Genomic DNA, 72,089 nt, shown 5'->3' on the forward strand with positions numbered 1-72,089 from the left:
TAACTGGTGCCCCGCCAGCGTATACCGTTAGCGCAGGCGGGGTTACCATTCCATTATCATCCATTAAAAAAAAAACGAAATTAGAGGTCTCCCTCTGATAAAATATGGTGATATGTCTAAATATTTCATAAAATTCCCAATATCCTCATTGCCCTGCCACATGTAGGCTACAAATGTATTTTATTGATGATTGGTCGAGCTTTGATCCCTATAAACCTTTAATGCTGATTACATTAAACTCATGACATACAAACATATCGTTCGCCAAATATTTGTATCAGCAGTTTAGTACATAAAACTTATACTCGCATCACTTATTAACAATACTCGATTGTATTTTCCATTGATTTTCAAGTGACTTCTGAAGGAAGATTTTTTTCCTTTACACAAATCTATATTAATATTATAAAAAGGAAAGATTTGATTGTTTGTGTGTAATTGATAATATATTAACTAATCGATATGAATTAATAATATCAACATTTTATTATTATAATATATATTTTATAATTATATTTATTAATTAATTGACATTATTTTACCAATTATTTAAATAATACATTCTGTATACAATTGTAAATAATACACTGTGTATACATGATTGACTTTTGTATTTCTTGTGGATTTTTTTCAGCAGAAAACAACATTCCGAACCCATCACTGAAATCATAAAAAATAACGATTTTAAAAAACTTGTAAAGACTATTTGAAGTATATCAATGTACATATAAACACATATAAATATTTTGATTTAATATATGTATGTACATTGTATTTATATTTACACAGAATAAAGCCGCAACAGTTAAATTTAGATATCAAATGGACACCTTTCCCTCGTAAAATGAATTCGATTTATGTTTCATTACACATAAAATTGATGGTAATCTCATAAAACAATATGTAAATAAAACGGTACTGTGCGTTTTTTTGAGAATTTTATACGTTAGATAGATAGATAGATAATTTATTTGCATTACTTACATCACACAAACAACAATAGACATAAATGTACAGAGAAAAAGGATAAAAAGATACACGTACAAAAACTTTAAAAAAAAAACAAAATACATAATATTAGTAACAATTTTTTCCTTTCATGCGTGTGCCACAGTACTACAAAATGGTCACAACTCAGCTTATTGCTTTGCTCTAAAAAGAGCAAAACACTGATATTCTGTTGAGGCCAAGAGTGCTAATAAAAATAATAAAAAAAAGAAATATAGATAAAATAAATTGTGTGTGTTCATTATATTCGTTAGATGGCGTTAAATGTATTTTTCTTGGAATAAAAATGAAATGATAAACCCCATCTGTACTATTAATCTAAACACGCGGCAGCGTGTACAGCCAAGTCAAAAAAAAAAAAGAATTGGCGACGTAGCAGCCGATATGCTCTAGTGGGGTAACAGGTGAGAATAAAGTCAAATTAGTCGGCTAATTGTGACGAATTGAGCAAAAATATATTGGAATAGTTTCCAGGGGAGGGAGGGTCGTCTAGAGGTTGATCTATCAGAGTGCATTGCTAGCAATGAGTCTACCTATTTTCTCCAGCTTAGCATATCTATCCAATTACCGAAGAAAGGATGGTAATGTTTTTTAACGTATATTTTTGTATTCTAATACATTTTATGAATTTTAATAAATGGAATACCTATTGTAACATTAATCTTAATTGGGTGTGCTCCATTACACGCTTAATGATTGAATAAATTAAATATGGCGGTAACGATTATAACTTGTGACATTCAACGGTCGGGATTCTTGTGACTTTGTCATATCTACGTGACATTGTCATATTCACTTGGATTACTTAATGTTTTAAATAGGAGTTTTGTAATTTCGCTCGGCTATTTTGGTTTCATTTACTACAAAATGTCATGAAATATATTCCAACTCAGTATGACTTGGCTCACTATATACTCGATGTTCTACAGTATGCTGCTATACTCAGGAATGATAACGTATAGGGAGTATCATGGGCGAAACAGTATGCTCTGTCCATGGTACTGCTCATGTCTATAGGCGAGGGTTACCACTTTCTAAGTTGCATAAACAAAAAAACTACATGATGACGGCATAAATAGAATATGATGACAATTAACTGTCGTAACTTGTGACATTGGACGGTCAGGTTTCTTGTGACTTTGGGTCGCTCATGTGACATTATCATATCTCGTTAGGACTCGTAAGAGTAGGATGTCATTTGTCCATTTAGTACTATTTGATACTATCCATTTGATACTTTTTTTTTATATATTCTATTCCAGTGTTATGTGATGTGGTTCCAGCATAGAATGGACCACCCTTTCTATTCCTGTGGGTGTTATAAAATTGCCACCATTGTACTCGTTGTAAAGAACTCTGTATCCTATAATTTAAGACTTTACTGTACAAATTAATAGTCAAGCGATCGGTAACAGCGTTCGTCTTAAAACATCATCAAAAGCCTAACTGCGGTAGCTAATGCACCTGCCAAGTATGGCAACTACTGACAAAACACCCCTTAAGTTTACTGTTGATATTATGATGACGATGGACTAGTGAACTAGGCCATCATCAGTTACCAGAGGGAGACTTAGTACAAAAGTCGTTGTAGTTGTGTTTGCATGGCTGTGTTTCGGTTTGAAGAGTGGGATATGGCGTGAATTTACAGGGTAACATCTGAGAGGAATGGCAACATCATGGGCGAAACAATACTCTGTTATGTCCATAATACTGCTCATGTCTATAGGCGACGGCTATCACTTTCCATCAGATGGGCCGTCAGCTTGTTTGCCATTCTGAGTTGTATAAAAAAAACGATGGCCTAGTTCACTATACATTCGGCACTTTCTACACATTGCAAATTACATATTCTCACTGCAACATATACGTTAGGTAGTTGTCTGAACTGTTGATTCAGACGACAATTTGGCTTTCATTCAGTAGATTAAGTCGTATCCAATGCTATCTTAATTTTACAGCTTGCGGTTAACTGGAATTCCGGGAGAATCGAAGCTCTGCATTTAATATGGGATTAATATTATTGAGCTTTTGAGTTAGTTATTAGTTATACTCATATCTAATTATTTTTATGCAATTTAAAACGGCAAACAAGCTACTTATAGAAATGACAAGTGATAACTGTCGTTTATAAACATAAATGGCCGTTTGGTCCCGGCATAGCATAGATAGATAGATAGATACTCTTTATTGTTTCCTCCATAAGACTAGAACAGTAAATTTATTATAAATATAAACAATTACAAGAAATAATGACAATGAGAAAACAATGGGCGGCCTTAAGCATAAGCCATCCCTTGCCATGGGTATCGTAAGAGACGACTAAGGAAATTTACTAGTAGAGGAATGGGCAGCAGCGTTTCTCATAAAACATCACCAAAGTCTAACTGCAATTGCCAATCTACCTACCAAGCGTGGTAACTACTGCCAAAATACCCCAGGAGGAGGTCTATGTTCAACTATGTACTGTTAACGGCTAATATCATCATCACCATTATAAACATGAATAGCCACGGGGACGTCACAGAATATACAGTGACGCCATCATGCGTTACTATTTCCGAAAACTATGGTGTTATGTTACCCATCACTATTCTGATCATATGCTTGAAAACATCCCTCGCTGTATTTAAGAAATAACTTGGGAAACTTTACAGAAGTCGTATGCTTAGGCACCTCTGTCTTATTCGTATTTCTGCCATGAAGATACTGTGCTTGTTTTATTTTGTAAGATGGAATGTGACAGCAAAATTACAGGGCATGCAGCCATAACACCATAATCCTCAGCAATAACAGTATATGAAGAGTATCATGGACACCATAGAGTATTCTGAATACCATAGAATATTTGTCATGTCTATAGGCCTAGCTTACGGCTTGCCCTCAGGCGGGTCGTCAGCTTGTTTGCAACTCTAAGTTGCATAAAAAAAACCATTTAGTTCCCAAATCCTATCGTAAACTAAATCGAAGCAATCTAAATTGCAGGCGATAATTTCTACTAAATGTATGGTCGTTACTTCAATGGTTATATCCACAGACATAGATGGAAATAGATGACGCAAAAGGGAGACTTTGTACAAAATTCGATTGCTTGGGTACCTCTGTCCCATTCGTGTTTCTACCGTGAAGCAGTTGTGTTTGCATAGCTATGTTTCGGTTTGAAGGGTGGCGTGAATATGGCGTGAATTTACAGGGTACAGAGGAATAACACCTGAGTCCTTAGGAGTGCCAACGCATGGGGGGTACCATGGGCGAAACAGTATACTCTGTTATGTCCATGGTACTGCTCATGTCTATAGGCGACGGTTACCACTTTCCATCAGGTGGGCCGTCAGCTTGTTTGTCATTCTAAGTTGTATAAAAAAATCTATGTTCCAAATTTCAGCTTTCTGGACTGAGTAGTTTTGTCTATGTGCTGATAGTTAGTTACGGCTAGAAATTTTATAACACACCTAAATTAATATAACTTTAACATTCCATAACTTTTTAATAATTTAATATAAGAGTATATTCAAAACAATAATTTCATTTTTTGTTCATCAAAGTCTCCCACTGGATGCAGTGGATGCAGGTGACTCAGGAGGGTTCCTTATGGCAGTCTATAGGGGATACCTATATTGATGATATTCAAAATGTGTATGTAATAATAGATAAAAAAATATATACATTACTTTATAACGTAAAAGAAATATAATAAAATTCACAGTCTATCTTTTTATATGCGTCTTTACGCTTTACGAAAAGAAAGCACTCTCTCTCATGGCTTTTTTACTGGAAACTGAAACACAAAAGATGCTGTAGCGATTATTTTTACTTTCAAAACAAATTTTAAATTCTATCATATATTATACTCTATATAAATTCAAAGTAAAAAATCAACACGCAAATCCACCTTTGCGATTGCGACATCTATTCAAATGCATATCTACGGTTATAAATAGTATAAGAGTTAACTAGAAGGCGTAAATAAATCTTTGTTCCTTAACCTAACGAAGGTAACTCCCCCGTTTGGGGCCATAAAAACCCTTGAAGGAGTTGTGACAAATACCGCCCCGCGGTTGCACTGACGTGAAAAATGATCCTTTTAGATAAGGGGACGGGCCAATTGTTATGTATAGTGTGACCAGTTTACACTGAACTCCCGATCTCCCTCAGTCAAGTGAGATGCGATGAGTAGACGAGGTACGCGAAGGAAAGCCAGAGCTCAGTGTCACTGGACGCGCAATACCCTAAGGATGTCCTTTAGAGATCGACGTCCGTTGCTTAAAGTAGGACTGTTTGAAATAATTTCCGAGCGTTGATATTGAAGCTGGATATTTCACTGCGGATCTCGGGATCTCCTTTAAGAATTTTGCAGCTCGACTACTAATATTTATATTGTTTTATAATTGTTTAATCTAATATATAAAATTCTCGTGTCGCGGTGTTTGTTACCAAACTCCTCCGAAACGGCTTTACCGATGTTTATGAAATTTTATGTGCATATTGGGTAGGTCTGAGAATCGGCCAACATCTATTTTTCGTTCCCCTCAATGATAAGGGTGACCCACCTCTAATTTTTTTTTTAATTTTGTTAACAAAATTTTTTATTTTTATTTTATTATGATTTAGCATAAAAAAATACATATAACTTCAAATTTTCACCCTTTTACGATCAACCCCTATTTTTTAATCGTTTTTTTTATATGCCGCAATATGGTTGCAAGATGGCAATCGAATGTAATAATTGTAGTACGATAAATTTTCATGTATAATTCTAGAAATAATGAATATGATAAAATAACGTTTGCCGAGTCAGCTAGTTTTTTTATAAAAACGCTCGAAACCGATCGTCTATAATTAGTACCCCTTTTTACGAAAATTGCACGGACAGCGGAATATGAAATTTCACACACTTATACTTTACTAGCGGCTCGCCCCGGCTTCGCACGGGTGCAAAGCTGGTACTAAATAGCACCGCCGGCCCCCCACTACATTACGACATTACATTAGAAACTTTTAAAATTACCAATGTTTCTCTACTATATTATGCATGTATTATACATATAAACCTTCCTCTTGAATCACTCTATCTATTAAAAAATTACATCAAAATCCGTTGCGTAGTTTTAAAAGTCTAAGCATACATAGGGACAGATAGACGAGAATCGACTTTGTTTTATACTATGTAGTGATAGTGATATAGAAAATGAGTGCAGAATACTAATATTTTTTTTTTAATTATGCATAATAAATCAATAAATAGACATTACACACACTACCATGCATTGCACACACACGCATATATACTCTCTTGTTTACTGTTCAAGTCTGTGGTCAAATTGAGAATAGATTAATATTGTTTATTAATATTATTTGTCTATAGTCTTACTGAATGTCAAACATAACCATAATAAATTCATTTATTACAATATATGTTATGGTCGAATTTCGACCACTGTGCGACCACTAGTTTTAATAAATGCACAATGGAAACAGTTCAAGCATTTAAAAAGTAAGAATTATACTTACTCATATTGTAAGTGAAAGCAACTTTATTGGATCTTAACAGCTAAACCAATAACTGTAAAGTTTGTTATACATTTTTTTTAATATAGGCAATGGAATGGTAACCCTGCCTGCGCTAACGGTATACGCTGGCGGGGCTCTAGTAAGGGATGGTAGGAGATAATGAAAAACCAAGTCAGCCAATTGATTTGGGGGACGTCCAAGGGGGACCACGTTGAGGTCGACCTGACACAGTATATTGCTAGCAATGGGACTGGTAGTCTGTATTACTAACAATCCCTTCCCCTTCCCGGATATACATGTATTATACTACATATATAAGATGGAGAAAGGTATTAGCTACCTTTTAACCCGGTCAGTTATTTTGTTACAAGGACGAAGTCACGGATAAAAGCTAGTATTATTTCATGATCATATCATATTCACCGTTAACTATTAATATATATATATATATATATATATATATATATATATATAACTATAACCGGCAGCGCACCTACAATGCCGTTGGTGTATAGGGGGGAAAGGGATTGTTAGTAATGGAGACTGAGAATCCTATTGCTAGCAATATACCCAACCAGGTCGACCTCCTCGCGGTTCCACCTGGAAACTATCATGGTTAATTCCTGATGAATTCATCATGATGGGTTAACTGGCCTGTTTTCATTCTCATCTATCACCCTTCACTGGTGCTCCGCCAGTGTATCCCGTTAGCGTGGGTGGGATTGCCATGCCATATTCACCCATCAAAAAAAAAATGCCGTTGGTATTGTGGGTGATCATGGGCGGCGGTAGTCACTTACCATCAGGTAAGCCGCATGCTCGTTTGCCCCCTGTGTTGTAAAAAAAAAAGTTAAATAGTTTAATTTTTATAGTTTAGTAAGTTCCTTTTTAATCCACGCTTATGTTGTATCCATAATTTATTTTGTTACAGTTCAAGTCGGATATTTATGTTTTTTATTTTATCTTTAATTATTTATTTATTTTCATGGCCTGGCCTACTTTTATTCTCACCTGTTATCTCTCGTTGGTGGCCCGCCAGCGTATACTGATTTATGTAAATTTCACGACAAACGATTGATTTTTTTTTTGTGTAGGAATTTCGCATTCCCGTGCACTAGTGTGTGTGTCTATATTTTTGTTGATAAATTTTTTTTCATCATCATCATTTCTAAAAGCCTACTTATAACTGTAATTAGGCTTTTAGAGATGTTTTAAGAGGGATGCTACTGACCATTCGTCAAACTACCTTAGTCACCTGTTACGACACCCACGGGAAAGGAAGGAGTATAATTAGATTATTTATGATTATTTATTTAATAGTTAATTATTTATGATGAATTAAGGTACCAAGTACAAACTCATTTTCAGGGGGAAAGGGATTGTTAGTAATGGAGACTGAGAATCCTATTGCTAGCAATATACCCAACCAGGTCGACCTCCTCGCGGTTCCCCCTGGAAACTATCATGGTTAATTCCTGATGAATTCATCATGATGGGCTAACTGGCCTGTTTTTATTCTCATCTATCACCCTTCACTGGTGCTCCGCCAGCGAATCCCGTTAGCACAGGCGGGGTTACCATGCCATTTTCACCCATCAAAAAAAAACTCATTTTCATATTTATAATATTAATATTAGTTTTAACCCGCAACTTCGTTTATGTAACCGGAAAAATAATATAATTACCAATAGATTGAGTATAAAAACGCCGAGAGGTAATAAACATACTCACATTTAAGTAAAAAAATAACACGGATTTTTTTTATACAATTCCTGGAATTCTTTAATGAATTACAATAAACATAAAGCTGGCGCCATATCGAAGGGGTCATAAATTCGCGTGAAGCAAAATAAACTCGCATTACAATTAAGGGGAAATTTATGACATCATAAGTGTCCCTTTCAATTTTCGAGTTTGAATTACAAGTCTTCTCTACTCTCAAATAATTGTACACACATTTTGTTTTTTTTTTTTAATGGATGATAATGGAATGGTTATCCCACCTGCGCTATCGGTATACACTGGCGGGACACCAATGAGAGAATGATTGATGAGGATGAAAGCAGGTCGGCTGACCCATCTCCGACTGCCATTTTGTTCACGTACCTTTTGCGACACGTGTTTCACCTCTAAACGAAGCATCTTCAAGCAAATTATTAAATCGCTGCTCGGAGCTTAGTACTAACTAGGGGGAAAGGGATTGTTAGTAATGGGGTCTAACTGACTCACTACTAGCAATACAGGTCGACCTCCACACGGTTTATCCTGGAAATCATCGTGGTTAATTCTTGTCGTCAAGATGAGTTAGCTGACCTGCTTTCATCCTCCAAATACCCTCCATCCTCCATCCAAACATACATACACTCAAACATACTCACAAATTTGCGCATTTACATATAATACAAACTTTTATACATGAGTTTGTCTGTGTGACCGGGATATGTTCGTAGACCGGAATAAAAAATATCCAATATTTTTATCTACTCCATATAGTAGCTATGTACTCGTTTATTTATTTGTTTGGGCACTGTGAGGTAACAAATAAACTAACAAACACATTTTTACGTATATAATATTAGCAAGGATGGTAGATTATATACTCTTATTTAATCTAACAAGTAAATTTTACGAATCATGACACGTAAGCTATCGCAAGTTTAATAAGTTTCCATTTCATATAAGAGATCAAACGGTATACGCAACTTTGATGTTATCGTATATCAATATTGATCATTAATATATATTAAATACGTAGACAACGTAAATAAACGGTGTCAAAGTCAACTAAAAAATAAATAAATTCCCAACTCAAAGTCACGAACTTTAATTATAATAATAGTACAGAGGAATAACATCTGAGTCCTCAGGAATGGCAAAGCATGGGGGGTATCATGGCCGAAACAGTATACTCTGTTATGTCCATGATACTGCTCATGTCTATAGGCGACGGTTATAACTTTCCATCAGGTGGGTCGTCAGCTTGTTTGCCATTCTAAGTTGTATAAAAAAAACCTACTATTTTTTTTTGTCTCCACCAATTCACAATTCCTATCAGACGTTTGAAGGTTAACTGGAAGCAATTTATTTTATGGCATAAGTCTTCCATTGTATTTATTCTTTTCCTAAGAACTTTATATCCTATAATTTAAGACTTTAAAGTATTACAAATAAAGTATGTTACTTTTTTTTTTATACAACTTAGAATGGCAAACAAGCTGACGGCTCACCTTATGGAAAGTGGTAACCGTTGCCTATAGACATGAGCAGTACCATGGACATAACAGAGTATACTGTTTCGCCCATGATACCACCTATGTGTTGCCATTCCTGAGGACTCAGGTTTTATTCCTCTGTACCCATTAAATTCACGCCATATTTACACTATTGTATCATTCATAAAAATAATAAATAGTCTAAATTTTAATAAGAAGTGATATAAAAAAGGCGGCCTTATCGTTACGAAATCTCTTCCAGACAACCTTTGGGTAGACGGCATTGAGAATAAACATAAAAGGTATGTCTTTTTGTTTTTTTTTTTTTGCTAAGATGCTCTCCTCTAGCGATCTGTCCAGTTCTAAAACAAGAACACCCAAGCAGCTGCAGTTTCTGATCAGTACCCCTTCCGAAACTGCGGTGCCCTCTTTTTCCTTTCTCCATAAATCCTTCGTTCCTCTTTTACCAACTTCCTTTACTCGCTCTCAAAGTTTTCCTCCTTTTTCTTCAGTACTTTCTTCCATACCTTCTTTGGTGGTGGGTGCCACCACCAAATACATTACCAAGGAGAATTGATGTAAAACAGATGACCGGTAGTAAAATTAAAAATTCAAATCCTTGGGAAATATGGATAAAAACATATTACGCCGATCTCAAAATTTTATAAATGGGACTTTGACCGTGTGGTCGAGATATATTCATAAACTAGAAAAAAGTAAAACTTCTCCATATCATAGAGTACGCGTATACAAAATATCATAGTTAAGGTTCGCTAGCACAATGATTTTTGAATAATCAGTCATAAATATAGAAAATATAAAATTGTTTATGAAACTTAACATTACGCTACACTTCGAAGTAAGTGACAATAAGAAGAAGTAAGTAAAAGTTATTAACGCTCTTAATAAAATATAAATAATTTATAAATTTAAAATGGACTTTAATTTTACTTGACTTGTTTAAAGCACCTAAATCCTTTCAGAAAGTTTTTTTTTTTATACAACTTAGAATGGTCAACAAACTGATGGCCCACCTGAAGGAAAGTGGTAACCGTCGCCTATAGACATGAGTAGTACCTTTGACATAACAGAGTATACTGTTTCACCCCTTATACTCAAATTAGCAAACGACTTTTGTATAAAGTCTCCCTCTGGTATATAACATTAATAGTAAACCTGTCAAACGTTGTTCTTCCTACTGGGTAATTTTTTTTTTTTAATAAAATAAGTACTATCCTGTCTCTAAATATGCAAAAATTTTTCATATTAATATAAATATTATCTTATCTCAAAATTCAAAGTAAACAATTACAAACTATTATAAAACTTTATATCATCGTTTGAACGGCTTCGGAGACTGTCATGAACGAACATCGTATCATGAGAGTTTTATTAAGAAGAATATACTAAACTTTCTGTTAGAGCATTCTACGACTTCATTCAACATAGAACCATTATCTCCTATTCTTGAGGGAATAAATAAGGCAGAATTTTCTTGTATTTTCAATTAGATAAATTTTATTTTTTACCTACTGATTTTTTAATTAGAATTGTTTCTTTTTTTTTAATTCCGCTACCATTAGTATGTGTGCGACTGCCAACACTCGAAGATTGAATATAATTCTTATGAACAAAAGTTCTACAACCTTTCATGTTGCCATCAATCTCTAACTTCTATTTCGTCCAAGCATATTTTGCAACACGTGTTTCACCTCTAAATTAGCATAACCTAGAGTTAACCATTCAACACGTAAGTTGCAAATGACTCATTTTCAGTGCTGCTGTATTTATACCCTTTTAGTAGGAGAGGAGGGTGAAGGGCATTGTCTTGCAATAAGTCACTGTTAAGTACCTGTATAGTTTATTTGTTTATTTGCATCAACTTTATTTAGTATGATATCATAGACAAAAAGTGATTTTTTATAGTAATTTCTTTCTAAGAATAATTATTTTATTTTGTCTATTCATAATAATAACCTTCGATAATCAATTATCTAGTATATATTCAACCATAGAGACATACAACACATAATAACGCTAATCCAGTTGCCAGTGTGATAATTTATTGAAATAACACCTGAATTCAATTATAATTTCATTCCTATACAGCAACACCTAGGTGATTATTATCACATACATTTATAATGGAAGATATAATGAAGGATTATGGTATGACATGTTTTATATATTCCATTTTTCCATATAGTAGTGAATTGCTTTAAGTGATGTATCAGGTTTGCCTCTCAGTCGATATAATCAGGTAATGGTGGATATGGGTACATTTAAAAAAATAATTACTGTTGAATATTCAAAGTTAGAATTTAAATTAATAAATTATTACCTTGATCAATGAAATTTAGTATACACGTACTATGTGGGATGGAGAGATATACCAGAGGGAGACTTTGTACAAAAGTCGTTTGCTTGGACACCTCTGTCCTATTTGTGTTTTTACCGTGAAGCAGTTGTATTAGCATGGCTGTGTTTCGGTTTGAAGGGTGGGATATGGTAGTGAATTTACAGGGTACAGAAGAATAACACCTGAATCCTCAGGAATGGCAACGCATGGGGGGTATCATGGGCGAAACAGTTTACTCTGTTATATCCATGGTACCGCTCATTTTTATAGGTAACGGTTACCACTTTCTATCAGGTGGGCCGTTAGCTTGTTTGCCATTCTAAGTTGCAACAATATATATATAATTCAAGTCCATATACCTAATGTAATAGTGCTTAAATAACAAACATGGAAACTTTATAAACTTTTACATTTATTATACTACCTGTATACCGTGACCAGGATTACGTGAATTAGTATATAAAGTATTCTATATTTTAAGTTAGTATATAACCTATCTGTGTACCAAATTTCATTCAAATTCGTTCAGTAGTTTAACAAGTTTAAAAGTAACAAACATCCATCTGTCCATACAAACATTTGCATTTATAATTAATACTATGTTCTACAAAAACCGACTTCAATAATAGCAAAACCAATTATTTTGATTTAAAAACTAAACTACAGAACCGATTTTGATAAAATTCAAATGGTACCAATCTATAAATATATCCTTTTAAATGAAAAAAATAATTTTAACAACTGATGAAGTTATGAAGTAACAAGCATACTTTCTTCTTTTTGAAGTTGGTTGAAAATAATAGCAAGATCAGAATTTTTTTTTTAAATTTTTATATATTTAAACCTTTTTAACGATTTTAACGGCACAGTGAAATTGTTCGCAACAACAAAATATTCAGTGTCGAGTATAATGCATTCAGTTCAGTGCTGAAGAGTGCTCGATTGTGTTTATAGTGATGCACTTGTATGCGATATTTGGATGCGGTAACTATTGTTAAACTGTATTTGTAAAATACATATATTAAATAACTTCTGCCTGCAACTTCGTACATGTGTATTTTTGGAAGTAAACAACCAATTCTAAATAAAACACACCTAGTACAATATTTGATGATTAAGTTCATCGTTATCATCATGTCAGTCTTCAACTATCCACTGCTGAAACATAGGCCTCCTCCGTAAAGGGAGTTGGCAGTATTCGACATGCTTGGCAGGCAAGTTGGCAACCGCAGTCTTGTTTTGGTGACGTTTTAAATATTTTTAATAATTTAAATTACGAATGTAATTAATTCATGATACTACTCATGTCTATAGGTGACAGTTACCACTTTCCATCAAGTAAAACGTCAGTTTGTTTGCCATTTTAAGTTGCATAAAAAAAAATATCAATATCCGACAGATGTATGTAATATGTAGTTATAATACGTTATATTTGTAAATAATAATATAGAAGACTAGTTTTTAACCACAATTTCGCTCGCGTAAAGTATTCAATTTCTCGCAGATTTTATTTTGAACCGTGAATCTAAATCGAAAATTTCACTTATCTAGCTTCTTAACTGACAAAATACCATACAAATTTTCAACCTACGTTGAACCTCCTTAAAAGTTGAGTTTTCAAAATTCCATTCTTGTTGTTCACCTTAGTTTCATAAAGAACTTATTTTCAAAATTAAAAACAGTTGTTAGAAACACTTTTGTACTAAATAAATAAAATAAAAAAAAAGTCCTCTACATGTAAATATGGTTTTTAAAACTCATCATCATCATCTCAGTCATTATCTGTCCACTGTTGAACATAAGTTTCCCCCATAGACTGCCATAAGGAACGATCCTAAGCCACCTGCATCCACTAACACGCTGCAATGCATTTGAGGTCTTCACTCCAATTAGTGGATTGTCCTCCACACTGCATTTGTTCTTACGGGGTCGCCACTCAAGAGACTCTCTTCCTTATCGGTTGTCGCTTCTTAGAACTATGTGACCGACCAATGACCACTTCAGCTTCACAGACACTGTTTTATTTAAATGGTTATTTGGTATTAATGATATTTGATACATATGTATCAAACATCATTAATACCAAATAATATATATAATATTTTGAATAATAAAAACGTACTTTTCATAAATTAGACCAACCACGTTTTTTTTTATTTAAGTTTTTAATACAACCTAATACAGCAATTACAATCTATCCAAAAATAACAAAGAAATTGGTGGGAATACAAAAAAAAGTATACACTCGAAGCTAGAATCTCGTCCATTTTTAAAATCGGTTAAAAAGTTAACTCGCCTGATAGAAAATGGTGATCATCACAGAATAATAGACAGATTATAAAAGTTGAGGGATAAAAAAGCTAATATAAACATAACTGGTAAACTTTCCCTTTAGAATCCCCTCAAATGCCACATTCATAAAAATAAACAGATTCGTTACTCCATTCATGCCAACCGCAGTACTACAATGAAGGCATAAATCGCACCCGGCTTATTAAGTTGGCAACATTGTTTGTCTACATTAAAATGATGTTTTATTTACATGCGCCAATGAGAAATGAACGTTGCATTTGACTGTTTAAAGTCTAGAGACTTAAGTACTATCATCGCGAACTTCTTTAATAGAAGATACTTAGACATTTTTCTTTAGGAATTTCTTTTTTTTCGACTTGTTATATTTAACTGGCTATATACATACATATCGAGGTATTGTCGCGTGTATTCTTATCAATATTCGATTTTCAAAATTTCAAACAAATGAAATTTGAGGACTGACTTTGAGTAAAGATTGTGGAGCTACAAGAAGAGGTGAACAAGTTACACTGAGACATTGTAGGATTACCTACAGTTCAAAGACAGGAGGAGGATACGATGATATTTGAAACGATTATCTCTATGGGTCAGATAGTTGTCCTTCCGGTGGTAAAATCGGTAACTTGTTTTACCACCGGAAGGACAACTATCTGACCCATAGAGATAATCGTTCCGCAAGTCCTGCGGACGATGAACCCGACACCACTATATGTATAATACTCAATACACAGTATTGATAAGGGACTTCAATGCTAAATTGAGCAAAAGGAAATAGGCGATGAGATAAAAATGGAAAACTTTGGTATCGAGCAACGAAATCCTAGGGGATAGCAATTGGCTGACTTCATTAATAAGAAGGAGCTCTTTATGATAAACTCCTTCATCCAAAAGCGACCACATAGAAAATGGGCCTGCGCTAGCCTCGACGAATATACAAAAATTTAGATAGACTTAATCATGACGACTAATTGCCATTTGTTCAATGATGTCTCAGTGATGAACAGTTTGAAATCCAGAAGTGATCACCGAATGTTAGGAGGCACATTGAACCTGAATATTAGGCTTGAAAGGTTTCGCCTGATGAAGTCTATGCCCTGATATTTACGAGTATTTATTTATTCTTTATTGTACACAAAAAATTACAACATATAATATATATATATATATATATATATATATATATATATATATATATATATATATATATATATATATATATATATATATATATATATATATATAAATAAAGGTGTACAACAGGCGAGCTTAACTCTGTAAGAATTCTCTTCCAGCAAACCTTGAGTGGAAAGGAGCATTAATAATTATTATATTCGTACTCCCTTATCGAAAACTTCGAAAACTTTCAATTCGAATCGCTTTCGGTTCCTAGTGTACTGCGAAACAGCGGACGATATCAACAATAAGCTATGGGGAACTGTCCAAGTAGTTATTGGATTCCCGTGGCTCAGGACTATTTCTTATGGCAGTATATGGGGAAGGCCTATGTTCAGCAGTGGACATATAATGGCAGAGATGATGATGTTGATTCGTATCAATATTATAAACTAGCTGTTCACATTAGTACACTAATGAAGATAATTAAAAAATATGTCCCACAAAAAAAAACCCGACGTTAATTGTGACAAAACCTTTTATTTAAAAACTAAACTTCTGACCCAATTTCTAAGAGGCCAGTCTATAAGTATATCCTTTTAGATAACAAAAACAAAAAACTTTCCAAAGCGGTTTACAATTGACAGAGTTATAAGGTAATAAACATAAAAAACATGCAACCGAATTGAGGAGGTTCTTTACAAAAAGTACAGCTATTCTGACTTGATGCGCTTGCTCGGCAAATAATTGTATTAAGATAAAAAAGTTTATTTGTTTAATACCTCTTGGTGCCTAAACGACATAACGATTTCATATTAAATGTAATATTAAATGTGTATTTAGAACGAAGAAGATATCATCATAGTCGTAGAATACTGACGGATCTGACAAATATTACATATATAGATCCGTCAGTATTCTACGACTATGACGATATAGGCTTTTTATCCTACTAAATCAATAAATCTGTTATGCATGATTGTCCATCATTGCGACCATAAGCTGTGGTTATCATTTACCACCAGAAAAACGAAATGCTTATTTGTCTTTATTTTAGTATGTTCAATCCTACTAATATAAATTGGAAAATTTCTAAAGATTAATGGATGTTTTTACGCAATGTTATTGTCTTTTACGCAAAATCTATTGAACAGATTTTAATGTTAAAATACGAATAGGTTATATCCTAACTTAATAAATAATCCTAATTATTAATTTAGGATAATAATAATTTAGTGGTAAATATAATCTCATCATTTTTATATGCATTAAACGTTTCCGAACGCAATATCCTTCTACCCTCCTTACCTATCCATATTTCCTATCAAATCTGAGATCACATTGGGAGGTAGATGGACAAAATCAAGTCTGTAATCCAACTGCGCGTTGAGCTGGTCAAGTTCCGCTAAGATTACGAGTAAATCTCCGCCAGTTGCGAATTATTCTATCAGCCGTGATCTCCGCACAACATACAGTGATACTTAAGCAAATTTGAAGAGAGAACGAGAACGCGTACAAAAGACCTACACGCGGGGACTAAGTGAACCAGGTTTGTCCCTTCGCCCTTCTTTTTATCCAACATTTAGTATAATATTATTATACCCATTAATTTTTCTCTTTCCTTGAGTAGGTAAAGTCGATAAAACTACCTGTGAAATCAGTTCATGAGGGCCTACCATGAAATGTTTTCCGAAATTTCGGAGCCGAACGAAACACAAATTTGATGTTAAAATTACATAATGCTTACCGTTTAAAAACATTAAAAATATTAAAATATTATTCCTTTGGACTTTTATGGTAGAATTAAATAAATAAATAAATTTATAACGAACGAAATGATAAGCTCCATTTACTGGGCCGTATTAGGTATGAAAGAAAACACGAAATTGAGTCCGAAACTTCGGAATTTCATTTCATGGTAGGCCCCAGGGTACGGTAGGGCTGATATACCTGAAAAAGGTGAAATTCCTCAAAATTTAAGAAAGAAGAAAAAAACCGTATGTACTGATTTATTCGGGCGAGGTTGTTGGAAACAGCTAAAAAAGGAATATCTTTATTAAAATATTTACTTCTAAGAATATAACTGTATTGTAGTTGTATGGGTGGAATATACCTATAAATAAATAGATACCAGTGAAATTAAAGGGTACACATATTTTAGTTCTTAGAAATGACAACGCATTGGAGATACCATCGCATCAATTATTAACTGTCCATAGCTGAATATAGTCCTCACCTATAATTGGGGGGAGGGGGATTTGTCAGTAGTTGTTACGCTTGGCGGAGTATTGGCAATTGCAGTTAGGCTTTTGGTGATGTTTTATGAGGGACGATTCTACCCATTTCTCGGCCAATAAGTTCCCTCAGCCCTTTACGACACCCACGGGAAAGGAGGGGTGGTCCATTCTATGCTGGAACACCACAACTAACATGAACACCATAAATTAATCTGTAACGTCCATTTAGCATTCGTATATTTTTTCATAAGATACGACTGTTTGTTTGTTTATTATTTCAAGTCAAAAATGCTGAAATCATGAATTTAGTCAGCGAAATACAAATAATAATACAATAAAACTAATATAAGATAGATAGATAGATACTCTTTATTATTATTATTATTTTAATGTAATTGTTTGTGTGTGTATATATATATATATATATATATATATATATATATATATATATATATATATATATATATATATATATATATATATTTATATGTTGTAATTTTTTGTGTACAATAAAGAATAAATAAATAAATATCAGGGCATAGACTTCATCAGGCGAAACCTTTCAAGCCTAATATTCAGGTTCAATGTGCCTCCTAACATTCGGTAATCACTTCCGGTTTTCAAACTGTTCATCACTGAGACATCATTGATATATCAAATATATATATATATATATATATATATATATATATATATATATATATATATATATATATATATATAATGCATACATATATACAAATGCACAAATATGTTATATTTTTCGTCAATAATAAGAAAAAAACACCAAATCCTATGTAGGCAGCAATCTCACCGATACGTGAAAAGGGCCTCAGAGGATTGAAATAAAAGAAACATCTCTCATAATATAATAGGAAGATATTTTTTCCCATGAAAAAAGACATCCCTGTCGACGCCCACGTGAAACTTGTCTCATTACTCCGAAAAAGTCCCTAATACTAGAAGATACCGGTTTAATCTTTTAACGGGTAAATTACGCGCCCTAATCCCTATTCGGGAAAAGCAATCAGCATTAAATACCTAGCAGGTATCGAGATCCGAACGTAATTCGTGCGAAGACTTGTTACATGGAGTTACGAAACGTAGAACATTTTCAAATTGCAGGTGGCATCGTAAAACGTAGTATCCACTATATAACAATATAGTCATTGTAACTTTACATAATATGAAGTACGCATAAAATATATCTATACTAATAATATGAATTTGTTATAATATAATATAATATATATTTGTTTGTTATCTCTTGGCATTTTAATGATTCAACGAATGGTCATGACATTTAGTATAATGGATTGTGTTCTGAGGATTATTTTAAATGCTCAGGCTGTAGAATTAGTTTCCTGCTGAGGTTATCCCTAGAGACCACAATATTGGGTTCATTAAAAAGGGTATATTAAGATTTTTTCAGGGTCAGCAACGCTCAGGTGACACCCCTAATGTTGCAGGTAACATAGGCTACAGTGGACATTTGCCATCAGACGGGCTGTATGCTTATTTGACACTTTTGTGGTATAAAACAAATATCTAAATAATGAGGACAACACAACTGACAGCGATGAACTCATTCTACAAATCCAAATAAAATCACTTCTTTTGGCTGTAACCTTGGTTAGGGCAATTTAATATTCTCGCCTTTATATTCCTTTCATGAAACTAATAGATCCAGTGAATAGAGCAATGGAGAGTTTTATAACGATGGCTAAATATCCGTCATATTTATATTCTATCGAAAAACTGCAACATGTATCGATTATGATATCTTTTATCATTCAGCATATTGGTTATCACCAATTCATATTATTAGCCGTGTATTTATTATCAGTGATTCATCATCACGCCATATCATGATGCCACGTTGATGTTTAATATAAGCGTGCCGTCATTGTTAATTAAATTGTATTTGTATAATTTTTTCAATCGATATTTAAAAAGAAGGTTTTCAATTCGATTGTATTTTTTTATGTTCGTTACCTCACAATTTCGTCAGTCCTAAACCGATTTGGAAAAATATTTTTTTATGTTAAACGATACACTTTATAGATTAGTCTATAGAAATATTTAAAAATAAAAATAAAAATTTAATTATTTAAATATGAATTTGAAAAACCAGAGCTTATAGCTAGAATTCGATTTTAGTATCCCTGCACTGCAGTCAAACGTTATTCTACTGATATTATTACCGCTCAAAGTTGAAATACGAGGTTTGTCCGGAAAGTACGTATAAAAGTTTTTTAAAAATTTTATTTTACAATTATTCAGGTAAATCAATTTTATCCCCTTCAAAGTACTCCCCCTGTGACATAATGCACTTGTGCCAACGCCGTTTCCACTGTGAGAAGGCTCCTTGAAAGTCCTCTGGTTGTAGGTTTCTCAGCTGCCCCGTCGTAGCTTTTTTTATCTCATTTATGTCCCCCAAATGCCGCCCCCGAAGTACCAATTTGGTTTTTGGGAACAAGAAGAAGTCACACGGGGCCAAATCCGGCGAATAGGGGGGTGTTCGGTCACCGTAATGGAATTTTTACTCAAAAACTCACGGACAACAAGAGAGGTGTGGGCAGGGGCATTGTCGTGGTGAAGAATCCAACGCCCCTCTCGCGCCAATTCTGGACGAACTCGTGCCACACGAGCTTTGAGGCGTCTGAGCACATCGACGTAGAATTTTCCATCAACTGTCTGGCCTGGAGGGACGAATTCTTGATGCTTTCTCGGCCCTCTCTGAATCTTTTTAGCCACTTGTGGACGGTTGGTTCCTTCACAGCATCATCCCCATAAACTGTTCTGAGATCGGCAAAAATTTCACGGCCATTCTTGCCGAGTTTCGAGAGAAACTTGATTACGACGCGCTGCTCTTCAACGGAAGCGGGCTCCATGCCGACGGGGTTTCGTTAAGAGGTAACTTCACAGATGACGTGACAAGCCAGTTCGCACCGCACGGCGGTCAGACCAGAACTGAAGCATTGTTAGGGACATAAGGAAGGGGTCCTGCGCTTACCTGGCCTCCCCACTCCTCTTTCTCGCATTCCAGAACACTTTTATACGAACTTTCCGGACAGACCTCGTATAGTAATGTGTCATTACAATAGAATTAAAGAAAATGTAAACAAACATATAATTAAACCGATTATAAACAGTTATGCTAAAGTCCAATATAAATAAAAAATAGATTTTTGATGCTTCGATTTGTTACTAATTTCATTTAAAAAGTGTTTCTGTAATAATTTTAACAATTTCTTTTTAATCTTTTCATTCATTTCTATTCACATATTATAAGTATAAATAGATAGATACTATACTCTCTGTGTTTTGTAACAGTAACAAAATGTGGATGCCTAACTAGTATGCATATACCACATCTAATTGATTAGACTTCATTGGATATCGAGATTGTCATTTGTCGTGGCAACGTTGGGTAACTGTTGATTTCCCGCGAGTTTTACGCTTCAAATAAAACATACAAAATATTATGGCATATTCCTTTTGTTTGTATTTTTTTTTCTTATGGTACTATGTATTAGCACAAATATCTATAAGGCCAGATTCTATTGAATTTACTTATTATTATTTTTATCAAAAGAAGAAGGAATCATAATCATAAGGTTTATAATTGTAAATTCAACAAGCTCTCTGTAAGTGATTGCAGGACACCGACATAATCATTGGCTCTGCGAGCTGTAGTTCGCAGTGCAAGACGAAACGCTATGACAAAGCACCGTACGCCTTCTAGAAAAGACTTTCGGATGAAATCGAAACAAAACAAATTGGAAATGACGAAACACAGTGAATTCGTTGAATTCTCATTGTGCATGTATATCGACATCGTATTAAAAATGAATATAAGTTTTAAAAATAAAAAAAAAATCACATGAAAACTGTTTTTAAACTTATAATTTTAATACTGGTGATTATAAATATCTTTAACCGTTCCCATCTGCAAGATAATGGTATAAGCTCGCTGTAACACGTTGGATTTTACATTCATTAGATAGAATACAGTTAAATCAAATATTTATAAAATAAAATAAAATTTATTATAAAATAAATTAATAAAATGACAGTTTATTTTAGTTTAGTTAGTAACTTCACAAAAATAAGTACTATATGCCAAGTCTCTAATAGGGTATATAGGAAGACTCGACTGCCTAAGGTGTCTGTTCCTACATACATCTCTTGTCTCAGTCACTTTCATACCTCAACTTACACATACACGCTGGTTTCCAATATTGATTACTGTGGCATGCTTATTAAATACTAATTTTTACCTACGACTTCGTTCTCGTCACTGAGATTTGTTGATTAACACTTATAAGTAGTAACCTATGTATGTATGTACATATATATAGTGGTGTTTAAAGAGGGACTTTGCTGTCCATCCCTCGACCAGTATGTTCCCTTAGTTGCCTTTTATTATACCCACGGGAATGTGTGTAAAAAAAATGTGTATGTATATACTATTATATATATTTTTATGTTAATCATCTGCTCTCGATTATTTGGTTTGATTTATTTTGGAAACTTTACTGATTTAAGTTATGGCTGTGTATACTACTTTATATGTCTCAGGTATTGTATGTTTCCCTTTTAAAATAAAATAAAATAAACATTCTACGCCGGGACCACACGGCGATCTTATATATACAACGTGTGTATCAAATTTCATGACAATCCCTTGAGACGTAATGGTATTATAAGCTAACAAACAAACTCAAATTTTACATTTATAATATAAGTAAGCATTAAGTTAACTAAATAAATACAATTAACAACATTTACATTTAAATTTCAACTTAATTAAAATATTTTTCTAAATCCGTCTAAAAATAGCGCCGTTTGTATTCGGCGACTGTGCCGGTATTTATTGTTTTAATTAAATTTAATTCAACAACTGCAAAGGGTGAAAACTTTTAAGCTGCGGCATGGTCATGAACGTCGAAACAGGAATCCAAAAGATTTCTGTCAACGACTACAAAACTTATCTTAGAGGAATTAAAATTATTTTCAAGCGAATTAAAAAAGAAACAGATTTTGAATTCGGTCGTATTCTCTTTTTATGTTTGTTACCTCATAACTTTGCTAATTCTAAACCGATTTGGAAAATTCCTTTTTATCTGAAAGGATATATTTACAGATCGGTCTCACAAAAAAATATCAAAACTAGTTCAGTAGTTTCATTTTTTAATTAAAATAACTAACTTTGTCACAGTCAAAGTTACATACAATAACTTCTATTGAATACAATAACTTCTATTGAATAACTGATATTGAATTCAATATCAGTCATTCAATATATATAATGATAAAGAAATTAGAATACATCTCGATGTAGATTAAAAATATGATCTACGGACCTTATTCTGTTTCTATGCTCTTTCACAAAAATCGCCACCAGTCTATCCTAAACCCTCCTGCCGGGAAAGGAATTGTTAGTAATGGGGTCTAACTGCCCCATTGCAAACAAGGTCGACCTCCACGTGGTTCCCCCTGGAAAACACCGTGGTTAATTCTAGTGCAATTCATCACGATGGGCTAACTTACCTGCTTTCATCGTCACCTATCATTTCTCACTGGTGCCCCGCCAGCGTCGTCAGCGCAGGCGGGGTTATCATTCCATTATCATCCATTGAAAAAAACCCTCCTGTCAGATTCAGTCCAAGAGCTCGAACTTCGTTCATGTAGGACACACTTTATGGGAAACCTATTCTTGTATAGCAGCTCGATATTATGGAACAAACTCCCTTCCCACATAAAAAGATTCCTTCTATTACCTCTTTCAAGTAAAAGTTAAAATTACATTTTCTTTCTCTCAATTCGTAATCTTTTTAATTTTTTCTAATGTAGGTACTTTATTCATTATTCTTATCATTCATTGTATATGTAGGTAGGTATTATATTTATGTAAAAACATACAAATAATAATAACAAATTAGTAACAAAGTAAGTAAAGGCGAAATTATCTCTAAAAAAGATTTCTTCGAAATGAAATGAAATGAAATTTATTTGCTAGAAACATTGTAGAAAAGGTGTTGCATTCGTGAAGTTTATAAGATGCCCATTATGTTTCGCCACATCAAATGGCGTGCAAATATGAATTATTGAATTTATTTACATATAGGCCATTTTATACAGGTAAATTATATATTTAATTTTCAATTATTTACTACATTATACAATAAATCACTACTAATACCAAGTGCACACTTTGGTCGTGCATTATAAGCAGTCAATAAAGCTATTATAAATATTAAAAATGATAGAAATGTCAAATAAAATTAAAATTACAGTTTAAACACTTCCAATCAACCTAACACAGTGGCAGTGGAAGTAGTGGGCAATAGTAACGCCAGTATTAAATAAACAACAATAATATATATTTATATAATTTACAATAATATATCTAATATATAAAATTCTCGTGTCACGGTGTTTGTTACCAAACTCCTCCGAAACGGCTTTACCGATTTTTATAAAATTTTGTGTGCATACTGGGTAGGTCTGAGAATCGGCCAACATCTATTTTTCATACACCCTAATGATAAGAGTGACCCACTCCTAAATATATTTGTTTAATTTCTTGGCAATTTTTTTCATTTTATTATGATTCAGCATTGAAAAATACACACAACGTCAAATTTTCACGCTTTTACGATCAATCCCTGTTTTTTAATCGCAATTTTTATATGCCGCAATAGGCTTGCAAGATGGCAATCGAGTATAATAATTGTAGTACGATGAATTTTCATGTATATTTCTAGAAATAATGTATATGGTAAAACAACGTTTGCCGAGTCAGCTAGTTACAATGTACATATTAGTGTTTCATTTAGCTGTTTATTTGTACCTCATGTATTAGTATTGATGTCGTTCCTACAACACTCATGTCCTTTAGCTGCCCGCTAACTACATGCTTTCTCACGATATTGGAGAAATAAGTGAGAAAGCATAGGTAAGTCCACTGTAAGATAAGTCAACTGTGGCTGCAAGCGATCTCTTTCAGAGATGAGTCCACTCTTGCTCACAATATTTACAACATTATTATGTATTGGAGTATATAGTTTCCGCTTCCGGCTGTCATAAGAGTAACAGTGTGTTAAAAGTGCTCCTGAGTTTATTTTTAATAACCAGTGAAAATCAGCAAACATCAATTCGAATTGGCGAAAATCACCACGCTAAAACTAGTACAAAGCAAACCGCGACAATAGTTTACTAAAAATTGGATTATATTGGGAAATATCACCAACAATACCACAGTTTGGAGGTTAGAAATTCGTTAACTTTCATAAACATTATCAATTGTCTATTTGACGTTTGACATCTCACTGAATTGCAGTGTTACCAACATAATGGACGGAACACTAACGTTCGGAAACACGTATACGAGTAGTTAATACACTATGGACAATAAAGGTATGTCAGAGGAAATGCTACAGCTATTTCAAATGATGAGAATGGAATTAGAAAAACAAACAACAACGATTACACAGAACATAACTGATACCTTAATGCGTACTATAGATGTTAAAATACAACCATTACTGGAAGAAAATAAATACCTGAAATCTGAAGTGCAAATATTAAATAGAAAAGTAAAATATTTGGAAGAAATGAATAAGAAGAATAATATAATACTACATGGAGTCAAGGAAACTGAAAATAATTCTGTAGAATTATTCAACACAATAATGGGTATTTTACAAAAAACTAATGTTAAAATAGGAAAATCGGAAATAAACAACTATTACAGATTGGGAAGGAGACAAGATGAAAGCAAGACCAGACCCATACTTGTCTCCTTTATCTCATATCAAAAAAAAGTAGAAATAATGAAAAATAAAGCAAAAATGCCACATAAAACCTTTCTTACTGAAGATTTTTCAAAAGAAACGCTAGAACTACGTAAAAATCTACAAAAACAATTAAAAGAAGAAAGGGAAAAAGGAAATGAAGCTTTCATCAGGAATAATAAACTTATTATCACAGGAAAACCAGAAGCCGAAAGGAGAAAAAGAGAAGTTTCTATGTCACCTGAGATTATACAGAAACAATCTCACTCAACAGGGGAGAGAAATATTATTGCCCCATCTAAAAAAATGTATAAAACTGATGCATTCGCATACATGAGAGCCAGATCTTTCTCACTGTCAGAGAAACAAACACAACCTCATAAGGTATAGGAATTTTCTGACACCGGAAACGTGAAGAAAACAAACATTATAAAAACAATTCTAGCTAAAAACAAACAGATCCCCAATACGGTTGGTCACCGCGGGGAGATAGACCCTACCCCCCAAGAGCGTACAGTGGAAGGATTCAAGAATCATAACAAACACTACTCTGAAAAAAATGATCAAAAACAAAGAACAAGACTAAACATAGCCACACTAAACACAAGATCGGTAAAATCCCAAGAATCCCTACTTGAATTAGAAAATGCATTGGAAACCATACACTGGGATATTTTAGGTTTAAGCGAAGTGAGGAGAGCTGATGAAAAAATTGAAGAACATGATAAATATATATTTTATTATAAAAATGTAATAGCTGGCCTTAATGGAGTAGGATTTATGGTAAAAAAATATCTAAAAAACGAAATATTGGAGTTTCGAGGCATATCGGATAGGATAGCAGTCTTGAATATTAAATTGCCTGGCCACAAACAACCATCTTCAATCGTTCAAATATATGCCCCGACTGATATCACCAAAGAAGGAATAAAAAACGAGTTCTACAACCAACTCAACGAAATAATGCCAACTTTGTTTAAAACTATAATTGTAATGGGTGACTTCAATGGACAAATAGGAAAGAGAAGAACAAATGAAGACAAAGTACTGGGACCACATACAACAGGCAAAAGAAACGACAATGGGCAAAGACTGATAAACTTCGCTCTGGAAAACAACCTAAGAATCATGAACAGCTACTACAAAAGGAATTTAAATAGAAAATGGACATGGGTGTCACCGAATGGTAAAATAAGAAATGAAATAGATTATATCATCACAAACAAACCAAGATTGTTCTTAAACATAAATATTGTCAACCAATTTAACTACAACACAGACCACAGACTACTTAGAGGACAATTATATACACGAGAACCAAAATCATTAAGGAAAAATATCTACAATACAAAAACAGTGGCTTTACCAATCCCGGATAATATTCTAGAGTCTTTACACACTAATTTAGAAAAAATAGACAATCTTAAAGAAGTCCAAGAAAAATACGACGCTTTAGAGAAGGAATTAAGAGAAATTGAAAGTAAAATGAGAACAATAAGAAAGGAAAAAGACAAATTAGGTTCAGAAGCAAGGAAGTTAATCATGCAAAGAAAACCCTTATTTAAAGACAGAAAAAATAATAGAAAAGAAATAACAATTCTGAGCAAAGAAATAAACCTGCAAATACGAAAACACAGAGAGAGACTAAGAACTGAAACAATGAGTTATTATATAGAAAAATCAGGCGGAATTAAGAAAGCGGAGATCGAATTAAGAAACAATTTAACTTGGATAGATAACATGAAACACCACAGAAACAAGAAAAATAAAACTAATAGAATTGAAATATTAGAAGTAGCAACGGAATATTATCGCGAACTATACAATGAAAACGCAACAATAGAGGAATCCAACCAGTTAATAAACTGCACTAAAACTGTAGAGGATGTGACCCCCTGCATACTACAAGATGAAGTCAATAAGGCTATCAAATCACAGAAGAAAGGAAAAACGCCTGGAGAAGATTTAATATCTAATGAATTGCTAACGGGATCATCCAAAGTAACGTTAAACACTATCACAGAGATATTTAACGAAATTTTGCGCACAGAATATATACCTCATCAGTGGACTACATCAATTATTATATTACTACACAAAAAAGGGAAGAAAGATGATATAACCAATTACAGACCCATCAGCTTGATGTCCAATATGTACAAAATATTTTCAAAAATACTGTTAGATCGTTTAACAAAGACTTTGGATGAAAACCAACCTAAAGAACAAGCAGGTTTTCGTAGTGAGTTCTCAACAATAGATCATATTCACACTATAAAACAAGTAATCCAGAAATGCAGTGAATATAATATTACCTTTTACCTTGCGTTCGTAGATTATAATAAAGCATTCGATTCCTTAAAACACATAAAAATTTGGGAAGCTCTAGAAACACAAGGAGTGGAGAAAAAGTATATTCGACTGATCATCAATATATATAAGAACATGAAAGTAAAAATAAGGACAGAAAGAGATGGAGAATCTTTTCCGATAAAAAGAGGTGTAAGACAAGGTGATCCTTTGTCACCCAAACTATTCTCAGCTGTTCTCGAACACGTGTTTAGATGCCTGGACTGGGAAAACTATGGTTTGATTATCAACGGTGTGCGATTAAACCACTTAAGGTTTGCAGATGATCTAATATTGATTTCCGTTGATCCAAAAAGTTTACAAAAGATGTTAGACCAACTGGTGCATGAAAGTGATAAAGTAGGGCTATCAATGAACACTACGAAAACCAAAATAATGTCAAATTCGGAAAGCTTCCCTATAACGGTTAACGGTAAAACAGTGGAATATGTGGAGGAATACACATATCTCGGTCAGATCATATCTCCAAAAGACCTAACAACAAAAGAAATTAACAACAGAGTTACGCTGGCATGGAAAAGATACTGGTCTCTTAAGGAGGTAATGAAAAACCCTCTCATACCACTGAAAGCGAAGAGCAAAATATTTAATTCTTGTATTTTGCCTGTTATGACATATGGATGCCAAACCTGGAGCTTAACTAATCATAACATACATAAGTTAGAAACTTGCCAACACAGTATGGAACGAAGTATACTGAACATCAAATTAAAAGATAAAGTAAAACTGGACACTATAAGGAAGAAAACTGAATTCACGGATGTTACTTACTGTATCAAGAAACTAAAATGGAGGTGGGCAGGACATATAGTTAGAATAAATAAAGAAAAATGGTCTAAGGATATTACAGAGTGGTGTCCGAGACAATATAAGAGAAAAAAGGGAGACAGCGTCGTAGATGGGAAGACGATATCAAAAAAATAGCGGGACACACCTGGAAAAGACAAGCGCAGAATCGCATTCAGTGGCGAACTCTAGGGGAGGCCTATGCTGGACAGCAAGACAATCTTCACGTACCGGTGTCAAACAAATAACTAAATTATATAAATACATTGTAAGATTGTTAATAAAGGCTATTATTATTATTATTATTATGTATTGGAATGTTGCGTTGGTTTGGTCATTTGGAGAGGATGGATGAAAGAAGAATTACGAAAGAGACTTATCGAGCAAGAATGAATGGAGATGTCGGTAGGGCCCGCCCTAGACGGACGTATGTTGACCCAATAGGCGACGTGCTGAAGAAGGGCCAAATTAAAAGTACCCGTAACCGGCGAGCGTGTATGAAAAGATTAATGAATGTGGAAGAAGCGAAAGAGGTCTGTTTGAATCGAAGCATTTGGCGTTCCATTGTTTCTGCCTACCCTAATGGGAGACAGGTGTGACGGATATGTATGTATGTATGTATGTATGTATGTATGTATGTATGTATGTATGTATTATGTATTTAATTTACAAGTGTAATAAATAAATATATATATATATATATATATATATATATATATATATATATATATATATATATATATATACATACATATAAATAATTCCTATAGATAGAATAGCACCTATTTCTCCATCTACGCTTTTTGACTTCAAAGTCAAGGGTATTTTTGTATATTTATTATTATTATAAAGAAAAAAGTATTTTTTATTCAACTAAACTTAATTATAAACTTGTTTTAATAGTTATTTTTTATGAGTCTATCGTCTAGTTCGGAATGCAATTTCATCTGAGAAGAACGTACAAGAAACTCAACTGTTGCTTTTCCTTTATTATGTAATACCAATAATTTTACTGCTATGTTGTAAATGTTTTAGGTAAACATTTATAATCAATATTTATCACTAGTAATATTAAAACTGGAGTAATTGAGCATGAAAATTTTTAATTTCTTATCTATTTATTTATATATTATTAATTGATCATATTACAAAAAAAATTTTTGGTACAAAAGACGGGCTTAATGCTATGTAACATTATCTTCCAGTCAACCTTTGGAAAAATATAAATGTACCTAATTATTACAAATTTGGTATATAAACATATTTGTAGAATTTTTAGTTCAAATTACTTAATTTAAAATGGCCGGATCCATATGCCAATATAGGCAATTGTCTAGAGTTCCCCACTCAAAAATTTTTTTTTTTCAGAAACAGTTTCTTCAAGTGAAATATCACATTTGTAGATTTGTGTCTCAAGGAAAATATTATTATATTTTTGTATTTTTCATATATTACATATTATCTGTATGTAAAATATTGTGGCAGTTTTTTTTTTTGCGAGTGAAACATGCATTACCTAGGGGTCATGTTTAATCTGGCCCTGATTTTAAACATCGCTTATGTATGTGGTCTCCTATGGTATGATTTTTCTTTAAATTAATATTTTATTTTATATTTCATATTCCTTTTTAAAAGGCCGGCAGCACACCTGCAATGCCGTAGGTGTTGTGGGTGATCATGGGTAGCGGTAGTCACTTACCATCAGGTGAGCCGCATGCTCGTTTGCCCCCTGTGTTGTAAAAAAAAACTAATATTTAAATAATATAAGTTGCAAATGGCGCCATTTTTTTTATACACCTTCACCGTTAATTTTCTATCTACATTACAATCTTCATTAACTTCTTATTCATTACTGAAGTTCTCAAAGTACTGTTCATTTTGTGATCTCACAAAAAAGTTACCGGCCCTCGAGCTTAATATTAAAATTGTCAGTGAAAAATCATTGACCTTACAAAACCTTTGAATTTGTCTTTCCCTAATAAAGGTTTTGTTCGCTCATAAAAACGTAACTTTTTAATTAACCCTTTACGTTGTGAGTAAAAAACCGCGACCGCAAGGTTCTGCTTGGACAGAGTGCTTGTTTAGTAACAACTTAAACTGTGAAGCTAAGACACATTCGGTATAATATTTATTAGTTCTTCGTTCGTTCGTTGGTGGATTTGAAATGTAGGAAATCCGATGAAATATCTACAGTTCTAATTAAATAATAGGCTTTTAAGAACGCCGGAACAAACATGCAGACAGACAAACAAAATGTCTAAAAATTATTCTTTTAGCTTCTATTGGTTTTATCAAGATTACTATATTATTTTTTTTCTTAAATATCTCCAATCGTCTAAATACAATTTTATTATATTAGTCAGATAGTAGAACAACAAGACTTTTTTTATTTCTTTCTATTTATATGAAACTTAAACTAAAACGATAAACAAGCTATCAACTCATATAAAATAGTAACTACTGTTTATAGATAATTTATATCTAACTATAAATATATAAATAATCTAATAATACTAATTTATAGCTAACAGTTTTCCATTTCAGAAGAAATAATCGGATAATTAAATTCGAACATTAAAATCATAATAGTTCAAAAATACATAACACTTTATGTAATTTTTAAGTGATTTTTATAATAGCTTTTTCTTTGAGCTATTCGATTGGGAAGCTTCGTTAAAATCTATTCAATAATTAAAGATAAAAACAAACAAAGACAAATGTCATGTTACTTGATTTGGACCTTTATTAAAGCAGATAAAGCAAAACAGAATTTTATATAGCGATAAATATCTTTGATGCACGATTCTCTCTGCCTGTCTAGGAACAGATGTGAAGATAAGTAAAAAATACCTTTATTATATTATATTTTATTATATTTATACATATAAATAATTACAAATATAATGTAATTTACACAAAGAACCAGAGTGACTGATATAGCCCGAAGAATAAGTAAGCTGAAATGGCAATGGGCTGGTCACATAGCTCGAAGAACCCATAATAGATGAGAACGTAAGATTCTTAAGTGATGACCCTGTATACACAAACGCAATATAGAACAATCCTCCAGTAGATGGAGTAACGACCTCAAACGCATTGCATGGAGTTAGTGGATGCAAGTGACTCGAGACCATTCCTTACGGCACTATGGTGGAAACCTATGTTCAATAGTTGGCAAATAATGGTTGATAAGATGATGGTGACAACACAAACCTAAAGCTAAGGGGGCAAGTAATTATTAGTAATGCGAACTGTCAGTCCTGTTCCTAGCAATATATCCTGTCAGGTCGACCTCCACGTGGTTTCCCCTGGAAACCATCGTGCTGAATTATCACGATGGGCTAATTGACCTGCCTTTTCATCTTCACCAATCATCCCTCACTGGTGCCCCATCATTGTATATCGATAGCACAGACGGGGTCATCATTCCATTATCATCAATTAAAAAAGAACCTAAAGCTAATAGATTACTATAATATAACATTTCCTTAATCCACATATACAGTGGTAGCTCTATTTACTCTATGTACATTCAAGGTGCCCCCTCATTAAACGAAGCAGCAAAGAACTTTTTCCAGTTCGCAGTATAAAAGGTTGAAAAATTATAGGGGAAAATTTTTCATTTTTTTTTTCGTGATTACGCATGAATAGGGAGGATTGATTGAAATTATTGATGTGTGCACGAGTGTGCTGCCAATTCTTGATATTTGGAAATTGGCTTTGACGAATTTAGACGATCTCGATTCCAAACGAGTCACACTTGACCGTCCAAAAATCACTAAAATTTGTCGTTCTCTGTGTACTTTGCGTAAATGAGATCTCCAGTTCGATCCTCTGTGCCACCAATTTAGTTCTTTTTTTTAATTTGTTTATCGTATTTGGTTTATGTATTGTGTCTTGTATCCTCAGGTATACTTTGCCTCGTTTCTCATATCATAATATTCGAACTTTAAAAACAGATAAACCGATATAATTGCAACCCGAGTACATTCCTCTCATATTTGCTCTCCTGTTTTAAATCTTATAGCTGCGCAATAAATTTATCTGAAAATTTGAAAATAGGAATAAAATGCCACACTTTCCATACTTAGATTAATATACACAATAAACCAGTATAAAAGTGGCAAAGTTCGAAATAAAACCGTATACCAAGACAACTGGCCAGAGAGGTAACATTCTATTCTTTGGTGATAATAGGCTACATCCTCAACTGATTATATTGGAAAACCATATCCAAATATAATAATAATATATTAATAACTTTAAGATATAAAAGACTAGCAACTCAATCTAAATTATTACTTAACTTAAATACAATAAAGTTAAATATTAAAACATACCGAGAATAACGAATACTGCAATTTTAATAATATTGCAAATTAGAGGTGACGATCCGTGAAATGAATTCTTTATATCTGGGCGGTTTCGAAAACTATGCTCGTTTTAATTCCGGCGTGGATTTTATTAACACCTACTTTAATTTGAAATTCGTATTAAATAAACTTTTTATGTTTTGTTTTTGTGGGAAATAAATGTTTTAAATTAATAATTATAAGAGAGTGATAGCATACATAAGAAAGGCTACCCCTTCCTTTTCCGTGGATGTCTTGAATGGATGATAATGAAATGGTAACCTCGCCTGCGCTATCGGTAAACACTGGCGGGGCACCAGTGAGGGATGATTGGTGAGGATGAAAAGGCAAGCCAGTTAGCCCATCGTGACGAATTCAACGATAAATTAGTCACAATGGTTTTCAGGAAGAACCGTGTGGAGGTCGACCTGACAGGGCACACTGACAGCAATAGGCACTAATCTCCCCCATTCCTAACAATCCCTTCCCCCCTTTCCGTGGGTGTCGTAAGAGACGACTAATGGAACTTAATGATTGAAATATGAGCAGCATCGTCCCCCCTAAAATATTACCAAAATATAACTGCGATTGCCAATCCGTCTGCCAAGCGTAGCAACTACTAGTAAACCCCTAAACAAACAAAGGCGAAGACCTATGTAATGTGGACAGTTAATAGCTATATGGTATGGTTTAGATAATATACTGCAAAGTTTGCCTCTAAAGATTTAGATTCCTAGGATGTTACGGGATGAATTGAAACAACGAAGTTAGTAGTAGAAAGATGAGTTAGTAGTTAGTAGAATTAGTAGTAATAGTGAAATATTTCAACTGATTAACAATTTATTTAGATAACTGTTTTTTTTATACAACTTAGAATGGCAAACAAGCTGACGGCCCACCTGATGGAAAGTGGTAACGGTCGCCTATAGACATGAGCAGTACCATGGACATAACAGAGTATACTGTTTCGCCCATGATACCCCCCATGCGTTGTTTATTTATTTGCTATTTCGAGTAATACGAGATAAATGTTGTATATAAGCTATATATTAAATACAAATAAAGGAAATGAAGCTAGAAATAGTGGGGCGACACATTAACTCAGTACGTGCAGTGCTAAATTGGCAATTAATAAATTTCTTAATAAACAATTTTCTTACTGCACCACACTCAATAACTCAATTTACCCGCGGGAGACTTTGTACAAAAGTCATTTGCTTAGGCACCTCTGTCCCATTCGTGTTTCTACCGTGAAGCATTTGTGTTTGTATGACTGTGTTTTGGTTTAAAGGGTGGGATATGCAGTGAATTTACAAGGTACAGAGGAATAACACCTAAATCCTCAGAAATGGCAACGCAGCGAAGGTATCATGGGCAAAACAGTATACTCTGTTATATCCATGATACTCCTCATGTCTATAGACGACTGTTACCACTTTCCATCAGGTGGGCCGTCAGCTTGTTAGCCATTCTAAGTTGTTTAAAAAAAAAACGTAATTTTAAATTACATAAGTATTATGTAATCCATTATCTTTATAGTTCGTAAATTTTTCATATCGTATTGACGTAGTAAAAAAAATATTAATATTTATTTATTATTTGATTTGACTTTGACATCGATTAACCGAATTTTTAATTATACGGAATAACACCTGGTTTCATTTGATTCGGATTATCTTGATTCTACTGTATATAATTTCAAGTAATTATAATTATAAATAGTAATTTGTATTGTTAATGTAATGGCAACTAAAATTTAAAAAGAATATATGGCATTCCAGACAAGCTTTTGTTTTTTTTTTTGCTATGCCTGTTTGTTATTTTGATTTTATAATGAAATAAAATAAATTAAAAATTAACATTTTCCGAGTTGTGAAGTAAGTAATACTATCTCATTAAACTAGTATATTTTATTTACTTCAACATTTCAAGATTTTACTTCAAAAACATAATATAAGATTGTATTCCTCAAATTAAGACCGACTTTCAATTGTGCCAAAACCAGTAATTTTTATTAAAAAACTACACTAGTAAACCGTTTTTGAAAGAATTTTCCAATTCGGTTTATAACTGACGAAGTTGTAAATTAACAATGCTAAAAAAAGTACAATCGAATGGAAAAACTCTGTTTTTTAAATCTGTAAAAAAGTACATAACTAAGTACTTACGAAATCGATTTGTAAAAAAAAACACGAACAAAATCTGTTTAGAATCGTTGAAGACACTACGCTACATCTATAAAAACTACAAACAATAAACCTCCTCATTTTCAAACCTCTCTTTCAAACCGTCTGACTGAAAGTAACTCACAAATTAATTACTTGAACTGTTTTCTATTTTATATAATGTGTTAGTGAAGATAATTCTCGACAAAACATCGTGCAACGTTCCATAAAAACGAACGGCACACAAAGGAGAGAGAGCAAATAATTTTATTACTTTTAAATCTCATGGAGTACGGGCAACAAAACTAATTAAAACGCGGCCCAAACAAAAAGTCCACCGAGCTTAAACAACCAAGATAAATTACTAAGTTTCTTTATAAAACGAGACATTTTTTTTCTGCAACACTGTTTGCGTCACAAAGTTGATAGAGGTACACGGTTTTTCCCGCTTATTCTAGACTGCTGAATACATATGCAAATGTATTTTTAAATGTATTCTTGACCTTAACCTTTGGACGAAAGGTAAAAGAATGTAATAAAAATACAATTACGTACCACGCACTTGATAAAACGAGACGGCAACGTTTAATGTGTTAAAGCTGGAGATTGATATTAATGGGGATGTTTTTGAAGTTAGTGGAAGACAACAACAAAATCTGAATCTCTCTTAAATTTAAATGTTTATCGTTTTCAACAACTTCAATAAGTAGTAAGTTCTCAATTCAGTTATATTTTGTAATGTTTAAGACCTCGTAAGTCCGTCAGTTGTAAACCGATTTGGACGTCTTTTTTTTTACCTAAAAGGATATTCTTACCTATTGGTTTCATAGAAATTTTATCAAAATCGATTCCGTTTTTTCATTTTAAATCAAAATAAATGAATTTGCCAAAACTGAAGTCGGTTTTTTTGGAGAACACAATTTAATTATTTTACCTAAGTTTCTTTAGAAGAATATTGAGTTTAACATTTCCTAATTGTATAGAATACATTGCCCATACAATACTTGTGACAATACTAGATATTGGGGACAAGGGAGAGGGATTGTTAGTAATGCAAACTAGCAGTCGCATTACCAGCAATATATCCAATCAAGTCGACCTCCCCGTAGCACCCCCTGGAAACAATCGTTCTGAATTCCTGATATACTTATCTCAATGGGCTAACTGACCTACCTTTTCATTTTACCTATCATCCCTCACTGTTGTCCCGCCAGCGTATACCGTTAGCGCAGGCGAAACTACCATTTCATTGTCATACAATAAAAAAAAAAAATTACGAAGCGGTTTTTTAACTATCAAATGTACTACAAAATAGCAAATCCGATGTTTCAGTAGAAACTACTTTTAGTTCAATAAACTCACCATTTGAGCCGATCGAATTACAAATATGTCTTAAGCCCTTAGAACAAAAGCTAAATCCAATATCTTTGCACACCTTTGCACACACTAGTTCTCACTTCAAACAAATATGATAGGAGTGGTAATTCGAGTTTATAAAATCAATATAAAGTTTAGTGAAGTATCGTTCGGGTTCGAACATTTACATTTCAGAGTAAATCCACACATTTAGGCATTTTTTGATATCAATATAAAGATTATCTAAATATAACTACCTAGACAAAAAAAAAATAAAAGATACTTGAAAAGTTGTTATTATACGAGTATGTTATTTCGTTTTAGTTTCCATTAGTGTACACAGATATAAAAATAGACAGCTCTGCCGTTAGCTTATTCGTTATATATAAAAATAGTCTTGACAACAAAACATGGAATTTAAACACAAATAAATACAAAAAAGCCCTGTGATCCCAGCATAGAATGGGCCACCACTTTCTTTCCTGTGGTTTTCGTAAGAGGCGACTAAGGAAATTTAATAGTCGAGAGATAGGCAGCAGCTTTCACCTTAAAACGTTGCTAAAGTATAACTGCGGTTGCCAACCCACATGTCAAGTGTGGCAACTACTGGCAAAACTCCCCAAGGCCTATAACTAGCAGCAGACAATTAACAGATAATAGAATAAGAATTAAATATTATAATAAAATACTGTTAAATTAATGCACCGCTATTTGCTCTCTCTGTTTAGCGTAACGGTTGACTGGTAGAGAATGCCATCAGGCATTATGTCCGCCCTGTAGACATACTTTAATATTTACAAAAGTATAAACAAATAAATAAATATTTTTGATCTATTTATTACACAGTAAACTATTACTTTAATGACAAATTTGCATGGTGTCAGTCGATCATGCACGGGCTTTTTAACGACCAAATCATTTTAGACATAGTACATGTAAATAAATACACATAATGTTAACAGAGATTTAAAGGAGTAACTGTTAAGTTTCTTGCGAGCTCTTCTCAACAAATAACAACTTTCCAAACCCTGTATTCATTAAAAATTACGAATTAAAAATTCTTGACAACAAATATATTTTAATAATAGAATTCGAATTAGGGGGGTTTTGCTAGTAGTTGCTGCACTTGGGAGGCGTGTTGACAACCGCAGTAAGATTTTGGTGATGTTTTAGGGATACTGCTGTTCATCCCCCAATCATTAAGTTCCCTTAGTCGCCTCTTACGACACCCACGGGAAAGGAAGTGGTGGCCCATTCTATGCCGGAACCACACGGCATTAATAATAATTAGTATTATTAATTAATACATAAAAAATATGAATTTAAACTATATCCAGGTAAATATAGTGTCTATAATCTAATGTGTACGTAACACGATTTAAAAAAAAAACAAAAACTGTTGTACAAAATGGGGCTATAAAAATCTTTTACAACACAAACTTAATGTTTTCGAAGCCATTTGCAAATAGCTCTTCTTTTATTATCCTTTCCATACATTTAATGTTGGTACCGTTTTGTCGGTCTGTTTATCCCTCGAGACTAATATGAGCACAGTTTCAGTTTTTGTAGGATGTACCGATTTAAATATACCTATATAAATATACTAATGTTTGCCTGCGATTTCCTCTGCGCCTACTTATGTATGTATTAGATTGTAGTGTGCATTAATGTAGTACATAGACTTTTTAGATTCAAAATTTCATCCGAATTTGTTCAGGTCTTTGAAATTTTTGTACTTAAAAGTGTTTACGTATGTATATACCGGCATCTACTGACTCCTTGGAATGTATTTAAGGTCGTCTCTCGATTTAGTGGGGGGTCGTCCTACACTGCATTTACCCGTACACGGTCGCCACTCAAGAACCTTTCTTTCGGTTGTCGGTTCTTTGAGCTATGTGACCAGCCCATTGCCACTTCAGCTTGCTTCTCCTTCTTATGTATATAATAAATACTTACATCTCACATTATTCTGTTTATTTCTATAGACGACGATTACTACATTCCATTAGTTTCGTTAACTTTTTCCATTCCAAGTTTAAATTAAAAAAATTTTACTCTTTTCTTTATTTCTTTTTTTTTTTTTTGTTTTTAGTTGACCCCATTCCACCCTAAAGTCAATAAAGTGAAATGAGGCCAACTAAGTCTCGTTTGAGTTCATTAACAAAAAGTAGATAAGCTATATCAAATAAGATTTCCTCATTTAAAATAACTCTATATGTAACAAACTTCATTAAAAGCTGGTTTAGCCATTTAATGAAGGCCGGTACATACTTTTTATCTTTATCCAATGTTTTTTTTTAATTGGTAACACTACTGAAGCCTCAAACATACAATACGAAAGTGAAATTATGGCATCCGGTCCCTTGGGCCCGGATGCATAACACATGTATGCTCTTTATGGGAAGATGGTTAAACTGTACTTTGTTAATCTTTAGGTATCGATATACCTACATGACTTCTGAGAGAATATCATTATTTACATAGGTCTCCCCCATAGACTGCAATAAAAAACGGACCTGAGTTACGTGCTTCTACGAACTCCCTGCAGTGCATGCAACGTCCTCATTCCATCTTGTGGGGGTTGTCCTACACTGCGTTTGACTGTACATGGTCGCCACTCGACCTCAACTCAAGAAGCTTTCTTACCTATCGGTTCAATGAGGTTGTTGATTGTTCAGACCATGTCACCACCCTATTGCCACTTCGGACTGCTTATCTTTCGGGCTATGTCGGTCAGTTTGATTCTTCTGCAGATAGCCTCATTTCGAATTCTATCACGCAAACTACAAGCATAGCTCTCTGTATAGCTCGCTAAGTAATTTGAAACTTTTGTATACGGCCAACCGTGTAGGAACATGTTTCGATTCCGTAGGTTATCATTGGCAACATGCACTGGTTAAAGACTTCCGTCTGAGGAAATAGTTTTTTTTTTTTTTATACAACTTAGAATGGCAAACAAGCTGACGGCCCACCTGATGGAAAGTAGTAACCGTCGCCTATAGACATGAGCAGTACCATGGACATAATAGAGCATATACTGTTTCGCCCATGATATCCACAATGCGTTGCCATTTCTGAGGACTCAGGTGTTATTCCTCTGTACCCAGTAAATTCACGCCATATCCCACCCTTCAAACCGAAACACAGCCATGCAAACACAACTGCTTCACGGTTGAAACACGAATGGGACAGAGGTACCCAAGCAATCGACTTTTGTACAAAATGTCCTTCTGGTATTTTCTAAAATGCAAAATAAAATACATACAATTACATAAAAAAAAACAGAATGATGTTACTTCATCCGTCTGCCTGTTCATCACACACTATAATAAATCACACACAATATTTTCAACAACTACTGATCCTATTGATGGTAAATTTGAAATAGTTTTAAATTATTGTCCAATGATTCATGGTAAAATATATTATGGAAAATATGTCTCTTTGTTTCAAAAATACTCAAAAGTTTCAGAGTGGCCTTCTAGCCCAAATAGAGTATAGTATCTCTTATCTCTGGTAAGGTCTTCACATATTCTTGTTATTCCGCATGATTTTCGAATACATAATTTGAAAAAAGAAAAAGACTTTTATTACCTAGACATTTTTTATTTTTATTTTGAGCAACAAATATTTTATTTTTTAAATTATACAAATGAAAAATATAAAAAAAATGTAATTTTATTATAAGAAAACAGCATTATTTGCTAAAAAATAAACTAGAACAAAAACCATGGCATTGTCAATATAACAAGAATACAGTAAATAAGCAAAATTGAGAGGGAAGACATCGATATAAACCGATTTGGGTCAGAAAACGCTGATCAAGGGTTATATGAACCGGTTTTGACCGGATCTAGCCGGATTTAGTAAGGGCCGAGTGCGTATTGTCGCGATACACCTGAGATTGAAGGCATACGCATCGGCAAATAATGTATTGAGAACTACAGAAGCTGTGAACTTTAATAAATATTTCTGATTTTTATACAGTTAATCATATGAGTAATACTTTGGAATCAACTTCCAGCAGCAGTATTTCCGAACAGATACGACAACATAACCTTCAAGAAAAGAACATATTCCTTTTTAAAAGGCCGGCAGCACACCTGCAATGCCGTAGGTGTTGTGGGTAACCATGAGCGGCGGTAGTCACTTACCATCAGGTGAGCCACATGCTCGTTTGCCCCCTGTGTTGTAAATAAATCTATTCATAATTCTTTTGTTGTAAATTTAACTTATATTTGACGAAAAGCAACAGCTGTATTTCTTGTCCGTTCTTCTCAGCGGGAATTGCATTCCGCACTAGGCGGTAGTTTATAAAATATGATATTAAGTTTACTTGAACAAAAAATATTATAGTATTTTATGGACATTATTTTATTTGTATAAATAATTCAAAATTCTTAAACATGCAGTTTGAACTGCCTTTTTAACATATTTTACTGAACTGGATGTCTTCTCGTGGAAGTTCATGTCACTTATTTGGTTATATATATTTCGGTTATTTGGTTAGAATTACTATGTTTAATTCCTCTATTATTAGTATGTATATAACTACCAGCATTCGAAAAACATAATAAATAGTAGTGGTCAATCAAACAAAATAATCCTAATCAAATAACCAATACATTTTGATTTAACTACTAAAACATAAACATTCCTTTTTAAAAGGCCGGCAGCACACCTGCAATGCCGCTGGTGTTGTGGGTGATCATGGGCGGCGGTAGTCACTTACCATCAGGTGAGCCGCATGCTCATTTGCCCCCTGTATTGTAAAAAAAAAGCAATAAAAATGATAGACAAAACAAACATATGTTGCTCATTCGAACTAATTTGTAAGTAAAGAATATTTATTTATTTAACTCTTTATTGCACCATAAATAAAAATATACAATGACAAGTGAATAATTCAAATGAAATACAGTAACATAAATACAGATTGAAATATACACATAAAGGTACTAGCGGTCTTATCGCTAGGGCGATCTCTTACAGACAACATTTAGTTAAGAGAGAACAGATAGAAAAGGGCAGGTGGCGCAAGAGTGAATTAATTAATATTATCTAATAAAATACTAATACATTAAATTTTCTTTTTTACTAAAATACTTTTAACTACATAATAAGGTATTGCTAATTTTTGCAGTTTGCTAATCATTAATTTAAAAATTTGTAAAGATATATAGATACCAGATGCTTGAGTGCTTGTAGCTTGGGTACCTCTATCCCTTCCGTATTTCAGCTGTGAAGCAGTTGTGTTTGCGCGACTGTATTTTGGTTTGAAGGGTAAGATATGGCAATGAAATTACTGGATATAGAGGCATAACACCTTAAGTTAGTTAGTTACCTTACCTTTAGTTCTTAAGAATGACAATGCAATGAAAGGTATAATGGGCGACACAATATACATGTTACTGTTCATGTCTATAAGCGACGGATATCATTTTCCATCAGGTAAGTTAGCAATTTGTTTGGTATTCTAAGTTACATACAAAAGATATTTAAATATATATATGAGTTTTTAAATACGCCTTTTTATTCATGCCCGAATGACCGAACTGATTGAAAAAACCACAGGGTAGAGGTAGTACGAAACATTTTTTTCTAATGTTCTTCAGTCCGTAGTTTACGCAGTTACACTAAACAGATATAGAGGGTGAATTGTATTAAAATTTGCATGACTCTTGTTCCCAACTTGATCTCGTGAATGATGCTTACGGTGCGACCTCGTATATCTCAAACGGACGGACACGACTTTATGTTCTGTTTACATTAGTTGTTGGTTTATATTGGTGTCGAACAAACACTAACACATACATTTATTTTTGGAAGAAATGACCATTAAACGCCATTTCCATTGGATATAAAAAAAATATTAAATCATTAATTGCAAAAAATAATCATCAGAATCGGTGGTGGGTTTTATAGGAGAAATCTAGGTGTGGCAGGGATAACGAAAAGGATTTGAGGACTCACCGTCTTGTCGTGGGCTATCATATGATGTCCTGTGCAGGCGCCTTGATTTCTTCCGTCACTTTGTCACCAATGTACACACACTAAAATATTGTCTATAACACAGCACTTCAAAATTATGTAAGCGGCAACGCTTTAAATGTTACAGTTTGCAGCACAACAATTTTATTAATATTTTCTTAAACACGTAATTACTCGTTGATTGCGGAGGTCACATTGACGGTTAGGATTGAAGACAGCTCTGAAGTTTCTTATAATCTTCCAGCGTCCTCATTGGTTGTTATAACTCGGAGGTAAAGACGATGACGGTGATTGGAGAGGATAGGATCAAGGGAAATGAATTTAGCACTAGGTATCGATTATTATTATTGAACTAGCATATATAATAAGAATAAATTTATAATTATTACGAAAAATATATAAAATCAAAGAAACGCGCGAACATGCACCCAGCCCTGAGAATACGTAGTATTTTCAACCTAGTAATATATTAAATAGGAATTTGAGAAGATTTAATTAAATTATTGAGATGGTAAAGAGCAAAGTTTTATTACGGGACGTTTGTATATGCCACTACATGTTTTTACTAACGCGACGCGTACCCTACCGTCTGTCCCGGGATAAGTTTCCATAATTATGCCCATAGGCCAACGCAATGGAGGTACATCGTCTTGATGTACTAACACAACCGTGCCGGGTTTTATATTTTCAGTATTAGCAAGCCACTTCTGTCGTACCTGTAAAGTATTAGATACTCCAAACGCCACCTTTTCCAATAGCTGCTAACTATTTTATCAAGTAGCTGCTTACGTTGTCTAAGACTTCGAATGTCCTCGGATACGTTTTCAATGGGTAAGTGCAAAAGGGGGGAGGCCATAATGAAATGCGCAGGAGTTAGCGGTTCAGGATACGGTTCCTCCGTTAGTACGCAGAGAGGTCTTGAATTTAAAATTGTCTCTATTTGTGTTAAAACAGTTAACATTTCCTCGTACGTGAGTAATTGAGAACCGATTGTACGGAATAAATGGGTTTTTATACTTCGAATATTTGATTCCCAAGCCCCCCGAAGTGAGGGGCGCGGGGCGGGATCATATGCCATTCAATACGGTTATTAAGCATAAGATCATGGAGTTGAGCTTTTGCACCAACGAAATTTGTTCCATTATCAGAATAAAGACATGAGACCGGTCCACGCCGTGATATAAAGCGTTTAAAGGCAGAAATAAATATATCAGATGAAAGGTCTGTGGCTAACTCGATATGCACGGCTTTTGTTACAAGGCAAATAAATAGGCAAATGTAAGCCTTTTGTGACTTTTGACCACGGTGTCTGCGTAACGTTATTTTTATAGGTCCAGCGTAATCCACGCCGGTGTGCACAAAGGCTTTCGTTTCACGCACGCGGTACGGAGGCAAGTCCGCCATTTTTGGCGCCTTGCTTGATGGAGAAGCTTTAAAACACTTGTTACAGGAGTGGACTCTTTGTTTAATTACACTTCTGGCTGATATAATCCAATATTTTTGTCGTAGTAATGAAGTCAATAATGAAGCACCAGTATGACAGTACATACGGTGATAATTGTCTATAAGCAGGTGAGTAATATGATCATGTTTAGGCAGTAATGCGGGATGCTGAGCTTCGAAAGGTAAGTTACTATTAGATAATCTTCCTCCTACTCTAATAACTCCACTTTCATCGATAAAGGGGTCAAGTTTACGAAATTGTGATGAAGGTAAGTTATTTTTATGTATATCTTGAAAAAGCGATTGAAAATATAATTGTTGAACTCCGCGAATAAGATGCATTTCTGCGACGTTTAAATGTGAAGACATGATGCGAGTACTACACGGTATTAATTTTGTAAATTTAAGTATATATGAAATAATGCGTAATATTTTATTCCAGGAGGAGAACTTCAGCGCAAGCTGGTGTAATATAGAGGCGGGGGCGGAGGTAGTACAGGTAAGGGTATTACTTTTTATTTCAGGTAACTGCTCACAATTCACTGGTTTAAATGGAGATATTGGCCATTCGGCCAGAGGGCGCTGTAACCAGACGGGACCGTGCCACCATAAAGGATGCGATATCAACTGGTCAGGTAATAAACCTCTAGACAGACAGTCACTAGGATTATCTGTCGTGTTTACGTAATAAAAATGCGAAGAGGCAAGATTTTCTTGACACTTTGCTACGCGGTTACTTACAAAAACGTTCCACCTATGTGGTGAAGAATGGATCCATGAAAGGGCGATTTGTGAATCGGAAAATGCAAAGATTTTATTAATATTAATGCGGGAATTATACGTGTCTAAGACCAGCTTTACAAGTTTTGACATTAAAACAGCAGCACATAATTCCAGTCTAGCAAGAGTTACCGTTTTTGTAGGTGCGACTTTAGATTTTGCACATACTAAAGCGACATGCACTTTACCTATCGGATCCGTGACGTGTAGGTACACTACGCATCCATACGCCTTCATGCTGGCATCGGAAAATGCAACTATGTTGGTAGTACAACCAACTTCCACATTAACGTGTCTAGGTATCTTCAACGAAGAGAGATGTTTTAATTGTTGTATAAAATTATGAAAATTTGTTTGTATATCCATTGGTGGAGCATCATCCCAACCAATGTGTTGGATCCACAATTCTTGTATTAAAAGTTTAGCAAAAAGAATTACTGGTGCAGCGAATCCTAAAACATCCCATAGACGGGCAATAGCCGAGAGGATAGTACGTTTAGTACATTTCTCGTCTATAGAGCATGTTGAAAAAGTAAACACATCCTCAGAGGGAAGCCATTTCAATCCGAGTATTTTTATACTATCATTATTCGAAAAATTAATAGCGGTTCGGTTAGATTCAGGAACAGCAGATAAAAGATCCACAGAGTTACTCGCCCATTTAGTCAAATGAAAGCCGCCCTCCTTAAATAATGCAATGAGTTCGCGTGACAAAACCACTCCTTCCTTAAATGTCGAGACGGAGGTAGCCAAATCGTCCATATACAGTTCATTAGTCGCTACATCAGCTGCACGCGGGTACCCGGTCCTCTCATCTTCTGCCAACTGCCTAACAGTACGCATGGCTAGGTATGGACTGCATCGCAGCCCGAACGCGACACGATTAAACTGAAACTCACGAATAGGCTCTGTAGAATTAAAACGGTACAATATCTTTTGATATTTTCTATGTTCCTTACGAACTTCGATTCTTAGATACATTTGTTTTATGTCGGCGGTTAGTGCAATAGGAAATAAGCGAAAGTTCAATAAAAGAATTAATATATCGGCTTGTAAGTTGGGTCCCGTATGTAATATATCATTTAGAGATATGTCATTATGACACTTGGCGCTTGCGTCAAGGACTATGCGTAATTTTGTCGTCTCTTTATCATTCCTAATGACGGGGTGATGAGGTATGTAATACCCTTTACCATATTCGTTACTAGTGGGCAGAACTTCCGATAGGTAATCGTTGATAAGATATTCTTGTATGATCTCATTGTAACTAGCACGAAGAACAGGATCTTTCAATTTACGTTCTAAAGAGAGTAAGCGACGAGTAGCTACAGAACGGGAATCACCCAATATGGAGGGATCCTTAGAAAATGGCAGTGAGGTACAATATTTACCCGTAGAATCACGTGAAATTGTGTCACAGTATATTTGCTCGCATTCAGTCTCCTCCGGACTCATAAACCTTTTTGAAGGAACTTCTTCCAGTTCCCAAAATTTACATAATGTTTTATCTAAATTATCATTTTGTGTTTCCTGTTCCGAACATATGAGAAATGTTGAAGAGGCGGGTGCCGTATCGGAGTCAGCGGTTGAGGCGACTTCCCCTATAAGAATATATCCGAATACGGTTTCAATAGCGGCCGGTGCGGGAGGTGCAATAATTTTACCACCTAATAATAAATATGGGAACAATTGAGCCCCAAGTACGAGTTCAATCTGTCCAGGCGTATGCCATAGTGGATCAGCAAGCGGTATATTTAATAAACTACTAATAATCGTTGCATCGATCATGACGGAAGGCATATTCTCCGTTATGACGTCGACGACAAGCGCATCAATAGTGTAATTATACAAGTTATTTTTAGAAGAAACACACAGCGGAACCCAACCGCGAACGGTCTGCGATGCGGATCCTATACCTTTAATAGATGTATGTACATTAAGTGGAATTGGTTTTAAATTAAGGCGTTTACAACAAGCGGTTGTCACGATATGGTTTTGTGACGCGTTATCAATAAGACATCTAACATTTAACTTCTGTTTACAATCATTTAAAACGTTTATCTGTGCCGTGCTAAGCAATATTGTATTGTTGTTATTAATAACATGCGCGCGGGCACACAATGAAACTTGGTTATTAACGCACGGAGTCAGCTGAGTCGGCGGCGGGAGCTGCGCGATTGGCGGGGTTACCGCTAGCGGCGGGTGCGCGGGGCAATTACACAAAGTATGAGCGGGAACCTCAGCTGTGCTAACCGACGGCGCTGCAAGTAATGCGTGCGAGCAGGACGGCGGCGTAAAGGGTTGTTTTCGATTATTTAATTTATTGCTCAGACTAGTTTTATGTAATAGTGTATGATGTTGTTTGTTACACATTTTACAGTAATGCGAAGAATTACAACGCGACACAGTATGTGACATACTCAAACAATTTATACATGCACGTTTATTTTTGATAAACTCAAAACGTTGTTCGACCGGAAGCGATTTGAAGGTTGTACATTGGTATAATTGCAAATGATCACCATTGTTGCACATTGAACAAGATTCGATATTATCACGTGATAGCAAAGTTTTAGAGTAGTGGACTGTATTGTTATGACGCGGGCTGGCTACGGTAGGTATAACCGTAGGGCGGTTACTAGTACGATCTAATATCTTTACTTGACCTTTAATAAATTCGACAAATTCCGAATAAGAAGGGATTTCCTTATCTCTAATTGCCATTTCAAATGCCTGTGCGGTTACTGAGTCTATTTTTCGTAAAGCAATAGTTAATAGCATGAAATCTTTAAGATCGGTAATTTTTAGCTGTTCTAAGGCCGACACCGCGGCGCTAAACGATTCAATAAACGTGTCAAGCGAAGCAGCATTATTAATAGCAGGTTTTATATTCATTAAAATAGACATGTAATGAGATCCTAATGCTCGTTTGTCTTGGTACTTATTAACTAAACTTTGCCAAATACTAGCGTAGTTCTCTCCGGCTGGTACAATACCGGCCGTCAGTTTTAAAGCAGGACCTGACAATTTACCCAACAGATAATGTAATTTCTGTGAATCAGATAGACCTTCATTATCATGTACATTAATCTTGAAACACTCGTAGAAGCTTGGCCAAAGCTCAACCTGGCTATTAAACGATTTAAGCTCAATAGGGGGAGGGGTATCCCTGACCTTCCCTCCTGGACCTTCATCCGAGAGCCCTGCGACTGCGATTGCATCAATTGAGAACGAACTCTTTGAATTCGCGTATAAATATCTTCAAATGCGGTAAGTTGAGAATAATTAGGTACATACGTAGGATCCTCATCAATTTTATATTGATTTATCGTATCTATATTAGCAATAAATTCATCACGAATCACAGACAATGTTTCTGTGTCCGCCATGAACGCCTCCGTAGAACGAAGCTCAGGACTAGAAACGTTTACCTTTTTTGCCGAATCATGCAGTCTATTTATACGTTGGAAAATACAATTAATTTTAGCGTTTAATATAGAAATTTTTGCATTCATTTTTAGAGATGACAATTAGCGTTAGATATAAAATTTGATGAATATTTGATTTGATATTTGATGAATTAAACGAAATAAAAAATGAACTACCGACAAATGAAATAAAAAAGTATGTGGGTACACAGATGCGGCTTACCAGTACTCGAAAATAAAATCGACAGGTATGTAGCGGTATTAAAGAAATATTGCGATTGGTATGTAGGCATATAAAGAACAATGCGGTTTTAGCGATGAATGTGACTAATTATATTTACGCGGTTTATATTGATATAGAAAAGGTAGATATATATATATATATATATTTTTTTTTTTGTAAAGCGGTTAATTATTACTGCGGTATTGAATATAAACTAGGATATGTATTTTAGCGGTTGTGAATTAGAAAATAATAGAAATAATAACACGTTGTGCTGGTGGGCGGATGCGATTAATTATTAAGAGGGTACAAAATGGCGGATGCCGTGTAATATTAAGATGATGAAATGCTAGTTCAAGCTAGTTTTTTTTTTTTTTTTTTTAAAATCCGGTTCTATAGGTACCATCAAATGGTGGGTTTTATAGGAGAAATCTAGGTGTGGCAGGGATAACGAAAAGGATTTGAGGACTCACCGTCTTGTCGTGGGCTATCATATGATGTCCTGTGCAGGCGCCTTGATTTCTTCCGTCACTTTGTCACCAATGTACACACACTAAAATATTGTCTATAACACAGCACTTCAAAATTATGTAAGCGGCAACGCTTTAAATGTTACAGTTTGCAGCACAACAATTTTATTAATATTTTCTTAAACACGTAATTACTCGTTGATTGCGGAGGTCACATTGACGGTTAGGATTGAAGACAGCTCTGAAGTTTCTTATAATCTTCCAGCGTCCTCATTGGTTGTTATAACTCGGAGGTAAAGACGATGACGGTGATTGGAGAGGATAGGATCAAGGGAAATGAATTTAGCACTAGGTATCGATTATTATTATTGAACTAGCATATATAATGAGAATAAATTTATAATTGTTACGAAAAATATATAAAATTAAAGAAACGCGCGAACAATCGGTTAGGAATTAGCAAAACTATCGCATAATATACATTATTGTAACAAGAAACAGTCAAATTGAAAACCTCTTTTTGAAGTCGGTTAATAACTTTTAGTACAATCTAGAGTAAATATCAATATAATTCCAATTAGGGAAACTTTATTTCACTGAACATACTATATTAACAATTTTCAATTAATACATCAAATTTACTTTATAGATCAAAGTACGTAAATAATTATTAAGCATTGATCAATCAAAGTTACCTGTGACGGCAACTAGATAGATTCAACACATCAAATTCAAATATATTTCCATATTTACCTTTGATTTGGATATGTAATATTTACTCCTCTCACTACATAATATTTGGCTCTTTGACGTTTATATAGTAGAGTGGAAATAGTTTAAAAGCGTCGAAATATTCGAATAACGATCTATGTTACTAACTAGCTTTTACCCGCGACTTCGTTTGCGTAAACGCAATATGTTTACGGATAAAAAGTAGTCTTAGCGAATATAACGAACACACATAATGTATTTTATCTATATTTCTTTTTTTTTTTCAGTGGAATTTCGCGGCTCACTTTTGGCCACAACAGAATATCAGTGTTTTGCTCTTTTTAGGGCAAAGCAATAAACTGAAATGTGACCATTTTGTGAAACTGTGGCACACGCATGAAGGAAAAAAATTTTTACTATTTTTATGCATTTTGTTTGTTTTTTTTTTTGTACATGTATCTTTTTCTCAATCAATGTGCTGTAAGTAATGCAAATAAATTATTTATCTATCTATCTATCTTACCTTCTCCATCTCGCATAGTAGAAGTACACCAAAGTATATAGTGATTGGTAAAAGCACTATAAGGTAACAAACAAACAAACTCACTTTCACATTTATAATATTAGTAAAGATATAATAAAACGAAAAAGTTTGTTTGAATACGCGAATTTTGGAAACTATGAGTCGGATATGAAGAATTTATTTAACATTTTAATGTAACAAGTTATATGTAATTTGGTAGAGAAAGCTCGACTAGTTCTCGACAATTGAGGCTCCTTAATCTTGAGTGTTTAAGCTTGATCATAAAGGTGGAGTTTGCCAGTTGTCGCCATACTTGACTGGCGGGTTGATAACCACAGTTATGTTACTAGTTTATAATATATTTTTCTGTATGTAAAAGAGTTTTTAAAATCAATGGAATATTGTTTTTATTTATCCATTACATTTATTTCTTTCATCTTTATAATACAAATATAGATAAGACCCAGTGCAACGATGAGCTATGAGAATTGTTGATGATCCTAGGCTTACAAGCGGTATCGAAGTTTTAAGAGAGATTTGGCCTCACTCTGCGTATTCTACCGCTTGTACAGTGGATTGTGCTCAGAAGAATTGTTCAATATAATGCCCATGGCCACTTTCTACCATCAAACAGCTCGCCATCGACAGGGAATTCACCTCCATATACTAGAGCCTAAATGGTCCCGTACAATACGGTTTCAGAGAACTTTCCTCCCATGAACGCTTATGGAATGAGCTCTTTGTCAAGGGACTTCTAAGAGATTACAGCATGGGGTATTTTAAAAAGAGGGTAATTTCTTCAGGAACGGTAACGCGCTCGCAATACCCCTGGTATTGCAGTCATTCATAAGCTACGGTAACCGCTTACCATCAAGTGGACCATATGCTTGTTTACCACCTCAATGATATAAAAAAAGATTAAATACCTACTTTCATGTGTAAACATGTCACAAACACAACAAACAAATGTTGAGTGACAATATGATTCAACGTTTGATCCACAAATCGACTAAAACAAGGCACGTACATACAATAAGCGTGTCGGCTATGGCGCCTCGCTAATTCTTTATTTACAAGAAAAAACCGCAAACGTCACCCCGCGTCACGGTGTTTGCGGACACGAAATCACCCCAGTTTACAAACGGACCTATCGGAAAAACGTTACTGCCGATTGAAATAAAGGCTCATGCACAATATCACTAAACACAACGCGCCCAAGGGAAATCACCGTTGGACGACAAATTTTCTCTGTGATCGTATAAAAATACCTGGGACCTGCTATAAATTGTATTTATTGCGTTCGTTCGTTTGGTTGTATATTGAGTCGTGCATGTTTTTTTAAACTGCGAATTATGTGTACTACGCTTAGAATAGTCTGCGAACATGTGGATGTACTTTAGCTTAAGATAGCCTATTAATATTTATTACACTACAATCAATTTTTTACAGATTTTATTTTAGAATGTGTTATTCAAAATAGAGTTTAAGGTTGGATTATCATCACCAGACAGGAATTATGTGGGTAATTTTTAGTTACTTTCTGGTAATGATAAATATTTTTTACCGTCTTTAACCGTCGCCTATATATATAAGCAGTACCATGGACATAACGGTTACCACTTTCCATCAGGTGGACCGTTAGCTTGTTTGCCATTCTAAGTTGTATAAAAAAAAAACAATAAAATGTATTGAATTATTATTTTTGAAGGGCGGAGAAAGAATTTCGGGGCATTCACCTTTGCCCTGACACAGATAACATAATTACTTGTACTAACTAGTAGCCTTGACTCTCTCAAACTGAATTATCTAGTACCTATGACATACAATCCTAGTTAATATCTATAAGTGTGGAAATTTGTAAAGATGTTCGGATTAGAATAGTAGAAATTTGGTGCAAAGGTAAGTTATATCTAGGCATGGGTAAAATGATCCGATCTGGTATCTATATATTGGGTTTCGCTGAACATTTGTGGCGGAGAAAAGGCCATCTCCCATTTCGATTTCGCCCATATCAGTCGGATGTCTGTTTTCGAATATCTTAAAAGTCTGTTAGTCGATATAATTTTTTGGAGAACAGACTCTTAACATATTTATTACTGGATCAGTATATAGTTATTGTAACTACAATATATAGATATAAATAGATTTCACATCTAGTTATATTCTAACCTAACAGGCAGGATACCTTATGTATTGTTTTTAAACAGGCAAAATAGTGGAAAAAAAAAACTAATCTTAGTTCATATAGATAGCGTATCGAGTGTTAAAAATACGTAAAAATTTAATCGGCTAAAGTAACACTTTACTGACAGATTTTGACAGGAAAACAACTTTAAAGACTACTTTCAGTGTAGTAGTATTTGCGTGATGCCAGAACAAACATACAGACAGACAGACACAAACTATCGAAAAAATATTGTTTTGGTATCTATTGGCCTCATTAAGAATCCCCCACATTAATTTTTTTTGAACATCTCCCATGCATAGACATTATAATCATCATTCCAGCCATTATTCGTCCACTGCTGGACATAAGCCTCCCTCATAGACTGCCATAAAGAACGGTCCTGAGCCACCTGCATCCACTGATTCCCCGCAATGCATTTCAGGTCATCGCTCCATCTAGTGGGGGTCTTTTTTTTTAATGGATGATAATGGAATAATGACCCCGCAGTCGATATCGGTATACGCTGGCGGGGCACCAGTGAGGGATGATAGGTGAGGATAAAAAAGCAGATCAGTTAGCCCATCGTGATGAATTCACCTGGAATTCGGCACGATGGTTTCCAGGGGGGACCATGTGAAGATGGACCTGGTCGAGCATATTGCTGACAACAAGACTGGTAGTCCGTATTACTAACAATCCCCCCCCTAGTGGGGGGTCGTCCTACACTGCGTATAGACATCATCTTATTACAATTTAATTATTTTAGTTAAAGATTTTTACTGTAATTTATAAATAGTTGTCTAGTGAGTGAAGCACAGTGAGTAAATGAGAAATGGATGCACATCCTGTATATATATAAATTAACGTTGCGTTAATTGACGGCCCACCATGTGAAATATCCAGCTGCCTATATCGGTTTACGCCACGGAGTCTAGAAACAGAATTAATTGTTATGAAACCAACCGAAAAGGAGTGTATTATAAAGCTTTTTTGTTAATATTCTTATTTTACTAAAACATAATAGTAATAATAACAATTAGAGACAATGTAAGCAAAGGTGAAGTTATCTGTAAAAAGATCTCTTCCAGTCAGCCCAACGCAGTGGCACAGGGGGGAAAGGGATTGTTAATAATGGTAACTGACCCATTGCCAGCAATACACCCTATAAGGTCGACCTGCACGCGGTTTCCCCTGTAAACCATCGTGGTTAATTCTAGTGGAATACGTCACAATGGGCTGACCTGCTTTCATCGTCACCTGTCATCCCTCACTGGTGTCCCGTTAGTGTATACCGATAGCGCAGGCGAGGTTACCATTCCATTTTCACCTATTAAAAAAAAACACAGTGGCACACATAAAGTATACGTATCACAGTAGAAGTAGTGAGTGGGCAATAGTAGTGCTAAATAAACAAATTAGAAGTATTTTCAATATTTACATATCATTGAATCTATATTTGAAATAAACAATACATACATACAATGTATATATTCCTGTCAACCAAAAACCTGTTTGTTTACCGTTCCTAGTTACATGAAAAGCATATATTATTCGTATTTTTTGTTTTATTGTTCTTTTATATTTAAAATAAATGTAACTGGAGGAACAATAAAATCAGTGCACGTCACTTAAACTGTGTATTTGAACTAACAGAAAAAAGGTGTCAAAAACATACATCAGAAAGAATAGCAAAACGAATAAAATAAATATACAAATATGTATATATTAAAAAAGTCACCAACTACAGTAAGTACAGTACCCTAAAATTTATATTATAGCGTAAAAAACTATTTACAAATATAAATAATCATGTAGTAGCCCTATTGTCTCGGCATAGAACGAGCCATTCCTTCCTTTCCCGTGGGTGTCGTAAGAGGCGACTAAGGGAACTTAATGGTCGAGAAATGGGCAGCAGTGACCTTCGTAAATCATCACCAAAATCTAACTGCGTTTGCCAACCGGCCTACGAAACGTCGTATCTACTGCCAAAACTCTCTAATAGGGTAAGACCTATGTTCAGCAGCGGACAGTAACGGCTGATATCATCATCATGTATATGTGTGTGCGTGTGTACGTGCGTGCGTGCCTGCGTGCGTATAGGTTGTGTGTACGTGTGTGCGCGTGTGCGTGTGTGTGTGTATGCGTATTTGCGAGTGCGTGTGACAACATAACCTTCAAGAAAAGAGTATATTCTCTTTTTAAAAGGCCGGCAGCACACCTGCAATGCCGCTGGTGTTGTGGGTGATCATGGGCGGCGGTAGTCACTTACTATCAGATGAGCCGCATGCTCGTTTGCCCCCTGTGTTGTAAAAAAAAAAAGAGTGCGTGTGTAATAAAAATGCATCTGGCATTTACGTTATTTGGACTTTTTTTACATGAAAATATACTTTTATTAATTTAAACATCACCTTCAAATATTCCGTGATCAAAGCTCGCCCACCGTATATTGCGGGCGGGGAATGCCTATCTGAGTTACATTCACAATCTACGTTTGTTTGTTGGCACTACATTACTCGGGCGATAAATTTGATTGTCCGCCCCTAATTAGTAATTCCAGTAATTTACTTAAAATTCCATATAGGCAACATAAATTTTCAGATATGAAACAAAAGAAATTTATGATGATTGAATATACAAATTTTTTTGTTAAATAACGTGAAATGACCTATTTTCACCCGACTTCAAACAAAAGGAGACTCAATTCGGTTGTTTTTTATGTTTGTTACCACATAACTCTATCATTTGTAAACTAATTTAGAAAATTCTTTTTTTATCAAAAAAACTTACAGATTGATCGTATAGAAATTTAATTAAAATCGGTTTAGTAGTTTAGTTTTAAAATCAAAATAACTGGTTTTGCCACAATTGAAGTCGGTATTATTTTTTGTGAAACATAATTTTAATTATTAGGATAAAGGAGCAATGGCAGGTCAATTTGATACCGCTTGATGGCAATCTAAGTCCTAGGTCCGAAGCCTAGTTTAATTTCCGAATATTCCAAATTATGTTTGCCTCATCTAAAACTGATTACCACTTTTTTTTTTTATTTTGTAAGAACTCACATAAACCAGTTGTCTGGTAATTCTAATTGGAATATTTTTTAATACGTGGAAAATGGAATGGTAACCCTATCTATGCAAATTTCTATGAGATTATGGTTGAGATGTCAGATAGAGTGCTTTTAAAGAATGGTGAGGATGGAGTCAGTTGACTCATTGAGACTAATGCACCAGGAGTTAACCATGATGATTTCCCGAAGAATCCGCATAGGATTTACCTCTCAAGACATTACTAGCAATAGCACCTTCATCATTATAATCGTATCAGCTGTTATCTGTCCACTGCTGAACTGCTGCCATCCCCATAGACTGTCATAAGGAACGATCCTGAGCGACCTGCATCCACTAATTCCTTACAATGCATTTGAAGTCGTCACTCAGTCTAGTAGAGGATCGTTGTATACTGCGTTTGCTCATTCTGGGTCTAATTTCAAGAACCTTTCTTCTCCATCAGTTATCAGTCTTCAAGATGTATGACCAGCCTGTTACCACTTCAGCTTGTTTATCCGTCTCCAATGACAAATTATGGCGCCCTTACTCCCCAATAATCCATATTTCATAGTGATTGGTTAAGCCGTTAAAGTTGTATAAGGTAAAAAACAGTTTTTTTTTTATAGAACTTTGAATGGCAAACAAGCTGACGACCCACCTGATAGAAAGTGGTAACTGTTGCCTATAGACATGAGCAGTACCATGGACATAACAGAATATACTGTTTCGCCCATGATACCCCCCATGCGTTGCCATTCCTGAAGACTCAGGTGTTATTCCTCTGTACCCAGTAAATTACTGTATAATACAAACATAAAATAAAAACTTATTTATAAATTTCATAATGAATTTTATTGTTTTTTTTTTTTTATTCTCGTAACAAATTAAAAAAAGGACAGTAATAAATAAATAATATATACTAATTAAACGATAAATAATCGTATTAAAGTAGCAATTATTTCGAAATAATTGATAAAGATATTTCTGATTTAATCATTTATTGGTAAAAACAATGACATTAATAACATTTATTTTATGTGTCACTTATACAGAGAATGACTTATCTAAATGATAAATCATTCTTTACAATCACGCTAAACGACACATGTAATCAATTTATCTATTATGTTTCAATATATATATATATATTTTTTTTCACATTTTTTACCTCCGAACTCCATCATTTATAAACTGAATTGTTTTTTTTTATTAGATAACATTTAATTTTAGAATTATCTCATAGAAATTTCAACAAAATCATTTCGACAACACCTAGTTCAGTTTAGTTATTTTGCGGAATACGACCAACACATGCGTGGACAGAATAACAGTCGGAGATTGATGTCTAATATGGAAGAGCGTAGAACTTCAATTTACATATTAATATATTTATAATTTAAATAGTAATCAATCTTCTAATGTACTATTGGTAACGGAATCATCATCATCATTTCAGCCATTATCCGTCCACTGCTGGGCATAGGCTTGCCCATGGTAGCGGAATAAAATAAAATAATTCTAATCAACTAAACAAAATTAGTTCAGTACTTCAAAGAAAATGTACTTGTTTATCTCCATCTACGCTATCAGTATATGTACATTTGCAGTGTACCAGTAAAGGACATCAGGTAAGGATGAAGTTCGTTCGTCGACCCGTCCTGATATTTCACCCTTAAAACCTACCATTTTGTTAATAGTGACGTAACTTTGTCAAAGGGTTTATGAAACCGCTATAGTGCAGTACTTTGATATTTACCAGTACTTATTGAGGTTATTAAATGTCAACCCTAATATAGCGTTTGACATTCCGCTTCATCGTTTTTCATCCGTCAAACGATTAGCATTTCATTGTATCTAATATATTTTTTTTTAACCACCACTAGATGGAGCAAGGACCTTAAATGCATTGCAGGTTGTTAATAAATGCAGGTAGCTCGGGATCGTTCCTTATGGCGATCTATGGAGGAGGCCTATGTTTTAGCAATGGACATCTAACAGCCGATATGATATTATTTTGTTTTTAAAAACAAACTAGTTGCCTGCCATAGCTTTGTGCCACACGTGTGTACTACTGAAGAAAATTAGATCAAATTTTCTCTTTCATTTTATTTTTATTTTTATAATGTAAGGATTAACTTTACCCAACATCCGTTATTAGTAATATTCCGCCAACGTAAATTATTAAAGTAAACGGGGTTAATATAATGGGAACTAACGGCCCCATTGCTAGCAATATACTCGTAGACTGATAAGTTCTTATGAATTCGTTACCATATGCTAACTGGCTTGCTTCATCTTCACCTAACATGTCTCACTGGTGCCACGCAAGTGTATAGTGTATCCCCAATAGCGCGGACGGGTTACCATTCCATTGCCATCTCATAAAAAAAATAGGCGGGGTTACCATACTACTTTTATCATTTTTAAGGATTTATTTAAAACCTAACATTCCTACGAATTCCAACTACCTACCATACGGTCAAAGCTACAATCATAGCTAGTGGTCATAAACCCCCTATGATATTATTAGATTCTAAATACATATCTAAATTACACCACGGCAATTCTAGAAACCTCGATATTACGGCTCCGGGCATTAATATCATAAATAATAATGTTATGGGGAGTCCCCGCCCATGTTTATATCTTCGTTGGCGTAATATCTAGTATTATTGGTTATAGAACTGTTGTATTGACAATTTATAACAGAACGTTGTGTAACATAATTTATTTAATAAATAATATAATATTTTAAGCAATATTGATTTCAGATGTCCTAGATTAAACTCACGTAATAGTTTACCACCTTGGAGGGAAAGGGATTGTTAGTAATGGAGACTGAGAATCTCATTGCTAGCAATATACCCAACCAGGTTGACCTCCTCGCGGTTTCCTCTGGAAACTATCATAATTAGTTTCTGATGAATTCATCATGATGGGCTAACTGGCCTGTTTTCATTCTCATTTATCACCCTTCACTGGTTTTCCGCCAGCGTATGTCGTTAACGCAGGCGGGATTGCCATACCATTTTCACCTATCAAAAAAAAAATAGTTTACCACCGTTTAGTGTACGTTTTATGAAGACAAAATATGCTAAAAACACATTTGTATTTCGCGTTTATACCAATTTCAATAAATTGTTCTCCAGTGTTGACTTATAAGAAACAGTGTGATTAGAGAGAAGTGTGGAATAAAAGACGATGTAGTGCCAAAAATCGAAAAGGGAATGTTGCGTTGGTTTGGTCATTTGGAGAAGATGGATGAAAGAAGAATTACGAAGGAGATTTATCGATCAAGAATGAATAGAGAGAGTCTGTAGGGGCCGCCCTAAACGTACGTATGTCGACCAAATAGGCAACATGCTGAAGAAGGGCCGAATTAAAAGTACCCGTAACCGGCGAGCGTGTATGAAAAGATTGATGAATGTGGAAGAAGCGAAAGAGGTTTGTTTGAATCGAAGTAGTTGGAGTTCCATTGTTTCTGCTTGCCCTAATGGGGGACAGGCGTGACAGATATGTACGTATGTTAACTTACTTAGTAACTCGATTACAATATAGGTACAAAAAGCTGATTAGGGATGATATGCAGAATTCAATGTGATGCTAATTTGATGATTAATTTGTAATTGTAGTTGCTAATTAATGTATTCATTTATTTTTTGTATTTATTGCGCCATTTTAAACCTCATTTGCTTTGTATGTAATAGTTAATACTGGAAACTTTATTGATTAATAATTATTTACTATGTAATCTTGTATCTATTTATTGTAGGTACTGTTTGTTTCCCAAATATGAATAAAATAAAAAAAATATATATGAAAAATTTAATTATTATTTTTAAATTTACATTATACTAGCGACCCATCCAGGATTTGCACGGGTGCAATATTTGCTTACGTATCTTTTAAACTTGAAAATACAGCACTTATATTTTTAACAATTAAATCTCTATATTTAAGAAATAATAGAATTTCATCGTGCCTCCGATCAAACTGTTTATAATTACTCCTCTCCATACAAAGGTTGCCTGGAAGAGATCACTTTTAGCGATAAGGCCGCCCATTGTTTTCTTATTGTAATTATTTCTTGTAATTGTTTATATTTATAATAAGTTTACTATTGTAATCTTATGGAGGAAACAATAAAGAGTATCTATTTATCTATCTATCAATCTCTTCTCCCCCCCCCCCAGCAAACGACTTCTATACAAAGTCTCCCTCTGGTAGCTAAAATAAACCTGCAGTACCCAGTACATCTAACTAAATTAATTAAGAGCAAAGAGCGGGGAACGCAATTTTTCGTCGTCCATTAATATAAAACGACGCAACCATTTATCTAATAAAATCCATTTGTACAATTACATTAAGGTAATGTTTACTTTTTCAAGGCGGAGGTGAACAAAAAAATTGTAGATCCCCTCTCTCCGTTCGGTTAACTAAATAAATGTGGAACGTATTTCTTTTGCAAACATGTATGGGATAGAATCTTGGAGTCGAATATACAATACATCATGTAAACATAGATCACGTATTGTAACAATCCAGTATATGAACGCAAAACACTGTGTGATGTATGGATAGACGTTTGATACTCTTTCATGTAAAAACTACTGAATGGATTTGAATAAAATTTGGTATACTGGTAGAATATATGCTTTGGAATCGACTTACAGCAGCAGCATTTCCAAACCGATACGACATCATGACCTTCAAGAAAAGAGCATATTCCCTTTTAAAAGGCCGGCAGCACACCAGTAATTCTCTTTGGTGTTGCGAGTACCAATGGGTGGCGGTAATCACTTGCTATCAGATAAGTCACTTGTTTAGCCCCTGTGTTATAAAAAAAAAAAACCACATACGACTTTTTTATTTATTTTTATATATATCTTGAAAACCCACAGTAGTTTTCACAAAAAGAAAAATAAATCTCACAAAAAAATTCTTGCCATTCTGACAGTTAATAATTGCAAAAATATTAAAGTACCTATAATAAAAAGGATTTAAAAAAATATTAAATTAATTTATATTATTTGAAAGTAAACTTTTTTATTATCACTGTGAAATGATCTGATATGCATTTAACGTTGCAGTTATTACTTATTAATTGATTTAATTAAATTAACTTGTGTCATATTAAAATGTTTAAAGTAAATTTCAAAAATTGAATTTATTTGAAAAACTGTTTATTCCTTTACAATTTACAATAGCAAATTATCGATGCTGAATGTACAGCAAATAGCTTAATCTTCATATCAGCCTTTGTCCACTGCTAAACATAAGCCTCCTCCTTAGTGGGTTTTGCCAGTAGTTGCCACACTTGGCAGGTGGATTGGCAACCGCAGTTAGGCTTTGGAGATGTTTTAAGAGGGACGCTGCTGCCCATCCCTCGACCATTAAGTTCCCTTAGTCGCCTCCTATGATACCCACAGAAAAAGGACAGGTGGCCTATTATATGCCGGGATCACACGGACATATTAAAGTGTATTTCAATGAAATTTAATAAAAATGTAAACAAATTATCCCGACCATAAGATAGAATATCTTATTTGTTGATGGCTAATGCCGAAAGTAGTAAATATATAATAAAGAATCAACAAAATACCCGCATCAATATAGGTTCATCCGTTCGGGAGTTATGATGCCACAGACAGACACACGAGTACACAGATAAACACATTAAACTTATAACAACCCGTTTTATCTCGGGAGTGTCGATTTATTGATTGAAGATTTTGCTTTATTACCAATTTAATTTAGAGAGTTTCTATACTTTCAACAAAACTTGTTTACCATTTTATTAAGGTCTATTGAAACTTAAAACAGTCTATATTAACATATAGCTTAATGATATGTAGCTTTATCATCATCATCATCATCGTCATCTTAGCCATTATCAATCCACTGCTGAACATAGGCTTCCTCCATAGACTTCCATAAGAAACGATCCTGAACCACCTGTATCCACTGACTCCCTGCAATGCATTTATGGTCATCTCTTCCTCTAGTGGGGGTCGTCCTACACTGCGTTTACCTATACGAGGGTGCCAATAAAAAATCTTTCTTTCTCATCGGTTGTCAGCTCCGTCAACTATATGACCAGCCCATTGCCACTTCAGCTTGCTGATCCTTCGAGCTATGTCAGTTACTTTCACACAAAGAACCTAAGGGCATAGTCCTCTTCATAGCCCGTTGAGTAATCTGAAGCTTTGTAATTCTGTTTTGAAGACATGTAGCTTAAGTACACAGAAATAGTAAATGTGTGTGTGTGTGTGAATTGCAGCGACAGAAATAGGTCAGAAATAGGACAGCTCAGTGCTGAGAGAGCAAAACACTTGATTTTAGACTAAACTGGTTTAGGCTAAAACAAAGCCGTGTATGTGTTTCAATTCAAATGTAACGTAATATGATATACTCGTATGTACATGTCATGAATGAGCACGTGAAATATACTGAATATTTTTAACTGACTTGAACAAGGAGAAAACTGTCACATATTAGACTCTATATTCAATGAAACTTATGGCCGAGGGGTAGGCAGCAGCGTCTCTCTTAAAATATATCAAAAGATCTAATTGCGGTTGCCAACCTGCCTGCCAAGCGTGGCAACCACTGGCAAAACTCCCTGATCGTAAACACTGTAAAGAAGCGGTTGAAACACGAATGGGACAGAGGTACCCAAGCAATCGACTTTTGTACAAAGTCTCCCTCGGGTAAATTACGTTATAAGCAAGATAAAGAGGCAACGGTTTCGGTTTGAAGGGTGGGATATGGCATGAATTTACAGGGTACAGAGGAATAACACCTGAATCCTCAAGAATGGCAAAGCATGGGGGATATCATAGACGAAACGATAGAGTATCATGGGCGAAACAGTATACTCTGTTATGCCATGGTACTGCTCATGTCTATAGGTGATGGTTACCACTTTCCATCAGGTGGGCCGTCAGCTTATTTGCCATTCTAAGTTGTATAAAAAAAAAGAAAAAAATAGGGTGTTTAGCACTCAGCTATCTCTACCTACCTGGCAAAGGACTTGGCGTGAAGATAGATAGAACATATACATGTTGGAATTACGTGGTTTCATTGAAAATACAACAAACACAAGTTAAATAAACATGCGAGTCACTATCACGGTAATTCTAAATAGTGCATTTCAACTATTGTGCTTTTCGATGTTGCAACAGTGCACTAGTCAGCAAACAGCATGTATTTATGGCTTATAGGAATACCAATGCGTTTATTTTATTAGGATAAAAGTGCATTGAACTCTATTATACTACAGTACATTTATTATAAATGCGAAAAATTATGAAAATGTTTCTGTGGATATATATTTGTTACTCTTGCACGGAAAAATTACGTTTTTTTTTTATATATAACACATGGAACAATCTAAAGTGTAAAGTGGTAAGTGACTACCGTCACCTATGAGTACCTACAACACCAGAGACATTGCAGGTGTGCTGCCGACCTTTAAAAAAGGAATATGCTTTTTTCTTGAAGCTTACGATGTCGTATCGGTTCGGAAATACTTCTTTTGAAAGTTAATTTTAAAGCACTACATAGATAATAATATAATTACTACAAAGATTTAAATGCAATTTAGTACAAGGGTAGGTTAAATAACTTAGCACACGCATATACTCTATACACTGACTCACGCGAGCAAAGCCATGGGATACAGCTTGTTCTAAATACTTTTATTTTTACATCTTTTTACTCACCAATTGTAATACCTATTTTTTATCCTAAATCACGGGAAGAAAAATGCTAGAAATAGCTTGTGATTATAAGACGACCTGATGTAGGTAAAAAATGCTGGTAAAATATACGAAAAACAAAACTATTTTGCAATTACGATTAATTACATTATAAATTTTCTTATATGTAGGCAACAATTACCACTTCCTATCAGGTACACCATGAGCTTATTTGATATTTCAAGTTCATCATTAACATATGTCAGCCGAAAACTGTCCACTGCTGATCATAAACCTATTGAGAGATTATACCAGTAGTTACTATGCTTGACAGGCAGGTTGACAATCGCAGTTAGGCTTTCGTGATATTTTAAAAGGCACGCTGCTGTCCATCCCTCGTTCAATAAGTTCCATTAATTTCCTCTTGCGACATTCTTGTGAACAGAAGGGGTGGCCCATTCTATGCCGGAGCCAAACGACTATTTCAAGTTGCTAAAAATCTATTTATAACTAGTTTTTACCCGCGCCTCCTTTTATACGACCGAAATAGATTTTAATTCCACTGAGAGGGAAAAAAATAGCCTACGTCCTTTTCCATTCCATATAACATCTGTATATCAAAATTCACAGTAATTGGTTAAACTGTTAAGGTGTTAAAATGTAACAAACAAACACACTCTAACATTTATAATAATAGTAAAGATATGGATAAAATATTTTTTTTTATAAAACTTAGAATAGCAAACTAGCTGACGGCCCATCTGATGAAAAGTGGTAACCGTCGCATATAGACATTAGCACTACCATGAACATAACAGAGTATAATGTTTCATCCATGATACCCCTATATGAGTTACTATTCCTGAGGACTCAGGTATTATTCCTCTGTACCCTGTAAATTCACTGCCATATCCCATCCTTCAAACCGAAACACAGCCATGCAAACACAACTGATTCACAGTAGAAATACGAATGGGCCAAAGGTGCCCAAGCAAACGACTTTTGTACAAAGTCTTCGTCTCGTAAATTGTGATATTTGGCTATTTACTAACGTCGTATTTTCATTTATTACCCAATTATTCTATTTCAAGTTGCAAAACAAAAATCTAATTTGTAGTAGGCTGAATCCGCGCTTAGTCTAATGGTTACCCTATTCCAACGAGCGGCCCCTTCGCCGCGGGCGAATTTACTCGAAACGTCGACGAACTTTAAAATAAATAAGGGCCGTCGTTTGTCATAAACACAAATAAAACAGTAGCGAAACACTGTACAATGTATTCCGATATAGTTCTGTACTAAGTCGTATTGAGTGCTTGTAGTATCTCCTTCAGGCAACTTTTTAGGAATAGATTTTTTATACCACTAAAGTGGCAAACAAACATCGGCCCACTTGATGGTAAGCAGTTACCATAGCCTATGCACATTTGCAATTTGCAGGGCATTATGCGTGCGTTGCCAAACTTGAGGAAACTTTTTACCCATAAATGCTCTTAGAAATCTTAATACCTCGACTTATACTATTCTGATTTATGTGCACCCAGATATACGCATTTTTATATATATATATATATATATATATATAAAAAAATGCGTATATATATATATGCATATATATATATATATATATATATATATATATATATATATATGTATATATATATATATATACATCTCGTGTTCGTGATCGCACTTCTCGGAATCAGTTCGCCAATTTTTAGGATTTTTTTTATATATGTTTTATAAGTATGACGATAATTCGTAATGTATATATAAGTACTCATACTGCTAGGTGATTACAGTGTCTCTATCTAGAATTTTTATGGCAAAACAACATTTGCCGAGACAGTTACTTACTATATATAAATCTCTTATCACGGTGAAATTAGTGGCCAGTATGAATTTTGTTATGACCGAAATCGTTTTTTTTTTTTGTAGATTAAAATCTATTTGAAAGTAGTGCGACAACCTAAAAGCCAGATTTAATTAACCTTACGAATTCGCTCGACATATTTTATTTAAATTTTGATAATATTTATTATTTACTACAACTTGAGAGATAGAATAGTTATTATCACGACAAGAAAAAACGGACTAGGTAGGCGGTAGGGAATAAAATAAGTTTTGCCAATTTAGCTAGCGTATCTATAAAAAAATATTACAATAGTTTTAAGTTGAAATGTTTACTTTCAAACTTTTTTCTAGCAAACTCCTTACAGATAAAATTATGTTTGTTTACGAAAAACATTGTACACTTTCAATTAAACACTACCATTCAATTTTGTTTTAACTGTAATATATTTGAGAACCAACATCTTCCTAACATTTTTAATGAATAAAGTTTATAATCTTATAAGACAAATCAGGCTTGGCCTACTACAACCCTTGATCCCTCGACATCCTTTTATGAGAATCTGTACCTATATTATTACATTTGTCGTATTTCAACATTAATTGATCCATGCGATCACTAGGAATTGGCCACTTACTCATCTCTGTGGTTTCTAGAACAATATAGTGCCCCAGATCGCTTTGTGTTAAAGTTTATGGCATTCGACGGCCTTTAAGCGTTAGAGCTTGGGAGCACTATGTTTAGTGGGTAGCTGTAATTAACTGTCCGTTATCAAAAGACCCTTGCTAAGCCAGTGGCTTTCTGATAACAATCGATTCTTAAGTATATTTGCAAGACAATTACTGATGTAGTATCAAATCGAGTAATAAAGTGAAAATCGTTTATATCTTGTAAAAGGACAAGAGTCTCTGTAACTATGTAACTAGTGTTATTTAATCATTGTTGATTATAAATAATTAATCGAAATTTCGATTAAAATTACTAGTAATTCGACATTATATCGATTATGAATGATATTGGGAATAATTGATAATCGATTAGTCCCAGTGGCGTTGGTCGATAGTGTTGCATATTGTGGTGATTACAAACGATTAAATCGCGTATACTTTCATATCGATTTGATCGTCACTATCAGTTAATTCATCATCATTCATTATTATTTCACTTTTACAAATATTACGGATATCGATGTGAAAGTGAATTTATTCATTATTCAGAATAAACGAACTAATGGCAAATACAAGTAGGATGAACCCATCACACACAATCCTACTATTAATAGATATATATACTGATATAATCGTTATGTTACCGTTCACGATTAATATCTATTCCTGATATTCCTTCTTCAAATTAAATACAAACTGGGGCACGGCTCGAGAATTTCGATGTTCCAAAAACAAAATATTAAATTCCTCTGGGTGTAGCGAAGTTTTCATTTATTGCTAAAAACAATATTCCTTTATATGTAATTTTCTCGCTGGCCAGGATACGTGCGGTTTAATTAGAGTGGCGGCATTCTTGAAATGCTTTTAGGAAAAATTAAAATTAAAACTGGCTTTTAGGTTACCGCACTATTCGCAAGTAGATTTTACTTTGCAAAAAAAAAAACTACTTCAGTCGTAACAAAATTAATACTGGCCACTAATTTTACTTTTCCTATTTTAAATAAATAAAACGAATGTACGAAAAAGTATGATTTAAATTATTTGAATTTAGAATACGCAATCATTATTCTACAGGGAAATTGTGCTTTGTAACAAGCATTTTATGTAACAATCTTATTTACCTACTATAATAAAAAGACAAAAATCGGTTCAAATCGAATTGTAAATTGAGAACTTCTTTTTGAAAGTTGCTTAAAAATATCACTTCGTTAATAAATATTCCTCACTCTTATACAAACATATATACATATCTGTCCTCCTTCGATTATTTGTAATCAAAAAAACAAGTCAACTTTTTCACACTATTTTTCGTGATCAATAATTATGAGCGATTCCTTTTTAAATTCTATATTTATTTTTATATATATTTAGCTCCATTACGAATACTATCTATATAACCTATCAAGTTGACCTCTACGCGGTTCCCCCTAAAAATCATCGTAATTAATTTTTGTATAATTTGTCACGATAGACTGACCTGTTTTTGTCCCCAACTTTCATCTCTCTCTGGTATCCTGCCAGCATATATTGATAGTGCAGGCAGAGTTACCATTTTATTTCATCCATCAAAAAAATCATGTTAGTCCTCAGGAATGGTAACGCATGAGGGGTACCATGGACATGATAATGTATGTACTCGTAAAGTACAAAAATAAATCTATAGCTATAATGATTCTATCAATTCATTCATTTGCCAATTATCTCATCGTTATCATCATATCTGCCATTAAGTGACCACTGCTAAACATAAGCCTCCCCTTGGGGGATTTTGCCAATAGTTGCCACGCATGGCAGCCAGGTAGGCAACAGAAGTTAGCCTTTTGATGATGTTTTAAAAGGGACGTTGCTGCCCATATCTCAACCATTAAGTTACCTAAAGGGACGAATTTTCTAATCTATGCGCTAAAAGATATTACAAGAACTGTCTTCGAACTTTCGGGTCATGCAGCTTAATCCAGTGATTAGTAGTGTTGTTTAATAAATTTTCTACGATCGCCAATTTATTTTTTGGACCTATGTATATACAAACAACAGGTGTGAAAGATAGATTGTAACTGTAGTAGCTCGTATATAGGGCAAACTAAACGGACCATAGTCGAAAAAGTCAAAGAACACATAACGACAGTCAAAAACAAGCAAACAAATAAATCGGCGATCGCAGAATATGTATTAAAAAGCTCTACTAATCACTAGACTGCGGTTTTATCTACTAAGTGTCACTATTATCCTCGGATAGTACGTGAAGCAACTATCTTCGAGCTATCTTCTAGACTCATTTAAAAGAAATGGCTGGCTACTCCATGCCCACTCCGAAATTTTCTGGTGTACATCTTATTTTGCACCTTTCCAGTAAAGACACCTATCTGAGCATATGCTCGTTCCTCCTTCTCCAACCTCTCCCTTTTTCTAGATAATAATTTTAAATATACCAATGTTCCCGAGCCACTATATCGACATAAGATTTTCATACTTTAATATTAAATTTGTCTATGAAATATCACGTTCAATTAATTGACGACCTTCCATCAAACTACATTAAGCTCTTATTGGAATATCCTAAAAACTCTCACAAATATACGTCTACTATTCCAATATTTTCCATTAGAGTGAATTTCGAGTCGCACATGCGTAAATCGGTTAATAATACGAGCATGGTCTGGTCTTTTGTTGACTATTTGCTACTAGCTACTCAACTGTCACAATCACAAAGGAGTAAAGCTATATATATATATATATATATATATATATATATCTATATATATATATTTCAATAAAACTACCATAATCTTACATAATCTCTGTTGTCATAATCCATGTTACATAAAAAACTGCCTTCTTGAGGCATTTATTATTATTATTATACCAGCCGTTAACTGTCTACTGCTAAACATAGGGTTCCCCCATAAAGGGATTTTTACCAGTGGGTGATTGGCAACCGCAGTTAGGGTTTGGTGATATTTTAAGAGGGACGCTGCTGCATAGCCCTCGACTATTAAATTTTTACCATGGACATAACAAATGATATCCCCCATGCGTTGCCATTCCTGAGGACTCAGGTGTTATTCCTCTGTACCCTGTAAATTCACGCCATATCCCACCTTTCAAACCGAAACACAGCCATGCAAACACAACTGTTTCACGGTAGAAACACGAATGGGACAGAGGTACCCAAGCAATCGACTTTTGTACAAAGTCTCCCTCTGGTGAAATACGTGAATATAGTGTTTACCTTAAAAGATTCAGTTTATTACTTTATATTTTTAGTCTGAAAGAACGCATTCACCTTTCAAAACGAAACTACGTGCATTTTTTATTATTAAAATTGTACAAAAGTATCACGTAGGCACTTACATAAAAAAATCTACTTGATCACATTAATATATTATTGTCAGATCTTATGTGGACATGTTTAACGAATCTAAACCTTATTACGTTTGAGATAAGATTGTAAAGGTGTAGCTACATGTATGTAAGATATATCAGCGTGTGCACAATAATTTTGCTCCTTAGTCGACCTCGGATAAGTTTACGATAGATTTAAGACCCAGATTTCTGTGAGACCTTTATTTATCGGTGGACCTATAAGTTACTTGCCATTTTCTTTTTCCACGTGCAATCTAGGTATACCACTTAATAATAATTATAAAAAAATTATAGTGGAATACAAAACCTGCTCCTTTTTTAAAATCGGTTTAAAAATTAACAATATATACAATGCTATTTCAATATACAGTTTTTTTTGCATAAATTAGATTTCAGGGTAATTTAATTTAGCAGAAAAATAATAAAAAACGACAATTTGTAATTTTTGCTCTGCAACGACGGTCTTTAACAGTGCATGGTACCAGTAATAATAATAATAATAAACAGATTTATTTCTCTTCACAATTCATTACAGTGAAATACAATGCTTATATTAATCAAATTATAAATATAATTGTGAGAGACTGGTGCCTGAGATAGGTATAAGAATACCTGTATTACAGGTCACCAGGGCCTCACTCCGCAGGATTACTTACTAAGAAGTACTTGTAATATAATAAGTGAATTCAATGTAATAAATATAATTTATAGAAAGAGATATTTAATTATAATTTAATCTAGAAGTTGTGTATGTGTGCGTGTGTGCGCGTGCGTGTGTGTGCGTGTATGTATGCGTATGTCTGTAGGTGCATGCGTGTCTCTTGCTGTGTGTCTTTGTGTTTGTATGCATTCATATAAAAATTAAGGTCTTTAAGTTATTTTGTGATGACCTACGTAACCGAAACCTTCTCCCTACACAATTAACCGTAGTCTTCAAGTTGCCAAGCGAACTATGGAGGCCCTCTCCACGTTCGGAATTTCTGTGCATAATACAATCCAAAATAAAGATATCCGCAAAAAGATAAAAACAACTTACTTCAAGTGGGTGTCGTCCTACTCTGCGTTTACCCGTACGGGGTCCCCACTCAAGAACTTTTTCTCCCCATTGCTTGTCGGTTCTTCGAGATATGTGACCAGCCCATTGTCACTTCAGCTTGCTTATCCTTCGGGCTATGTCGGCTTTCTTTTTGATGCGTGAAAATAGTATGGTAAATGTATGTCATAGTACTAAACCGTCTTACAAAAAAACGTTCATACTTACTTTTTTACTTTATCCGAGCAGTAAGTCCTTTATATAATTCTCAATATCATATATAAAATAGTATATTTTATGTATGTGTAAATATATTTGTTATATATATATATATTATTCGATTATATACGTAATTTGGCTCAGGACCGTTTTTTATGACAGTCTATGGGAGGAAGCTTATGTCCAGCAGTGGACGGATAATGGCTGAAATGATGCTGAATGATGATATGTAATTTTAGTATGTATGTATATCAATAATTACTAGTACCGCATTCGAATATTCTGACACTTCCCTATAGTTGACTCGGAGAGAATGGTTTTAGCATTAACCCCGCCATGTACACATATATGTACTAATAAATGAATAAATAAATAATATTATGTATGTCATACATACCATAAATAAAATAGCTAGTCATACAAAACTGATGTGACGTTATATTCATTAAAACTATATTCATACTGCGTCTACACACAAAATATTCCACTATCCAAATACGTCATGTCGTAACAGGCTGTTGTGGAGAAGGCGGGATGATTGAAAACCCAGTTCGGAGCTCGGCCCAGAATTTAAATCGAGTGTGACTAGTTGTGGAGTTAGAATTGGTTTACAGATAGACTTGCTTATTTGATTTTCAGATAATTTTATCATGTATTGAAAATAAGAATTTACATTATTTTTATACAACTTAGAATGGCAAACAAGCTGACGGCCCACCTGATGGAAAGTGGTAGCCGTCGCCTATAGACATGAGCAGTACCATGGACATAACAGAGTATACTGTTTTGCCCATGATATCCCCCATGCGTTGCCATACCTGAGGCCTCAGGTATTATTCCTCTGTACCCAGTAAATTCACGCCATATCCCACCCTTCAAACCGAAACACAGCCATGCAAACACAACTGTTTCACGGTTGAAACACGAATGGGACAGAGGTACCCAAGCAATCGACTTTTGTACAAAGTCTCCCTCTGGTAACTTCAATCCAAATATTGTAATTCAAATTGAAATGTAAACAAATATATAGCAGAAAATAACTTGTAACATATGTACCATCATCATCATCATCATATCAGCCTTTAACCATCCACTGCTGAACATAAGCCTCCCCCTTGGGGAGATTTGTTAGTAGTTACCACGCTAGGCAGGCGGATTGGAAACCGCAGTCAGGCTTTAGAGATGTTTTAAGATAGACGCTGCTGCCTATCTCTCGCTCTTCCTTAGTCGACTTTTACAACACCTACGGAAAAAGAAGGTACCGGGATCGCACGGTCATGATATTTAACAAAATTAATATAGGACCTAGATAGATATATCCATTCATTCATTACAACAAATGTCCTTGGTTGAACATAGGTCTCTCTCATATTACGCAACAAAGAAACTTGCATCCAGCGATTTTTTTCTTTTTAATTTTTCTACCCATATAGTTGTATACTCTCATTATTTCAGGCATTAATTATCCACTTTTAAACATAATCCTGCAACACAGTATTACATTATATAGTAAAAGACTATTCTAAACCACATTTGCTTGTCAGAATCGCCACGTGAACTTTTCTACACTATCAAGTTACCTTTTACAATTATAGAATCCAGTTCTGATTTGACAAATATGTAGACAGATAGATACTCTTTATTGTTTCCTCCGAAAGTTTACAATAATAAACTTATTATAGACACGAACAATTACATGAAATAATCACATCGAGATAATAGTTGGCGACCTTATCGCTAAAAGCGATCTCTTCTAGGCAATCTTTGGATGGAGAGTTTGATCGGAGACATGACAAAATTTCTGTTTTAAGTGCATATGGAAATGTAACATATCGTGTAACATAAAAAAAACAACAGATAAATAATCTGAAAACCTTCTGCATTTGGAAA

The 72,089-nt window shown here is 34.3% G+C and overlaps 2 protein-coding genes across 2 annotated transcripts; one reads left to right on the forward strand and one right to left on the reverse strand.

Moving 5' to 3' along the window:
- Positions 1-25,162: 25,162 nt before the first annotated feature.
- On the forward strand, positions 25,163-29,007 carry LOC128202364 (uncharacterized). The gene is given in 2 exon segments (XM_052902446.1): positions 25,163-28,796; positions 28,799-29,007. Coding segments are annotated over 2 exon segments (3,792 nt in total). The 3' UTR covers positions 28,957-29,007.
- A 14,576-nt stretch (positions 29,008-43,583) lies between these two features.
- On the reverse strand, positions 43,584-50,159 carry LOC128202365 (uncharacterized). Its single transcript, XM_052902447.1, has 3 exons — positions 50,151-50,159; positions 44,552-48,032; positions 43,584-44,053 (listed from the first exon to the last, which is right to left on the reverse strand). The coding sequence occupies exons 1-3, from the start codon at positions 50,157-50,159 to the stop codon at positions 43,584-43,586; spliced, it is 3,960 nt and encodes a 1,319-aa protein (XP_052758407.1).
- Positions 50,160-72,089: the final 21,930 nt, after the last annotated feature.

Source organism: Galleria mellonella, unplaced genomic scaffold, assembly GCF_026898425.1.
Source record: "Galleria mellonella isolate WM207_F2 unplaced genomic scaffold, CSIRO_AGI_GalMel_v1 utg905, whole genome shotgun sequence".
Classification (NCBI taxonomy): domain Eukaryota; kingdom Metazoa; phylum Arthropoda; class Insecta; order Lepidoptera; family Pyralidae; genus Galleria; species Galleria mellonella.

Bases quoted from the DNA above. Each gene is read 5' to 3' on its own strand.
- LOC128202365 (XM_052902447.1), bottom strand. The intron at 44,054-44,551 runs GTGAGCAGTTAC...GGATTATATCAG, and splicing joins TCCATTTAAACCAGTGAATT to CCAGAAGTGTAATTAAACAA.